Source organism: Clytia hemisphaerica, unplaced genomic scaffold, assembly GCF_902728285.1.
Source record: "Clytia hemisphaerica strain Z4C2 unplaced genomic scaffold, Clytia hemisphaerica genome assembly, whole genome shotgun sequence".
Lineage (NCBI taxonomy): Eukaryota > Metazoa > Cnidaria > Hydrozoa > Leptothecata > Clytiidae > Clytia > Clytia hemisphaerica.
Genome location: NW_027103994.1, coordinates 1,597,242 through 1,660,806, shown reverse-complemented (window position 1 = coordinate 1,660,806; position 63,565 = coordinate 1,597,242). Strand labels below are relative to the sequence as shown.

The following is a 63,565-nucleotide window of genomic DNA, read 5'->3' as shown; positions in this document are numbered from 1 at the left end:
CGTAGCTTATTTCTGCATTCTTAAGGTTCGATTTTAAAAGTTAATTTTTGGCCCAAACATTTTCAGAACGAGGACCCCCGCCGGGTAACTTTCACAGTTTTCCCATCATCTTGAAATGAACTGAGATTGAAACTCGGACAAATTTTTAGTTGAAATGTATGCGAATGCGTGTTCATCATAAAGCAAAAAGTAATGAATGGAACAATTTTAGTCGTCTAGAAACCTTTGTGCACTAACTCCAAACAAAAGAAAGGTGTCAATATTGCAATTATAATTTTTTACTGCTCAAAATAATTCTTGAGAAAAAAAATATGTGTGGATTTGTGTATTGAAAGTTTTTCATTTGAGTTGATTTCGTTTTGAGAGTTTGTAATTGCTTGATAAATTGTTTTCTCACTACGCAAGTTTCTGCGTAGCTAGCCCCTGTATCTATAAGGCTGGAACACCGGATTCTTCCAGTCGTTTATACAAACTAAATCCCGTATTATTATTAGTAGTATTGATATTATTAGTATTACACGCATTATAAACGACTCCAGTCTATATAACGGAACCAATCCCGGTAGTATGGACTTTTTGGTTTTGGTATTTTGTAGTGTGAAAAAATTGGTACCGCAGGGCTCGGTCCCTAATTTATTTCCAAACGAGAGATATAATCAGATTTATCAATTTAGCTCAAGCGTTTAGCATTCATAATAACTTTGTACCATTTAAAATAATTACATACAGTTGATGCTCTCTAATTCGATTTTCAAGGGAATAGAATTTTTGTCGCATAAGGGAGCGCTTCGAAAAGTAGAATGTCGTTTATGAGAGTTTCTTGTTGACGGTGACTTTTAATATTATCGAATAATGGAGCGTCAACTGTACTATTGTTTAGGTTTTAAAAGTATTATATTCTCGCATGACTTATTGATTGACAAAATGTAAGTACAGTAGTATCTCGCTTATTCGAAATTCTATTATTTGAATCTTCCTACGAATCAAACTTATCCACAGTCCCCCGTCAAGGAAAAACTCTCTTAAAGTTAAAATACTTTCTAAAATTTGAGGCTCTCGGTAATTCGAACGAATAAGATTGCCCGTTCCAGTTCGAATTAGAGAGAGAGTCATATCATCACGTGATAACGGTATATCATTTTTTAACACTTCAAAGGATCTCAAGGCTGTATTAAAATTGGAAATTTTGATTCAAATTCAAAAACTTTTCCTACAGATAAGAAAGTTAAATTATTAATTTAAGTTACAAAATAATATCAAAATTACAATATCATCAAATTTGTATAAATTAAGGACAGCATAAACATTAAATCAAGTACAAAAATTATTAAAAATGAAATAAGTGATAAAAACTTACAAAACATCATGAATGAATGAATAAAATGAAAAAAACGAATGAATGAAAAATAATGAATGGCTAAAATGAATACCATATATTACTTCAAATAAACACCCCTCTCCAATAAACACCCCTCCTGAACTCCAAAAAATTTAAACGACCGGGGCGTTTATTCGAAGTAATACGGTATTATAAAAAATATTTTGTAGTACTGAACAGAAGTACTGAAGATTACATTGAATTCTTGATATGCGTAAGCCATTTTTTTAGCGGAAACACCCTAAAAAAGCCGTAATTTGACCTCTCTCTGTTACTAAAAATAGAAACACAGAGGTCAAAAACCGGCTTTTTTGGGTGCTTTCGTTAAAAAATATGACGTCATCTTGACTTACGCATATCAGGAATTAAACTCGTTAAATCAAAACATCATGAAAATGATAGCACAATGATATATACTGACTTAGTAAGAGCATGCTCACAGGATAAAGTCATCAGATCACACGGGTGGGAAAACTTAAATTCCGACGGTGTAATTTTCAAAAATCAATTTTTGCGTGTGATTTTATAAACTGATAAGGTGTGATTGTTTTGGCAGTGTGATTTCCGATATCACACTGCGGAATTTTTCAAATAGTTATTTTTATTTTTTTAAATTCGGCGTGTGAAATCCAATTCAACACTTTTAAACTTCACTGAAAAGGCTTTATTGAAATGACACGTGTGATTTCTAATTTTCGCAGGCAAATAACGTTTTCAGCATGTTGTACACTTTAAATTTTCGGCGTGTGAAATCCAATTTAACACTTTAAAACTTCACTGAAAAGGCTTCATCAAAATCACACGTGTTAATTCTAATTTCCGCAGGCAAATAAAACTTTTCAGTATGTTGTACACTATAAATTTTCGGCGTGTGAAATCCAATTTAACACTTTGTCAAACACTGGCAACTATAGTCCAAGAAGTATAAAACTTACACTACAAAACTCTAAAAACGTAGAAAGACAAGATAGAAACAAGAAATCGCAGTCATTAGTTCCCCCGGGTGGGAAAGTCAAATTAACACGGTGGGAAGGTACAATTCCCACCCTTGTACTACGCATGCGTAAAGAAAACCACAAGTGAAAATTGGGCCAAAACTGTTCAGATTGCATTCAAATAATAACATTATAAGGGTGTATTCGATCAGAGTGTAACACAACGCTAAAGGCGAGGCGTCCCGCAAGGGCGGCCTCATTCGTTCGCAATGGACTTGCGTCGCAAGGGCTCAGTGGATCGGTGAGACGGGTTTGAGGTCATTAAATTGGCTCTCTAGTGCAGCTCCACTGTTGTGACAAAAGTGCCGGGATTCTCAAAGTAGCGCAAGTACATGACAGAACGAATGCGAGCTATCGAGCCAATGCTCACGAATGATCGAATACATTTAACAATTTATCAAATACAAATCAAAGCCATTTTCCAAAAACTTGGTGGGGAATCAAAATTTCTGCGTGTGGTTTTCGATAAGATAAGCGAGTGCAAAATGCTAAATCCGACGTGGGATTTTCAATTTAACACGCGAGGAGAGAGGGCCTGAAGTACGAAATTCGACGTGGGATTTTCGATTTAACACGTGGGATTTTCGATTTAACAAGTGTATTGTTCGATTCAGCACACAATGTTTAAAGCGTCTGATCTAGCCTGGGAATCCAAGCTCATAATTTTAGAAAAAACAAAAAATACCTCACCTCACAAAGTTCTAAAATTATAGAGCTTGGTGCAGGTAGATTAGTCTGACACAGAATGTTATAAACAGTCTGTGTGTGAACCCTTGTTGACAGACTTTCTGAACTTTGGAAACCCAGGCAAACACACATAATCAACTTACCATAAAAACTCTTTCACAAGCTCTAAAGACTTTCAAAACTACTAAAAACAACATCAAAACATCAGCCACATGTATTTAGACTTCCAGCCAACAGCCATTTTGTTTTGAAATGAATCTATGTTTTCATTTTCATTTGTTTTCCTTTTTTCTGCAGAGTCAGCTTTTTCCATAAATTATGCGCGCGCATCGAAATAATCAAAATGCGCGCGAAAGTACTGCTAAGTAATACGCCGAAAGCTGGCCAATCAGGCCGAACCTGCATTGCAGGGAAAAATCTCCCTGCAGGCGAGTTACCTGCGCCAAGCGTTAAACCAGCAGCAAAAATATCATAAACTAGACTGTGAAAAAAGTTTAACGCTTGGATTCTCAGGCTACGTCTGATCCTGCGTTAACCACGTCGGAAATTCAATTATACACGTGTGATTTTGAGGGGTGTGATTTTGCGTTTCCCACCGGCGTAAAAATGAACCGATTCCCACGCGTGGGATAGCAGTGTGAAATGTATACTTTCACACCGTGTGATTTTCACTTTCACACCGGTGTGATTTGATGACTTTTTCCTACCTCTCAAAAATTGTACATGTACAAAAAATGTGAACACAGAATTCTTCTTAAGAGTTTTATATATCTATATGGGTCCTAAGGGTCAAAGGCTCAAATTTGCCATGTTTATTTGTATTGGATGATGTATCTAATCTTAACTTGTTTCGCATCGTACACAATGATTTCTGGTTGATTGTAGGAATAATGATATCGATTGATTATGTCAGGGTTTTGAATATTCTCTCCTAACAATAGACTAGCTCCGTATGGCATGGTCACATGTTTGTCGGGGTTAGGAATTTCTTGTGTCTGTACCCAAGTACTTTGTGTTTTTTTCATTGGATATGATTCTCCTCTGTGATTTCTCCCCTTGTCGTACGATTTGCCGAGTGATACCTGCATAGTACAGTGAATAAGAACATTCCTTAAGAGGCCGAAGAATGATAGACCGTAATTGGCCCAGCGCGCAGCGGGATGGGCCTTTAAAACGCAACTGGTCGAAAAGATTTGACTTTGTCGGGGCCTATGCGCGCAATTATCAATTGACGAATTATCTAATTTTCTACTGTGCGCATGCTTAAGTTATATGTTCAAATCTTCCTTTCTTGATTAGTAAGAGTTATCTAAAAAAATCAATGCAACTAAATCTTTATTTCTCTCCCGACTCGAGTCTATGCATTGAAAAATTTCACTCCTGTAAATTGAGTTGTATGGCGATACTCTGCGACGAAAAATATATTGACACTGCCAACACTGCTGGGCCTTTACGCTGCTTAGGCTTTCTTGTGTCGCTTAAGATCCAAGGGAAAAGGTCGCGGAGACTCTTTTTTGGAGAAGGTATCTTGAAACCACTCTATCAAAAAGTCCGATAATCAAAAAAATAATTACAGTTGACGCTCCCTAATTCGATCTTTAAGGGGAAGCGTTATTTATGAGAGTTTCTTGTTGGCAGGGACTTTAAATTTCATTGACTTGTTCTTAATATTTTGGCCTTATACTGTTTGAAGATTCTTACCTCACATAAAAACATGTACTTGTTCTGTTTGCCTTGTGCATAATTATTCGATGTCTCAAAATCATAACTGAAATAAATTCCCTGGAAAATAGAGAGATCATATCATCAGTAGACTTGCCGTCCCACAAACCTTTGCACATTCATTACCAATCCTCTCAAACACTGACCGCATTGTAAGGGTTGTTAGGTGTATTGCATCGATGAAATAAAGGATTGGATTTCCCATGTTTCTTGCCATCCCATTTTGTATCCAAACAGCGAGAGAAGAATTTCCAGGGGTCAAAGAAATGTTTTAAAATTTTTCTAGGGGTTAAAACCAATTCAAAAATCTCCAGAGGGTAAAAGACTGGTTTTAGTTCGTCCACCGTCACCTCAAAGTATGAAGTTAATTTTTCCAAGAGTTTCTTTATAAATGTTGCCATTTTGCCACACATTTCCACGAATTATTTTTTATTTGAAAAGGTTTGTTTACCCCCCCCCTCCTTGATGTATTTTTAATGGAACAGCACATTGCTCCAATTCTTTAATAACATTTCAGGTTATTGAACCAAAGTTTAAACAAAACAGTCACTAAAAGTCCAAAACATACTACGTCCCAGCTGGCACACAACGTTGTTTCAACGTTCATCTAACGTTTAATGGTCGTTGTGAACGTTAAAGAAACGTTGAAACAACCTTGTGTGCCAGCTGGGACAATCTGTATCGTGTTTGTTACCTTTCCATAAGCGCTGCCGCTTCGGATCGATCCTTCGGGTGCAATTTGCAGACCATTCTTTAAAATACTCATGATATGCGCCATTTTAGTTCCGTGAAATAGCAAACGCTTGTTCTTGAGATCTGTTCGGTAATTTTTAGTGTCTTCTTGACATGCCACGCGGAACATTCCGGTCACTAAGAAACACGAGAGAAAGAGATGGTAAATTTTCGTGCGCGCAAGATTGAAATTATTACTTATTTTCCTTGTGAAGAGACAGCAAGTTTAAAACCATATTAATTTCAAAATTTTGTGCCTCACCTGAAAAAGATAACCAAGATCTTTTCTTGAAATTTATTAAGCGTTCTTGAGTTATGAATTAATCCAGTGTCAAGAATGGTAAAATGACAGTTTTTCTTATTTTAAGAACGTTCTTAACTTTTTGGATTTTAAGCCTAAAAATGTTTTTAACATGTTTCTTACTTTCTTCATTTTTTGGCCATTTCGACCCGTTTTCAGAATCGGGTATTTTCGAATCCGCAAAGCCTTAAAATGTTCTTAACTTGTTCTTAGCATTTTGGACATCGAAGCCTTCTGTTCTTATATATAGCTTGTTCTTATAAAAGAAAACATGTGGGGCTTTTCTCACGACTAACGTGTTATTCTATAGTTTTTCATACTCCATTGTGTATTTAATGAGACTGCTAATAAGTTAATATTACAATTTTACGACTGAAACGCTAAATTTAGTAAATTGCACCAGTGAAAACAATAACAAGGAAATGAGAATATGCCTTCGTAATTCTCCACATCTGTGGAATCATCATCTTGATTGTCAAATATATCACTCTCCTTATTTTCATTCCTATCATCTTCCTCCTCTTCAGTCTCATCTTCTCTTTCTCCAAGATGCAATTTAAAACAAACCAAAACAAAAAGCAGTTAGTACAACATTACATCAGAATCAAGATTAAGCTAAAAATCATTCTACCGCTCCATCAAGTATCAAATATCGTTTACCTAACGTCTAACATCCAGGGTCTTCCTCAAGATCACATGAGAGTTGAATGACATCGTTTGTCAGCTGAATAATACGGCTTTTCATAAATTATTGCGTAATACTTGAAAACGAGGCTAGCAATGTCCCGATTTTTAAAAATGGCGGTTTCAGTACAAAAACACAAGGACTGACTGACTCGAAGTATCTCTGAAATTCAAACTATTATCATCAAATCATTGCTCACAACTGTTATTTTTACAACAACATATACAACTGTTATTTTTATAACAACATAAACTACAACTCAACAATGGCTCATAGCACATTGGACATAGAGAACCAGTAGCCAGAGGATTATGAGCTGGAAACTGAAGATTTTGAAGAACTCAAAATCGTTGGTGGGTCAATTTAAATATAATTGAATCTAGACTAGCTGAGGCGACCATTGAGTAGAGTAATTAAATTACTGATGAATAAAATTTTGAAAAAATAATACCTTTTGCGTCACAGCTTTTTCCTTCTCTGTATATGTATTTTGAGATAAGTTTAGCTTCATCGCTTTCAGCAGACATATGTTCGATACGGCAATCCAGTGAACCCAAACAGTAATCGTAGGGGTTCACCTCTGTAAAGTTTGAAAATATAAAATATAACGTTATCAGTCAAGAATAGAGACAAAATTATTTTCCGATACTCGGAGTTTCAGTGCCGTTTCAGGCAGTCTTCAGTCAGAAATATAACGTTAAATATTTTAGAACGTATGGCAACCAGGTCATAATGTTTCCTGTATTAGTTGACCGAAATCATTTGTACATTGCTGAGATCCGTCTTAATGACGAGAAGACAAAAATCATGTATTTGGGCTCTTCCTGGCTCTTCCAAAAAATGTTTGTATATGGGGTCGGATGATAGAGTGCCCGCTGTCAGAAAAAAATCATCAAAATTAGCCTTGTCCGGGGGATAAAATTGCTCTGTTTTGGGGTAATTTTACTCTGTTCGAGGGTAACTTTGAATGTACAGGGGGTCAAGTGATGCTTGTCCCGGGGGATAGTTCTGCTGACCGGGGAGTCGAAAGTCACAATGTCTGGGGGGGGGGGTAAATTTCCAAAAATATATTTTTCTGGAAGAACCCTTTGTAACTTAACTGAATTGATTTCCGTCTATGAATGGTAAAGTTGTAACACTGTATGATATATAATATACTAGTCATAGCTTTCACTAAATGCCCCCACATAAAGATCATGTCATGCACTTATAAAGCTTTAATGCTTTAAAGATGAAACATTAAAAAATAATCAGGAATAATTGATTGATTTAATTATTGATTGATTGATTGATTGATTGATTGATTGATTGATTGATTGATTGATTGATTTATTGATTGAGGCGTTTGCTTGAAAAAAAAATTATATTCCATTATAAAAAAATACATACTTGAAGAATTCATGCAGCTTGATAACTTAATAAAATTTAAGGAAAAGCTGGAAAAGCGTCTCAAAAATATAATTAAAAAGTTATGGTATCATTATCTTACTGATTTTCACATCTCCTGTTTGTTTGTTTTTTCTCCTAGTTTCTTTCTTATAACGATATATGTCATGATTATTATTCACTAAATAGACCTTTTCTAATAATGTAGCAGACATCTTAGATTGTAGGCAAAATATATGGACATACGCAGTGAATAAATCCACAAGGTAACCAATCAGAAATAGCTTTTTTTTTTTTCATTGGCTGCTATATTTCAACATTTCTCTATTGCTACTTTGCCTAATAAACAATAGTCAAGAGGATACTGCGTATAAAATTTATCAAAAAGTTCTGCGCCATCTTAAGTTGGGTGAAATAGAAACTCACTTATCCTAGTTAAGACCCGGGCTCCACTAGCGTACGCTGTGATTGCACTTCTCAAGCTAAATCTTCTATGTTGTTGGTCAAAAGAAAAGTAAAGGAATGCCATTGTGGTTCATTCAGACGTACAGTCGAGAAAAGTTAAAATGCGCCTAAATTTCTTTTCAAGTGCATAGTCCTTTTTCATGATGCAATCTTTTCTTCAAGCTAATCGCAGCGCAGACAATGAAGAGACGTGCCTTCAGGAAGCTAGACTTTTTGAGTTCATAGCTAGCGATATACTTTCCTTTTATGGTGTTTCTGTATGACTGTCTGTTTACCTAGTCTAACCACCGTCAAATGCCTTCGGGAAGGTCTCTCCTGACTTAGAAAGCCAGAATTTGGAGCTATTTCACCAAACCACTGGAGCGTAAGTTATTTAGGCTATATCACAACTGCATGAAAAAGTTTAACATGCGCATGTAAAGTTTAACGAGTAGACAAACTTTTTTCAGGTTTTTGAAAAATATTTACCACACTGAAAAGACGTAAAAACACTCTAAGTGAGGTAAATTATTTTGAAGACCAAAAGAAAAAGTCAACTACGTTTCAACTTTACATATGCGTACATTCATCTTTTTTGTACTTTGCCGGTTGTTTTACTAAGTTAAGAAGGACTTTCTCGAGTTACGACCATATGATGGTATTTAAAGCTCAAGAAGCCCTATAAACAATAAAGGTAGTTATCAATAAAATGACAGACAAAAATAAATTAGAGTTTGAACAAAAATATCAAATGTACATTTGAAAACTTAAGCAAATTTCTTTAAAGATTCTGGAAAAAGAATTGAAATCATTGCTGAAGTGAACTTCTGACTAAATTACAGTAGTTAGTATTCAGTTTCAAAGACAAGAAACAAAATTTGAAATACAAAACACTTTTTCTAGTCAATGAATCAGCTCATCATCATCATCATAACCAGTCTGCCATTTTGTTTGTTTTGATTTGCACAAGTAATATTGTAATTCGTGTTATATCATACACTGTTTTGATTTGCATTTATAACACTCGCTTCAGCTTTTCAAAGCTAAATCAAAACTAAAATTGTAATATGTAATAATGATAATACCATATAACGTAATATGAAAATATGTATACTACCGTCCAGGAAAAGAACCGAACATTTACGGAAGAGACTAACTACGGATGTGCTTACGCGACAACAACAACAACAAAACAATTCGCAAAATTTTGAGATTCCAGTCCAATATCTATGCGTGAAACTATGAGTGCCTCCTCGTCGCTACGCTCCTGCGGGGGCAATAATATATAATTTCACTATATAATTTTTTATCTTATATTCTTCATTATATAATTAGTTTATTCTCTACGGTTGGTATTAATTAGTATTTTATTATTACTATGGCAGACCAACAATAAATAAATTGGAAAATAAAAAAAATAAGACGAATTTACACACTCCAGAAAAAATTAAACAAGTGTCTTTTTTTATTCTTAGACCATGTTCAGACGTTTTACTGTTCCATTTCGCTCCAGTATGATTTTCGTTACGGATCGAGTGTGTTTATATTGGTTTCGGAACGTTTCGGAGCAAGAAAACGGAGCAGTTCCGTTTCGATGAAAAAAGTGGAGCGAAACCGTTGCGATTTGTTTTGTTTTGTAACGTCTTCTTTTTTGACGTTCACAGCTGTTTCGGAACCGTTTCGGAACGGAGCCGTAACGTCTGACCATGGTATTAGACCATAATGTTCAGACGTTACGGAACGTCAAAATTCGAAACGTCAAAAAAGAAGACGTTGCACAGCAAAACAGATTGAAACGATTTCGCTCCACTATTTTCATCGGAACAGAACTACTCCGTTTTCTTGTTCCAAAACGTTCCGAAACTAATATTAACACTCTCGATCCGTAACGAAAATCACACCGGAGCGAAACGGAACCGTAACGTCTAAATATGGTCTTAGTATGAGAGAATCACTGAAGATGTGGGTAGCCAAGGAAATTAGTAAATACCTTGCATGCGGTGTTGAGCAGCTAAAAGTACGGAGAAAGCAAAACTGACGTCTGAAATTTGCTTAAGACGGTCCTCCCAAGAATTGAGCTCGTGTGATTTTATAATACCAGTGTCTTCGATGTCAAAATTTGTGAATGGGATGATGGAATAGAATTCGTTCGTTAAGTTGGTCAACTTTTCGTACTGAAAGGGACGAAAAGATCTTATCGGAGTTTTTGATTATTCTAAAAATGCGATGCATTGTGGGATGAGTCCGGGGGGGGGGGGCACTCGATTTCGAAACGACGATATGTGCCGCGCAAAATCTTCTTTTCAAAATCGTACCCTTACAGTGCAGTTCAATATGGCTGAAAAGGTACCCTTTTCCCTTTTTAAGTTGATTAACATTCAGTATGAAGAATTTTATTAGTGAATATTGATAATTAAAGGTTTTGTTTTTACATAAGTGTCCCCGTTTCATATCAGGCACATATTTTATATCAGGCCAGTGTCTTCCTGTGTTATATTATGCTGATATAAGCAAAAAAGTGCTTTTCCATTCCTCTTTCTTGCCAATCTTGCTCAATATCCGTGTCAATCCAATGTGAAAGAGCTTGCGAATTAAAATTGATGAATATAAGCAAACGATATCACTCTTATTTAAAACAAAAACCTATAACATTGAGTATGAAGAATTTTATTGATAATTAAGTTCTCACCTTATCTTGTTTCTTTTGATTTTCATCTTCGTCATCACGGGGAATTTGAATTTCGTTTTCTTCTCTATGATAATAATGAAGTAAGATGCAGGATGAGCTGTATTTCATTCCCTATTTTAACCAGTTTAAATTTGGAGAGATTTTTATTCAGCGAGCTAAAAAATCGCCAAATTTGGATTTACTTTCGCGAATCAACCAAAAATTACTTGATTCCTGACAACACCAAATAATTGCGTCCTATGTTTTCTTCCTTGAATGTTTTACTTTTCACAAATTGGAAAGTCTTTCGGATTTTGTAATCCTACCTATACTGCTCATGATACAATTAATACTTGGAGTTAGTACCGGGTTGTGGTTCAAAAAAAACTTCAAACGTTTGTTGGCTTCGTGAGACCGAATAAATTCTTGAACGACCAAGAAAACAATTTTATCAGATAGAGGATAGTCTAACTTAAATTTTGAGATCCTCGAAGTAATAAAAGTATTTTCAGGGTCATTTAAGAATTTATACGGTCTGAAGAAGCTAAAAAACATCCAAAGTATTTTTTTTTGAACCACCCTAGACCCTTTTGAAGTTGGTTACGATTTTACTAACTACTTCCAGTCTGTTAAAACACGCGAAAATTTTTGACATTAAAGAAGAGAAATTCCAGTATAGTATTGACAAGGATTACCATATTATTACATTGACTGTTTATCTCTCCCAGGGTCCTAAGCAAAACCTCCAAATATTTTCACATTCGATATGTTCAAGTTTTTGACTTTTAGCAAGAAAACAACCATTTTTTTTTGATATTTCAAATTTTAATATCTCAACTTTGTAAATCAATTGGCCCCAAAGAGATTTTTAGGATTTAGTTAGGACCATGAAAGGATTTTACAAGCCAAAAATCTCAAACCATCTGATAATCCTTTTTAAAATGAAGGACACATACTGTATCTTTTGGAGGATTTCTTTTCCTTTTTGGATGGATTCGGTAGAAATCAAACCAAATGGTGTTCGATCTTTATCGAAGAATGATTCAATGGCCTTTAATTCACTGTAATTTGTCTGTAGAGATAAAAAAAGAAGAAGATTGAAACGTAAACAAGCCTCATGCTGAATGGACCTATCTGATTACGAGAGTTAGATAAAAATAGAACTACAATCAGCGCCGATATATATTGGCAATTTTGGGTATTTTAACGTTTTTCAGAATTTAAAGGTCGGGCGAGAATTGCAGTTTCAGTATTTCCACTTTGCTTCATTGGATTTTTCGATTTGGGAGGGGTTAAGTGGCTTCCAGGCTATATTCTCAGCCTTATTGGAATATTTTGAGCTTTTGGATCCTGAGATCCTAAGGTCCTAAGGTTTAAGTCTAGTGTTAAAATTAAAAAGTTAAAAATCTACTTCCAAACTGTACTTCAAAGCACTTAAAAATCACTTGCAGTTTCAAAGTTTTGTGCCTCCTTTTGTGCCAATTATTTCGGTGCTGATTGTAAAAAAGAAAGATAATAATGTCCAACACAAAATCAAATAAAAAGCACGTCACGTCATCACTGAATGGTTAAATGGTGATAAAAAAAACAATACTTTTGTCCGCAAGCAAATTTCGAATTGGAAATGTGCTTTGTTTGATCTACTATCTTAGCGAGAAAAATCTACTTGCAGTAGAAGCTCGTGATTTTGGCTTGAAGCTAGCTTTAAAAAAAGTCATTTCCTTGTTTTCACACACAATAATTGGAGAACTGCAGAGAGTAGAATTGCTTATCTTCGAGTTTTGAATGTGCTTTGTTTGATCTATGGTTTAGGTCTAAACAATTCACTAGGCTGCACGCATCCCCATGAATTTTCAGTAGCTCATGATTTCAGAATATCGTAATTTTGACTTGAAGCAAGCTTGGAGAAAAGCCACGTAGGGTTTTTTACTGCGAATAAGAATTTCCGGGAAAAATCGTTTCGGCCATTACTTACAACACATTACCCTCTTTTGGCCATTACCTTATTATCGTTCGGGAAAAAAATCTGAAGAATCTAATGACCAAATCTTGCAAAAAGTCCAAAAATCCTTATTTTTGGGTGGTTTTTGGACCAAATTTGGCCAAAAAACTTGCTTCGAAAAATCGGGCTCCGTCACATTTTAGGCATTGCCATTTTGCATAAAAAATCAGAAAAAACTAATGAGCTAATCTCGAGAAAAGCTGGTAATAAACAAACGAACGAAGGAAGGTTAATCTAAAGGACCTCCGGGTAGGTCCAACATACAAGTTCATCAACTTCGTATTTGAAAATTCTTTTTTACAGACACCAGCAGATTTTTGGTTAAAAGTTTGAATATTTAGGCTGAGATGTTTTTACAATCAGCTTCTTTACTACTTATACTGCTACTACAAAGCTGACGAAGTATTTTGCCTCTCTTATTTTTCTCAAAACGTAAATAAAAGAGTTGAAAATAGCTAAGTCACTGAGGTTTTTAGCGAAAGTATTGTCGCTGTTAGTTAGTAAAGTCGTCCCCGGAGGTTCATCTTCGAAATCTATAGTTTAATTTTAAGACTTTAACGTGGCAACGACGAGACTACCATAGCTTTCTACAAAAATACAAAAAAATGGACGTCTAGTCATTTATATGTTCATGGGCCTACTTACTGTAACATTTTCGCGCTAAATTTTAAAAGCAAAAATAATAACTTTTCGCGCTAAATTTTAAAAGCAAAAATAATAACTTTTAGCTGCCACTTCTTCCAATTTCTAAACTCTATGCAACAAATCAAAACTTACAATGTCCTTCATGAAGCGATAAACATGCTCGTCCAATCGACTTTCCACAAGACCATCTTCAACATTCGGTTGTTTCAAATACGATTTGTCTAAGAAAGGTTTCAGGACTTGCTTGTGGAACCGTTTCATTCGTTCCGGATTCTTTTCTCGGGCCAGCAAGTTGTATTTCCCAGCTTTCTTCTCGAACCTGTTGATGATAAAAAAACTTTTAAGAAAATTTTTAATTCAAATCGTTTGGTTCAGACCTTTATTTCATACATCAAACTCAATGTTTATTAAGAAACTTTTTCCTTTCCTTGATGCGTATAAGAAGTGTAAAAAACAAGCAAAAAAGGGCTATGAAAATTTTTTCTCTGCGTACGTACATTTTCCTTTGACCCCTCCCCTCCCCCATGTACGCAAGCATACGCTTCTGAGAAGACCCCCCCCCCCTTAGTGCGTACGTACTATGTGGACGGCCCCTAGAAGTAGCGGGTTTCGTACCAAAGCCACTTGCGTCACTTTTTCGTTAGATTTTACTGAAGAACGCTATCAACTACTTTAGGCGTACAAACTTTCGCGAGCAGAAACTTTCGCGATTTTCGCGAATTTTGGCCCTTTTCGCAAAAGTAAATGTATTTAAAAATTCTAGGTAGGGCCATTCGCGAAAGTTTATGCTCGCGAAAAATTCTTGAAAAAATAGAAAATCTGTAAAACTTCAAACTTTGAATAAAATGTAACTTTTATGGTACTTTTTTGCCTGCTAAAAGACTATTAAGTCAAAGGACAAATGTTTCAAGCCAATTTAAGAAGTATTTGTCCCTCTAAGCCATTGTTTTATGTGAAAATTCTCAATTTTACGTCTTGATTCGCGAAAGTTTATGCTCGCGAAAATTATTTTTCCGTTAAATTCGCGAAAGTAAATGTCGTGAATTTCGCGATTTTTCGTACTCGCGAAAGTTTCTGCTCGCGAAAGTTTGTACGCCTAAAGTAATGGACAGTAGGAACGAGAGTGATTGTTGAAGCCCCGGGGTGGGGGTACTAAAGTTGAGGGATACTGGGTATGTGCGTGCTGGACCTCCAAACCTTGACCCTTACAGAGACTGATTTTTACTTATAGACTTTTTGAAAAAAATTTTCCACTTTAAAAAAAAATCCTACCCTTAGAGAGACTTTGTTACGATTTTTTTCTCTCAAGAATAAAAAAAAAATTCCTAAAAATCATGACTTTTCCGAACTTTAGAGAGACTGATTTAAAAATTTCTGCTTTTTCCGACCCTTAGAGAGACTTTGAAAGGTGAAAAACCGACCCTTATTTTTGCCTATGTACCCCCCCCCCAGGTCGAAGTATTTAGAAGAAATAAATAAAATAACAAGTGATACTTTTATGGACCTACCTGGTTATGCAATTAACCCATATATAATTGATATCTACGTGAGCATGAACGTTAAACAATCATTCAGAACACAAATAGTGACAATCTATTAAAATTAGTCGTTTGATTCTTATAAAAAAAAACGTTTAAAAACCAAAATTTCATGCTCTTGAAATATTCTTTCATATTCAAGACTTTGTGAGCAAAAAAACATCTATCTCATCAAAAAATTGAGTAATTTGGCTAAGAACATTGATGTATGCTTATCAATAGTGATTCTTATAAATAAACATACGTTTTTTGAGTCAACAAATTTTTTTTTTTTTAAATCTACTTGAGCCATCTTTTACCTATGATGGTACCCTACTTTCATGCAAAAAATCTAAAAAAGTTAATGATTCAATTTTTCACAAAGTCCAAAAAACCCGTTCTTTAGCCGTTTTTTGGCCCAAATTTGCCCAAAAAAATTGTTTTTTGAAAATCTCGAGAAAAGCTGGTAACGAACGGACGGACGAACGGACGGACGAACGGACGTTAATTTATAGGACCTCCACCCCACTGGGGTAGGTCCAAAAATAAATAAATAAATAAACTGGGCGGGGGTGGTCCTTATAAAAATGGGGGAGGAGGGCGGATCCGAAAATCTTTTAAAAATTAATAACCGGGTGGAAGGGTAATAAAAAATGGTGTGAAAGGTGTACCACCACCCTTTCAGTGGGGCGTCATAACAGTTGAGTAGAGTAGAGTAGAGCCGTTCCTATCGTTTCATCCCAAACTCGTATCCAATCCTTTAGCTCGCTTTTTGATTTGACGATTCTCACGAAAAAATGTACGTCCATTATTTAAAATTAAAAACTGATGCTCTGGATACGAGATTGGTTTCACCTATAATGGGCTATTTCAGAAAACAACCGTACCCCCTATATTGAGGAGGAGTGACGTCCAGGGGGTCTGGAAGTTTGAAATTCCAGGAGAGTACCCCTTAAATTAAAGAAAATCCGTGGGGGTCAATGAAAATGAGTGAAAAATCCAGGTGGTATTTGAATTTTCAGCAAAAATCCAAGGTGGTAGCTCAAAAATTGGCTTAAAAATCAAAGGGTGGACATGAATATTTTGGCAAAAATCCAAAGGGTCTGGCCTTCCAAAAATGACCTCCTCTACATGAGCGTAAATATTTTTCTGGAATAGCCCTATTAGTAGATTTGATTTAGACTCTACTTTTCTGAAATTGATATATCATTGTGAAAAAAGAAATTTGACTTACGTATCGGTTCTGCTCCACTCGTTAGCCGTCTTAGAGCGGAAAATCTTTTTGAATTCACTCGTGGCTGCTTCGGCAGTGTCGAAGGGAGTTTGTTGGTGTTGTCCATTAGATAAGCCCACACGCCCCCATCGGTTGAATAAGATGTACAATCCTTTCGCTTTGTGATGAATGACCTGTAAGAAAAGACCAAACGAATTTGGATGCAAGGATAGAGAGACATCTTTCTCATTTCTGAATAAACAAGAGTAGTTGACTATGTTGAGCTTCGTGAAAACATAGGCAAAAATCCACGCTAATCTAATTTGACGTTCGAACAGCGGAAGTTAATCGCCGAGATAAACTTATCGAAATATAATAGCGACTAGCGGTAACCGGGATTTAAAGTGATCTACTTTTCAACAACCAGGTCCTAGTGTCATCACTGAATAGAGAACGGGATTTTCAAGAAATCTTCCATACCTTCATGTTGAGGATATCCATTTTTCGAGTTCCATAGCCCCCCCCCTGGATGTCTGGGTTAAAAATAACCCCCTTAATATCCTGGATCTCCAAGTGGATAGAAGCATTGAGGATATTCAGACATTTTGTCCTGCACCCGCTGGATATCCAGGCATTTTGTGCTGTACAACCTGGATATTCAGGCATTTTGTCCTGTAGAACCTAAGCATTTTGTCCTGCACTTGCTGGATATCCAGGCTTTTTGTCCTGTACAACCTGGATATTCAGACATTTTGTCCTGCACCCGCTGGATATTCAGGCATTTTGTCCTGTACAACCTGGATATCCAGGCATTTTGTTCTGTACCTCCTGGATATTCAGCCATTTTGTCTTGTACAACCTGAATATTCACGCATTTTGTCCCGTAGAACCTAGAGATATTCAAGCATTTTGTCCTGCACCCGCTGGATATTCAGGCTTTTTGTCCTGTACAACCTGGATATCCAGGCATTTTGTTATGTACTTCCTGGATATTCAGCCATTTTGTCTTGTAAAATCTGGGTATTCAGGCATTTTTCCTGTAGAACCTAGAGATATTCAAGCATTTTGTCCTGCACCCGCTGGATATCCAGGCATTTTGTCCTGTGCAACCTGGATATTCAGGTATTTTGTCCTGTACCCGCTGGATATTCAGGCATTTTGTGCTGTACAACCTGGATATTCAGGCATTTTGTCCTGTAGAACCTAGAGATATTCAAGCATTTTGTCCTGCACCCGCTGGATGTTCAGGCATTTTGTCCTGTGCAACCAGGATATTCAGACATTTTGTCCTGTACCCGCTGGATATTCAGGCTTTCTGTCCTGTACAACCTGGATATCCAGGCATTTTGTTCTGTACTTCCTGGATATTCAGCCATTTTGTCCTGTAGAACCTAGAGATATTCAGGCATTTTGTCCTGCACCCGCTGAATATTCAGGCATTTTGTCCTGTACAACCTGGATATTCAGGCATTTTGTCCTGTACAACCTGAATATTCAGTCATTTTGTCCTGCACCCTCTGAAAATCCAGGCTGTTTGTCCTGTACAACCTGGATATTCAGGTATTTTGTCCTGCACCAGCTGGATATTCAGCCATTTTGTCCTGCACAACCTGAATATTCAGGCATTTTGTCCTGCACCCACTGGATATCCAGGCATTTTGTCCTGCCCCCTCTGAAAATCCAGGCTGTTTGTCCTGTACAACCTGGATATTCAGGTATTTTGTCCTGCACCAGCTGGATATTCAGCCTTTTTGTCCTGTACAACCTGAATATTCAGGCATTTTTTGTCCTGCACCCACTGGATATCCTGGCATTTTGTCCTGTACTCGCTGGATAGATAGCCAGGCATTTTGATATTCAGACATTTTATCCTGTACGACCTGGATATTCATGAGGTGCTACCTCCTTGATATCCAGATAGCATTAAACCCCCTGGATAACCGATATCCTCAACAGGGAGGGCACGCACTATGTCTGGAAAAGACCAATATTAAAAAAACAATAAACACTATCTTTAGAAAAAACTAACATTTATCTAGGATTATTTGGTCTACATTATATACTTTGATATATTTTCAGTTTGGAAGTACCTGCATTTTGTAGAATGAATTGAGTCCATATCGACCAAATTCAATATTCACTTTGATCAAAGTTGTATCGTAAGGTTTGTTGTTGACTGGGTCGATGTATACTTCACTGCATGAAAGAAAGAAAAGAAAGAAAAAAATTATTTTTATCCAAATTTAAATCTATCAGTAGGAAATGGTGGTGGCTTCTTCGTAAAGACGAAAGACAGATCTGGACTTATTTCGTACTTTACAGTCTCTTGTTCGTAGTTTTTCTGACTTTCTGGTTCTGTGTGAGTTATTTACTATGTTTTCTAACTTACTGAATGACTTACCGACAGATCGCCACTGGTGGGATTCGAACCCACTAAATGCAAAGTTCCGATGTTTTGAAACCCAATGCCTTATCCACTGCGCCACAGATTCATGCCGAAAGAGCGTTTCTGACGGCTATTTATATTGTACAAACTATAGACCAGACTGTATTAAGAGAAAATCACAAAAGAGTGCTTTTTTCGAGCTCCGACCCTAACCCTAACTGATAATAACCAAATTCCTAGCCAATCTGATACGTAACCACACCCAAACCACACCCATACCCAACCCTACCAGGTCGCCTGCAGGTCCTGACACTATTACCGCATGCCGGATCCGAAAAATAGATACATGTCTTTCGCTTTTACGAAGAAGCCTTCACCGTAGGAAATTGGGCAATAGAAGAGAAGTTGAGGAGTTTTCTGTCAAGTGTTGGAAGGTTTTTCCACAAATATTTTCATTAACGAATCTTCGACCGAGAAAGCACAGTTTTATAAAAGTTGTTAATCTCAAAATAATTGGCATGGAATAATTCACCAGTTCAAATTTAATCCACCCAAGGTGCCAAATGAAAAAAATTTGAAAGAATCCTACATATCAGTGCCTTCAATGTTGCTTTTAGCTTCATGATCCACTTCACTCCACTCTTGATAATCCTCCACGATTTTTTCAATTTTGTCTTCAATTTCTGCTTTGTGATCTGCTTTGTAATCAAAGGTCATATCCTTCAATGGATCTTCCTTGGTGAATTTGAAACCTCGATCGTAATTCTTGTCTGTTTCCATAAGGTCTTGTGTACACTATGATTCAAAAACAATTCCTTCACTTAATAAATTAATAAATGCATATACAGTTTAAAGGGACATAAAAGTACTAACGAAATGTCACATGTCAAAATGAAAACAAATATGGCTGATTTTGATTGTTTCTATTGTTTTACAAAGTTTTTTTTGGACACACGATTGTAATTGTTCTCTTTAATGACACGTGGTTCACGCAATGTTTACATTTTTACTACTTTTATGTCTCTTTAAAACCCATGTAATTCGAATTCTCAGAAGGGGCTAAGAATTTTGTACGTAGTTCGTAGTTCAAAGATTTCAAAAATATTTTTCATGTGACCAAAAACTCACACTATTCACACAATGATTTTCAAATTCAAAGTCAGAGAGAAATTTTCGTGACAATCGTGGATTGTTCTAAAATTTCACAAAATTCAAAAATTCACGCAATTTATTTCACTTAACATATTCACCGAATTTTCCTTTCCATTTTTACGCATTCATGCAACAAAAAATACCCAATCATGCACGTATTCACGTAAACCGTGCCCTCGTTAGTTGAAACCATTATTGAGAAACCGAAACGGGGATGATAAATAAAGCTTTCTGATTGGTTTTAAAAGACTTTATCAACACACGAGAAAAAAAAAACTTAGCTCCTCGCCAGAAAATAATTTAAATGTTAGTTTCCACCTCTCAATACACCTTTTCGACCATAGCCGCTAATTGCCGCGTACCGTTCTTTTTGTCCGCTTTATCCCACTAAAACCGTCCCAGTCCTTTTTTCGCACTTATAGACAATAGAAAAATGTGTCAAAAAAAGATTGGATCTAGTTTAGGGGGATAATTAAATAATTAAGTGGCATGCACATGACCGCGCGACTACGTTCGAAAAGGTGTATAATGATGTCTCTGAGTCTTGATGATGGTTTAGAAAGTAAATCGTAATATCAACTATTGGGTTCTTCTAGAAAACTTTTGTACATGGGCGGTGGGCGGTACATGGGCGGTGGGCGGTACATCGGGGGAGGGGTGGAGGATATATTGAATATTCTTCTTGATAACTTTTTGAGTTTCTCGAGAATTTGTTTCGAGTTTTAACTGTTTATTCTAGAAATTACATACCACTGCTTTATACTTTGCCAGTTTATTAGCCATGATACCTGACGGCTGTTGTTTTGCCATATCAAATGGTGTTTGACCTTCGTTGTTGGTCAAGTTCATTGGTGCACCGGCTTTGACCAGAATTTTCAACATCTCGACATCTTCATGGGAGGCGTACTATGGAGAAACAAAAATTTTTAAGGTGAACGGAAGGATAATTAGAGTGCATTTTCTTGAAAATCAGTTAATTTTTGAGTCTCGGTTGGTCGTGATTTTCAGGCTTAAAATATTCTTAAAACGTTCTTAAGATGATTCCCTTATTCACTTATTGATTATTATCTAGTCTGAGGATAGATTTGTTTTTAACCTGTTATTCGGTTTTGGCCAAAATTTAATCTCATGTTCTTAAAAAATTGTTGTGACAGAAAATCTTTGATATATAAAAAATGTTTTAGCTTCGTTTTGGGCTAAACACCCTTAAAATGAAAATTTAAAAAAAAAATGAATAAAACCTCCCCAGATATTCACCCAAGGAACGCAAGTGTGCAAAATTTTGACCATTTTTTAAATCACCAGCCTGTCCCTAAGTTTTAAGCCTCGTTTTGACACAAACACACTCTCAGATTCTAACTGAAGTTGAGAATAATGATAATTTCTTTACTGAGTCATTTTTTATTCAAATCCACTTTTTATTAAAGCCTGGGATACACGGAGACGAGGTTGACTATTTACGGCCGCTTTCGTGCTATAATTTCGAATGTATTTGTTCGAAAATCTTGTTAGATTAGACCTTTTTTTCTACTTTTTATAACTACTGCTATATTTAAGCTCCGTAAATACAGTACATAAAAAAATAAAAAGCCACAAAGAAACTCCCAAGCCATTTGGTCACTTACGTCAGAAGTTTGTACGCATGCGTGAATGTAAGAAAATCCTTTCTGATCTTGATGATCGAGGTTTGGTTCATGTTTCAATAAAACCCCCACCGTCCATTTACAATTCAGTTTGATCGCTAACATCAATGCCGTACAATCATGCTGAAAGTTAAAAGACAACACATTGGTATAAATGACACCGGGGGGGGGAGGGGTTCTTAGGCAAATGGAGGGTACGGTATGTGCCGCCCTTAAGGGTACCTTTTTGGATTTCCAAAGTCCCGCTAAGGGTCCGGAAAATCAGAAAATTAAATTTCAGTCCCACTAAGGGTTGGAGATATCGGAAAATTTCAAATTATTTTTAAATGGAAATATCGAAATTTGTTCAAAATTGGTCAAATTTGTCCCAATAAGGGTCATGAAATTCACAAAATTTTCCTTAGTTTTCTCCTTTTTAGTCCCGGTAGGGGTCCTAGGGTCGAAAATCGGGCGGCAACCCTCGGTCATCTTGCAACCCTAGTACCCCGGGAAATAACATCCAGCTTATAACGTTTAGATTGTTGTAGAGACCCATGGTACCATCTTCGCAATTATGTGGATTAAAAAACTATATTTCTTTTACTATCTTACTATCAACAGTGCTATTCGTCATGTTGTGTCATGTGGTATATTTCAAATAAAGGCCGGTCTCCACTTTCGCGCAACATGAGCGAAAACTTTTTGACGTTTTTGTAAGGTTATTGGTCGGTTGAAAAATGAAGCAATTTTATTGGTCGAAATTGACGTAACGGGTGAAAAAAGTAGAACTTCCTTCAACTTTTTTGTTTGCGCGAAACTATTTTATGACGTAATCTTTTCTTCAGGCAAAAAAGGTTAACAAAAAAACTGTCGCCCATTTCGCGCGAAAGTGGAGACCGGCCTTAAGAAAGTCCCTCATTTCAACCCTTAAAATATCAAATGTAAAGGAAGTAAAATATTTTGAAAATTTATTTTTTCGATTCGAAATAAGTCTTCTATCATCGGTACGCAATCCATCAGTGACTCGTTATAAGAGGTTTTTAGCTGTTTTTAGACCATACTTTAAAAAATTTGGACAAAATTCATAGACAAAAGGTAACAATGCTTTAGCGTTCATTGATAATAAAAGTGAAATTTAAAATATTTTCGAAATCGACATAATATTTCCATAATATATGCGATACTTTTGTATTCAAAAGCAAAAAATTATTGAATTCGAAAAATTTTCTTATAGAAACAACAAAAAACGAGGAGTGCACACTAAGAATCCCTTACATATATTTTATGTGACAATAGGCAGGAAGACAATGAATTTTTTTTGGGAGCAACAGGAGACATTAACCACCTATTATAATCCATAGACCCAATTGACTTTTCCAGAAAGAAATTATTATTCAAAGAAAATTTGAATATGAGGGGTGGAGGATATAACATTTTTTGGAAAATTACCCTCGAGCATTGTGACTTTTGACCCCCGGACAACAGGTCTAACCCCCGGAGAAGCATTATTAGTTGACCCCCTGGACACACAAAATTACCCTTAAACAGAGCATTACCCTCAAACAGAGCAAGTTTATCCCACGGACAAGGCAAATTTCGAAGATTTTTTACTACCCCCGGACACTATATCCTCCACCCCATGTACGAACATTTTCTGGAAGAGCCCAATTAATCAAACTTACATCGGCGTCACCGGCAACAAAATCAACGTCAGCACCATGTTCTAAAATATATTCCAAACAACCGATTTCCTTATCATGATTTCCCACGTATAATACTGTGTCTTGTTTTAAGACACATTCATTGATCAACGTTGTCGCCTCACCCTTTTCATTTCTGAAAGCCACGTTCAAAATAGCTTTCTGATCTTCAATCAGGAACCTAAAGTATAAGGAACATAGATATCTTATATAAAGCACTAGATAGAGTTACTCCGTATTTCCCAAGCAACGGTACGTAAAGCAAAATAATGTGCCATCTTTGCTGAAAGTAATGTCACCCTAGGTCACAGTTCGGTACCGGCAATTTCTTCAACCAAGCAAAAAAACCTGAATGGCGCGAAGCGACGAGGCGAAAGATAAGCTTGATGGATCAAATTGCCGGCACCGAACTATGGTCTACTTATCAAAGATGGCGAATTATTTTGATTCAAATAGGGGCGGAGTAGCTCTATCTAGTGTTTTATATAAGATATCTGTGATAAGGAATTATCTGACGTTTAATATATCTGGTTGTCGGAGTTGAGATATTCAAGTAACGTACTTAAAGAACCGTGCACACATTGTATTTTAGAAGAACAAACTTTAATAAGAACATAAGGCTTCGATGGCCAAAATGTCAAGAACATGTTAAGAACATTTCAAGGCTTCGGGGAATCCAAAACACCCGATTTCTTAGGTAAACAGACAAAATACCCACAAAATGGTGAAAATAGGAACATGTTAAGAACATTTTTAAGGCTTATATCTCAAAAGTACCGAAGAACTCCGAAGGCTTCAAAAAATTTGGATGTTTAAAAAAAAAATCGTGTGGGGAGTTTATCGTTCTTCATCTGCAATTTGAGCTTTACTAAGCTCACTTGCGTCAACCCATACTTCGATTATCAGCCTGCCTGGAAGTGCTTGGGATTCGAACACAGTCCATTGCGGTGCAATGTTTCTGTGATCGAAACCTTCACACTAGCAATTGGAACAGTGTTTAGAAATTGGTCATATCTCGAATTTGGAAATAAGTTATAATTTAATAACATTTGTTTTCGTTTAGCCATGGATGTTTCAAAACCATAAGAGGTCTCAAAACTTCTAAATGCATAGCCAAGAGATATCAATTTTTTTCTGTGATGGAACGTTAACGACAGCAGATTAAAAATGCCTTGAAAAGTTCAAAGTTAGCAATTTGCAAGAATAGGAGATACAGCAAAGTAATCAAGGAAGTTTTCCTCGTCTAGAGTAAAAAAGAGCATACCGAGAGATAGGATAAGAACTTTTTACATTTCCATTTAATAACGCCCGAACGATGGGCGTTCGTCCACGTCCATCTTGAACATTGAGCAGACTGGGTGCTAGTTTAACCAGGAGAGCAGCTGACGGGAAATTGTTTTCAACAGCGTAATGAATGGGTAAGGATGACGTTGAGTCAGCAGATTTGATATTGATACCACAATTGATTAAGTATTTGGCAACCTGTTTGGAAAATTTAATTCTCGATAAGTGTTAGACTTTATCTGTCTCAGTAGACATACAACCCCCAAAACACGCCTGTGTCACAGACCTGCTGAGACTCAAGCCCCCACTGGAATATTTGGCAAAGATTTCGTCCCCGGTGAGAAAATACCCTGGAAATTCAGCCCCACTGGGAAATTGACTTTGATTTCATCCCCACTCGGCATTCAATGTTTAAAAATTGCACTCCAAAACCATCCCCATTGGATTTTTCAACCTTGGAACAAAAGAATCTCGATCCAAATTGGGATTTCAATAGGAACTTTTATGGAATTCCACCGGGACTGTGAGACAGGGATGTCCCAAAGCCTTATTTCCGAAAAAAAATTATGACAACATTTTTAACCTTTGACTAGATGACTAAGTCAAAATAATGGTGACAATGAAGTAGAGAGCAATAGAGAAATGAAGGACAAAATATACGGTTTTTTTGCTTTGGCGACTAAAATAAAGACTTAATGACGATTTTTTGATAATATACATACATCAAGCCATGTTTTCTTTCTATTAGGTATCTCCTTCTCCAATAAACCTGTTTCTTCGTTGAAAGAGAAGCCGCTAAAGTCCTGAAAGAAAATACATTTCAAAAATTTGAATTAGTCCACTCTCTAATTCTCTTCTTTCAATTTATCTATATAACTCCTGATTGAAATTTTGGTCATCTCAACTGGACCGGGGCCAAGAAGGGTAAATTACGAGAAAAAGAAATAATATTTTGTACAACGTTGCTATAGTTGTTGCGGCGCACCAAGTAGACACCCACCCCTATTAAAATTTCAACGTACAATATGGAAATATTTCATTCGTTCCGTTCTCTGATAAAGTTTTCCGGACGGTAACATTTTCTGATCATGCGTAAAAGATTTTTACAAAAAATGACAAACATTTCCCTGACGAAAGCTTTCCCCGTAGAAGTTTCCTCCCTCCCTTTAAGCCTTTAAAGGTATCGTCAATATAGATATAGGTATTCACCTCGTCATCCAAAGCTAGACTTTTATCTGAGACGTGTATACACAACAGATGTAAAAGGTTTCTTCGTTCCTCGTCTACACCCGTAGCCTTGTATTCTCGATGCTTTGCAAGGAGCGTCCAAATCAAGTGTAATTTCTCTTCCGAAATACCAGCCTATTAAAAACAGTCAAAGCAAAGTTTTCATTTTAAACGGGGAATCAACTATCACAGCAAAGGAGCCAACGTAGCCCCCAATATATCACAATGGGCTTTTCCAGAAAAAACTTTTCCCCCACTGTTGATGATATTGATTTTTCGAAGTATACTTTATTAGTAAATACCCCCCTGGATATCTATTCTTATAAAGATGCTTACCCCTGGATATCGTATTTTTTACTTATAAAGACACTTTACCCCCTGGATATCTACTCCCTTGTAGATATTTAACCCCCTGGATATCTACTTTTGAACAAAAATCGTTAACCCCCTGGATATCCGATATCCTCAACAGGGGGGGGGCACGGACTATTTCTAGAAAAGCCCATTTCGAGTATTGAGAATTACAATTAGCGTTTAATATGGCCTTCTTTCCTTGCTTGCTCAGTTCGAACAAAATAGAATTCAACACAAGATAGCGGACTATCCAGTTCTAAAACTTGACATGCTTCTTTTAAAAATGGGAAGCCCGATCCAGTCAAATAGTTAGAGATCAGTGAATAGAACAGCGCCCGCTAAAATGTGTACACAATGGTTTACCTGAATAGCATCGAACATTGGCAATTTTGACACTTCCAACATGATGTAAGCCAAATCTTTCCAGTCTTGAATCAAAACGAAAACAAAAGCAGAAACTAAAAAGTCTTCAGGTTTTTCAGCCGAATAATCCCATTTATATTTGTTGGATGATATGCCTTCTTCGTATTGTTTTATCTGTTCCTTGGTTACGCGTTTGTATATATTGCATTGTGGGTCAGCACCCTCTTGAAGCATCATCATAGCAGTGCTAAGAAAATAATAGTCAAGCCACTCTTGTTAGCGAAGTTAAGTATCGGAATATATTTCTCGATGAAGAACGGGCTTTCTGAAGCCGTCGTGTTGCATCACAATATTGTCTACAGGCTAACTGGGAAGCTAGGCATGACATACCCGGCACTGGAAATATCAGCTTTGCTTATAAAACGAACCCCCGCTTTATCTTTCGTTCTAGAAGCAAGGGTGACTTTTTCTCAAAAATGGTATCAAACTGACTTTTGAATCGGGCGATACTAAACTAATAATAGAAAACAATTTTAGAAAATTGATCTCCGACTGATTCTTACCCATGATGCTTGTTTTTCAATGCAATAGCCAAAGGCGTGTTTCCATTCTTATCTGTCAGCTTGTCGTCTGCACCAAGCTAAGAAAAAGCAAACAAAATTTCCCATGTGCTGTCCAGGTGGCAGATATTAGCGAGTTTAAGTATTTGCACTTTTCGAGGACAGCAGATTGACTGAAGCGATTTGGAATGAAACTCAGTTTTGACTAGCCTAGTGTCCACTTAAAGCTTTTGACCCGCAAAATCGAGGACGGTAAAAATGCTGATTAAGCGTCGTCCTCAGTTGTCATGATCTAGCCAAGTCGAACCCTAACCGTCTCAGTCGCTGGAAAACACACATACATAAACTAGCTAAAACAAGGGGACGGGGGTTGTCTTCCATTTGTAAGGGACACGAAGATAAAAGTCAAGACCAACGTGCGAAAAGGTTCTGATCCACTGATAGAGCAATGACAGAAGGCATCATCACCAGTAGTCAAAACAACATTTTTCGTCTGAGACGGAATTTTACGCAAAAAATTGACGAACACATTCTTAAAATTTTGTTGAATAACCCCGTCCGCCAACCGGCCTACCTACTCCACAATTTCTCAAAAATACCTTTTTCAACTGCATGCATGAGATAGTCGCACCACGTTGGCACCCATAATGCAGCGGCGTATTCCCCTCATTGTCTTGATGACTGACGTAATCTTTCATGTTGAATTTAGATTGGTTGTATTCAGTACACAAAAGATGAATGAGAGACATGGGATCGCAAATGTTTGTCGAGTCCAATTTCTTGCTGAAATAAAATCAAGAATCAACCAAGTAGAATACTTCTTTGAAAAATATCCAAAGCTTCGCATCGCTTTGATTATATAGTGGTAAAAGCACATTTTTTTGACCCAGGCTGGAAATCGGACTTTAAACAACAATTTTTAAAACTTTGCATAATTTTGTGGAGCTTGAAGAAAGAGAAGCCTTATTTGTATCTTCCTGGAAACGGAAATCCGTCTGACTGAGACGGAAGAACTTTATATATTAATTATTTGACCAAGCAGACAAATGTCAAAAACGTCGGGCACTATTCGAAACGAAATTTCCTCTACCCGCTTTTTTCCATTATATCGATTCTTAGCGTTTAAATGTATATAAGGGATCATACAGGACCATCAAATGACACCAGCCTTATAAAAAGTTTACTTTTACGAAAAATCGGCTTTGTGAAACACGTACGTAAACACGAAAGTATGTTTATAATAAAAAGCAATTACCCCCTTACCTGTTTGATTTGTCAAAGAATGCGTAATGAATCGGGAAGCGGCCGCGCGAACACTCAACATCTAATAGTGCACCATGAGATATCAGCAATATTTCAAGTTCATTGGTTGTTTCATAATCACCTGATGCCAGCATTACTAGATTGTGTAACACTGTGCGACCATTTTTGTCATCTTGCGCGTTCACATCGAGACCAGCTTTCAAGAGACGTTTGAAAATAGCAATTTTCTTGCTGACAGCTATAAGAAAATATGAAGATTCATTTATAGATTGACTTTCTTTCAATTTGCAAACTTTTCGGTATCTCGAAAAATGTTCAAGATCCAATTGATAAAAGATTCTGGAGTCTTTAAAGGGATAATCAGATGGTTTGAGATATTTAGATTACAGAAATCTTCTGTGGTCCTTAGTAAAACTTCAAAGTATTTAATTGTGTAACAATTTTCCAAATTTGATATTTTTGCAAATGGGTTCTTGTTCTTACACGTTTCTTACGTTCAAATTCTATTGTTTTCATCCTAAAAGCCAAACACTTGTAACTTAAATATCTAACCTTTGGAAAATAGTTAGGTAAAAATATTTTAAGAATTTTGCTCAGGACAATAGAAGGATCCCACATGCAAAATTGTACAAACCATCTGATTATTCCTTAACCCTATTTTTATCAGGGGGGGGGTTCCACCAGGCTGGCACTCTTTTGCTAATAAGCTCATTGAAAATGTTTTGTAACACTCTGAAAGTTTCTGACTTTTAATATAACCCTAATTTTATTAGTATGTTAAAAACCGGCAAATTATGTTAAAGGTATTCTTTTTTGCTTTTAGAAATTCAAAACAGGCTTGCAAAATCTCCATTCGTTCAACTTTAATTGCTAATTTATTGAATAGTACTTTTTCATTGGTCAGCGATAATTGTGAAACTTTGTGATGACGTCATCAGCTTCATGATGGCGTCATCAACCCAAATTTTTTTCTATTAACTCCTTTTATGGTAGAAAACATTTCTGCCAAGTTTCAAGTCCAAATCTTTTCTAGATCAAAAGTTATGCAAGGCTGGTGGAAAACACCGGGGGGTGACCCTTGAGAATACAAAACCCGAAAAAGCCTGATAATAATAGGGTTAAAGTAATGATGGAAACTGAATATCTAAGCATATCTGGAACTTTGTCCTTATGATATCAATGCTGCTGAAGGGGATATCATATACGGTAGATCTATGATCAGATGCGTGACGTATCTTTTAAAATTGCTTACTTTTTGGTGTTTTGAAAATGTCTAGAGTTCAATTGATAAATCTGGAAGCTTTTAACGATGTATAGGAAAACTTACAAGGCTTTTTCTTAAGCGATGCGTGATGTGCAGCAGACATTCCATTCTGGTCAACCAGGTTGACATTTTTGCATTCTTTCAATACTGCTAATAAGCCGTCATCTGTTTCTTCTGTAGAGGAACCACCAAATCTGATGAAAAAAAAAGCAAAAACATTATTTTTGTTATGAAAGATCTTCTCAACAAAATTTTACCAAAACTAACAGGTGAAAAAAGGAAATTATTTATGATTTCTTCTTGAAAATAGTCACGGAATTTAGAGTTTCACTAACTCAAGCGTTTCAGTTGATCTACCACTGTAAGATAGTCAATAGTGAAAATATTGGGGAAACTCTCCTAGACTAAATCTTTCTTTACAGTAATAAAGACACTAACCTTTCTTCCTCATCAATTTCATCTGCTTTCGTGATTTTAATCCAAGATTTCATCGCAATCACTAGAGTAGGTGCCAGTTCATCTTTCTCCTTATTACTTGACCCTATTTCAACGTTCGCTCCATGATCCAAAAAGTCTTGCGTGTAATTGGTAGTATTCATCAGCTTGTAATGTAAAGGGGTGCGACCATGAAGATCTTTGGCATTCAGGAGTTCACCAATTTTGGGCACATGTTTGTAAAACACCTCCATAACTTCTCGGCTGATATTCTTCATAGCAAGTAAATGGAAAATGTTCATTTGTCCAAAACTGTTGTAACCTTTGAACTTTTCTTGATTTTCGTCTAATTTTTCGTAATCCAGGGAGGGTTTAGGCCACAAAGTGTATTGTAGAGCAGGCTAGTAGAAGATATAAAATTAAGAAGATTTTGATTTTGATATCACCAGCTATACTTTTATGGACCTACCTGATAATAAAATTAAACATTTTTGAGAAAATAATTTGGAAAGAGAAACTATCAACAAAAGACTTTTGAAAAAGAAATATTTTTAATAATAATCAACTATCAGAAAAATGCGCAGCTTAATAATAAGTCTCTAGAAAACTCAAACCAACACACTCCACCGTGACATTTTTTATTTATTTTTAATAATTAGAAAAGTAATAATTTGGCTAAGAACATTGACCGGTAGATTACAGGACACCTTGAGGAATGTCCGTGTAGCATCTAACCAGCATCTAATGAGAAAACTAACCTTGTCGTCAGGTCCCATTGCCGTCTTTTGAACCAGAATATCGGTATCAACGAAACATTCTGTCAACAAAGTTTTAACAAGTTTGGTGTACTGCGGTAGAGTTCTCTTCATCTGGTTTTTACTTGCAATGTTGTAGACGAATGATAGCAAAGGTGTGAAACCATTATTGTCCACCTTGTTGCTGAACTCCTTGGTCAAATTACACTGATGAAAAAGAAAATAATATAAATTGATATAATTTACAGTCTCCACAGCTCGAACACGCACGGGGAACACAAATTTGTTTGAGTTATAGGAATTTCGCGGTATGGAGCATAATGTTTATATGGCATGCGATGATTCTCAAACTATCGCTGTTCAAGATTGCGACAATTTGAAAAAGATCGCGACAGGTTTTTGAAATTTCTGAAATAAAAGATAATTTGTGAAAGAAAGACTACGTGAGATACCTTTTTCAGAATATTATGAAACAATTGAAAAGTTTTCTTGTCCTCTGGCTCCAGCTTTTCCAACATCATGTGTAAAACATTTTGACCGTGTTTATTCTCGTACACCATCAAGTCTATGTTCGGGTCGTCCAACAAAATTTCACAGATTTTTAAGTAGGATTGGGATAAAGCGAACGTGAATAACGAATGCTTGTCTTTGCGTATACTGTTTACATCTGCCCCATGCTTGAGAAGGTTTTTCAAAAGCTCAAGTTGAGCATGGTTGTACATCTTTCCACGTTTTTCGGATTCCTCGTTTGACTTTGATGTGAAAGATTTATCCTACAGAAAAGTAATACAGTATTATAACATTACATTGATTTTCTGGTAAAGATGACTCGTGAGTAGCAGATAGTGCTTACCACGGACCTTTATTGATCGAAGTTTTCATTGAATTGGTACCCGCAAAGAAGACTGTGTTAAAAATTTACGTCTAAAGGCCGGTCTCCACTTGCGCGCGCTGCGATTGCACTTTTCGAACAGAGCTTACCCACTATTGGTCAAAAGAAAAATGAAGCAACTCCATTGGTGCGATCTGACGTAACGTAACGGATGGATAAAGTTGAAATGTGTTCAACTTTTTTTTCTAGCGCGCGCTACATTTTTATTACGTAATCTTTTTTCCAAGCAAAAAGGATTGAAGCCAAAAGATGCGATCGCAGCGCAGGCAAGTGGAAACCGGCCTTAACGGCGCTACATCTATAAGTATTCAAAGGAACGTAGATCTAGCGCTCTCGATACATTTGCACCGCTATTGAGTATTGCCGCCATTTAGGGTATCAATTTTCAAAAAACTCTGATCAAAAATTTTGCTGGGCCAGGGTTGAGAAACTTGGTCCATGGTATATAAAGATCAGTGGTGCATACACAAGGCCGCGTCTGACTTTAGGATCTGTCTTCATCTTGCCGTGTCCCTTATTCATATTTGTGCCTTTGTTGAATGTTGCATTTCTATTTGTGTATGTACATGTTTTTTTTTTACAAGAACATAAGGCTTTGATGGCCAGAATGTTAAGAACATGTTAAGAACATTTCAAGGCTTTGTGGAATCTTAAAACACCGAATTTCTTAAGAAAATTGACAAAAATAATAAAAACTGGCGAAAATAAGAACATGTTAGGAACAATTTTAGGCTTAAAACTCAAACAGTTAAGAAAGTCCTAAGGCTTTGGATGTTCTTATAAAAAAGCGTGTAGTGTATGGTTAAGAGAGATGAGTGAACTAAAGAAAGTGATTACTTGTGTTTTGATCCTTATATATAAGATTTTTCTAACTTTCATTAGAGCACGGAACTCAGAGTGATGCACTTTTTAAGTTTTAATGGAAGATAACTTTTAAAATATTGATATATGGCTCTGGTTCCTAACTAATCGAGCACTCTTATGGCATTGATTTACTACACTTGTTTTAATTTTCTTTAGATGTAAAATCAATCAAATAAATTTACTTTCAAAAAACATGTCTCTCCAACCAAGTTATTTTGGCTTTTAAAGTGAATCTTTGAGTAACATAGAAGGCAAGCAATTGTTCATCTATTTGAACTGAGAACAGTAAACCAGACATACAATATTATAAAGAACCACCAGGAAAAATTTTGCTCATAACAAGAGCAAATTAAATAAAACTTCAACCTTAGTGTTCTCGGGCGTATCCAAGTACAGTTAACGCTCTCTAATTCGATCTTCAAGGGGAATTGGATTTTCATCGAATAAGGGAGCATCGTTTATGAGAGTTTCTTGTTGACAGGGACTTTAAATTTCATCGAATAAGGGAGTCTATCAAATAGCAGAGCGTCAAATTAGAGAGCTTCAACTGTATAAACGTTATTTTCGATATTAAACCGGTGTACACAGGCGACGGAGACGAGGTTGAGAAAACTTACCACCACATAAGCAGACAGGTCTTTGTCATAGTTTTGGTCGATGAAATGTAATACAGTTTTATTATCATCTTCCGTTTTCCCAACAGTGGCAGATGCGCCGTTCTCAAGAAGAAAATCAGCCAGTGGAAAGTTCTCCTAAAATAACAAGAAATACTAATTGAATTAGGTGTCAATACTCGAATATATTTGGACCATATTCAAACGTTACGGCTCCACATCGTTCCAAATTAAAACGTTCCATAACACTGTGTTAACGTCAAAATTCGAAACGCCAAAAGAAAACACGTTACAAAGCAAAACAGATCGAAAAGGCTCCATTCCACTATTTTTAGCGGAGCCGAATTGCTTCGTTTTCTTGCTCTGAAACGTTCCAAAACCAATATAAACACTCTCGATCCGTAACGAAAACCATACGGGAGCGATACGAGATCGTCTGATCATGGTCTTTATCACTAATACCTTGCAAAAATTGAACGGAGAAAACCGTCACTTTTCTTCGCCCACTTCTCCGGTTTTCCCCGATAGTATATACATATACTATGTATATACTATATTATATAGGTTTCATTAACAAAACGAAATTCCGAATCAAGTGGAAATAAATCTCAAAAATACTACTTACATTAGCAACTGCAGCAATTAAGGGCGTAACGCCCTCATCACTCACTCCGTTGATATCAACGCCCGCCTTTAACAAAAGTTCAGCGATTTTTATTGAGATGCTCATCATTTCTTTGTCAATGGTTTGATATCGCTCATACAAAACATTGGTGTAGATCGATGATCGCGCTAGGTAATGGAACTGAAATACATAAGAGAAAACACAATAAAATGATGATCGATTTGAGTTTGATGTAATATGAAGAGAATCGTAGCATGGTCATTGATTTCAGCGCCCCGCAGGAGTTATATACGATACTCCTGGATGGGAAATTGAAAATTTTTGCCGCACGAAAACAAAGAAAAGAATAGGTTAAAAACGTCATTCTAAATGAGACACAAATCTTCAGGTTTCATTTTTCTTTGCTTGAGAAAGTTGAAGATTCATCTCTAGCCCGTTAAAGGCTTTAAACTCAATCATGGAGCATCTAGCTACGATGTGCAAGGTTGTGAGTTAAGGCCGAGAAATATCAAAGAATAAAAAAAAGTACTAGAGGCCTAAGCTTTATTCTAAACAAAACAGAGGAAGTTTAAGTAGAACAATTTGAGGCAAGAGTTTCTACCCTTCCTTCGCGTCAACTTTTTCGAGGTTTTGCAGCTAGCAAACATTGAATGATGTTTCAACATTCAGCTTGTACGTTATAGAAACGTAATGTACGTTAGATGAACATTGAAACAGCATTAAGTAAGTCTGCGATCGCAGTCGGAGGCGACCCGGAGGCGACCCGAAGGCTCATCTTTCGATAGCTATCCACCCGAAGGTAGGGGTAGGCGCCACTCTTTCTCCCTGGATTACTCCACTTACCCTTGATCATTTTCTTAATTGCTGAGCATCAAGCAGAGAGACATCAAGTACCATTTTGGAAATCTTTGGTATTACCCGGCTGGGGGTTGAACCCACAACCTTGCACACCGTAGCAGGATGCTTTACCACTGCACTACGGTCCGTCACTCACCAGATTAGAACTTGAGCCATCTGTCAACTGAGGATTGGCATGATATTTCTCTAGCAGATGTTTGACAAGTGTGTATTGTTCTTCACACAGCGTTCCAGTTAAATGTTTCATCAGGATCGTCAAGCCGTTCTCGTCAACAAAATTTACATCAACACCAGCGTCTAACAATAAATCACCGATTTCAATGTAATGTTTCATTAACGCAACTGCTAAAGGTGTTGTCTAGAATGAAAAAGTAAAAGGAGTAAAAAATAATATATTGTTGCTTTTGAGATACAGTTGCCCCTCTCTAATTCGATTTTCGAGGGAAATTTGGTTTCGATCGAATAAGGGAGTTTAACGAATAAGGGAGCGTCGTTTATGAGAGTTTCTTGCTGACGGGGACTTTAAATTTCATCGAATAAAGGAGCCTATCGAATAGTAGACGTCGAATTAGAGAGCGTCAGCTGTATTAAAAAGCATGGCAGGTTTCGTTTTTGGAAAGAATAATAGAGACATTTTCATAAAATTCATCATGTATCTTGATGAATATTACATCAAATAGTCGGGTTAATAAATCTCAATAACCAACTTTTACCTATTCAATATCTGCTTACTATACTATAAACAACTCAAGACTAGATTTTGAGAGGAGTCTATTATTCAATTCCTATTAAAAGTAAAAGTTATGCATTACCTTCCAATTATTTGGTATGTTTGCATCGGCACCACCCTCTAACAATAACTTGACACAATGATACCATCCGTAAGCGGCCGCATAATGTATCGGCGTGTTGTCAGAGCTATCTCGCGCATCCGGGTTAACGCCGATACGTAAGAGGTAAGCCACGATTTGACTGTGTCCGTTCATACATGCATACATAAGGGCTGTCTTATTTCGGCACACTTTAGAGATAAGGAAATTAATTAAAGTTCGCTAAATGTTTTTCAGTAGAGAATAGGACATTCATGATATTCATGACGTGATGTTTTCTACGGAAAAACCCCAGTTTTTGCCAATAGTGGCAAATTTTATACAACGTTTGTCTAGTTTTTAAATTTGTCACTACTGGCTAAAACCGGGGTATTTCCGTAAAAAACATTACGTCATGAATATAATGAATATATTATTATATTATTTAGTAAGTTAATAATATTTTATAAGTTTTGAAAAATCAAAGTTAACAAGAATATTGGGCTCTTCCGGAAAATGTCCGTACATGGGGCTGGAGGATATAGTGTCAAGGAGGGGGGTTAGTGGAAAATCTACAAAATTTGCCCTGTCCGGGGGTAAACTTGTCTGTTTGAGGGTAATTGTTGACCATGGGTTAACAAATGCAAGTCCAGGGGGTTAGACCTGCTGTCTGGGGGGGGGGAATTTTCAAAAAATGTTATCCAACACCCCCCCCACCATATTCAAATCTTTTCTGGAAAAGCCCATTTATAGGTTTTGGGAAATCAAAATTCCTTTAAATTCGGTAAACCAATATATTGTAAAAAGGTTTCCCACACAACATTCTTGCATTTCAAATTAAAAAGAACATATAGGATCAAAGGATTTAGACAAATTCTATTTTCAGGAAGAAAATTTTTTTATACTTTTCAGGTCAGGTTTAGCACCATTTTCATGGAGGAATTTGACTGTTTCGTAATGTCCTTTGGCTGCAGCCAAACCAAGTGGTGTCATATTCTCTTGAACAGCACTTGATTTGATATTGACATTAGCATTGTGTTCCAGCAATACCTTAATGCAGTCCTAAGAGAAGATAAAAAGTAAAAAAGATAGGAAATTTATGATCTTGGCAATAATATTGTTGCATTGGACTGAATGTTCCGTACAGTTCAAAGATACTTTAACGGGATAAAATTTCGCAGGGACTTAATTTCGCGGCTGGCACTATTGGGTGGCAATATTTTCACGATTTTGTGACTTTTACTGTCAAATAATGCATGTTGGTTGTTGAAATACGCATTATTTGCGCTTCTTTGATGCAAGTAGACATTGAAATAGTATTTATTTGACATATTTTGAGTTTTGTTTAGAAATATTTCGCGGATGAGACCCTTCCAAATTTCCGTTGGGACTTAATTTTACGGATGACACCCAAATCCGCGAAATCCGCGAAATTTAATCCCCGCGAAAGTTTATCCCATTAAAGTAGCTGAGCGAGCTGGCCGTGGAACCCGTGAAAGCAATTGAAATTTGTATATCCAAGTAAAAAAATCGACTCTATCGACTCTTTCCAACTCTAGAATTGTCTAATTCGAAGTCAACCCGAGATTTCTGTAAAGCCCGAAGGGCTAGAAGGAGTGCTTCAAGCTTTGCCAAGCAAAAATAAGTGAATATCGCAAATAAAATGTTTTTTGATAAGCCGCGAAGCTTCTGATTGGAAATTCTATTGTAATATCGCGTAACCTCGGTAGTAACTTCCTACCGAACCAATGCAGAATTTTCAGTAAAAGCACGCCATCTAGCCGTTCGAGTTTTACAGGTCTGTGTGTCAACAAGCAAAGTAAATAAAACATCGGACGAGGTTGTTAATAACTTGCTACATACGTTAAATCCACGTTTAGCTGCATGATGAAGAGCAGTGAATGTTTTCTTGTCTTTAGCGTTGATGTTGATCTTAGGTTTCATTGGTGTGTTTGCTTCGTCAGTTTTATCTACAACAAACAAAGGTAACTTTTTTCTTTTAAAAGAACAAACACTGTGCGAATGTGAAAATTTGAATCGTCAAAAAATGAAGACGTTACAAAAGCAAAACAGATCCAATCAGTTTCATTCCACTATCTTCATCTGAACAGAACTGCTCCGAAACGTTCCAAAATCAGTATGAACACTCTCGATCCGTAACGAAAATCATACCGGAGCTATACGAAACCGTAACGTCTGAACATGGTCTGTATGTACCTTTTTCACTAGTAGTTTCATCTTCTTCATCCTCACCATCATCACTATCTTCATTCTGAGCCACTTTGCAACTCATCAGAACTGCAATGTTTTCCACACGGTTGCATTTGACAGCAATGATGAGTGGTGTCAATTTTTGCCCGTTCGGGATGGTCACGTCAGCTCCCCTGAAGGACGTAAAGGGAAGAACAGAAGATTTTAAGAGATAACATTTTAGTCATTTTCAGGCACTTTTAAAAGCAAGACAATCGCACGTTTAGATTCTTATGGGGAATACATGGAATGACCCCTACAACCAAAATCTTCCTGAAAAAGGCTGGGGGCTGGATTTTTTTTAATTTCCAGGGGTACCTATGATCTCTGGGGGTACCTATCTTTTATACAGTAAGGTCTGGGGGCTGGGAAACTATATTTTATATCTTGCTTTTATCTATCTATCATTATTCTTTTTAATTATAAAAATATACAATTTTTTCATTTCTTGACATATACAGAAAAACAAGTCAAGTCACAGGGGGGTACCAATCACAGGGGGTACCTACTAACATCTGTTGTTTGGGGGTACCTAAAATTCAGGGGGTACCTATTTCCTTAGGGGGTACCTATTTTCTTAGGGGGTACCTAAACCCCTGGTCCATGCCATGTTATCAAAGCCACTAAAGAAATATGGATTACATGTCATACGACCTGCTACCGTTAAAAAAAGCTATCAAACCTAGACTTCCTTAAAGGAATTGATTTTTTGATGAGAACTACTAATGATGTTAATAAGACTTAAAAACGTCGAGTTTCATTTTAAAACATTTGAAACTTGAAAACTTTCTGATTTTTATTAACACGGCGAAAAAAATAATCCATAGCAAACCTTGAAATGAGGAGTTTCAATGGTCCAGGGCCTGAACAAGCAGCAGCATAATGAATAGGTCTGTTCGCCGCGTTGTCTGACATATTGATGTCATCATGGACATTCAACACTTCTTGAAGGTATTTGGCGTTAGGATTGATACAAGCGCAAAACATCGGTGCAATCTGCTCGTAATTAAATACGAAAATATGAATAATTTTAAATTTTTTGTTTTAAATCTTTAATGTAATATTTACTTTAAAAGAAGCGCTAAAAGCGAAAGTCATGAACCAAGTGAACAATTCAATAAAAAAAGCCTGGATATAACCAAAAAGTCATCATATACGCTTGTATTCTGAACGACACACCGTGATGATCAAACAAAGTTAATTTTTTGTAGAAAACATCCCCAACAACTGCTTATTTTTTTCCTGAAATAACCACCGACGTTAATATACCCTGCACCAAGTTATTCAATCTCAGCCAAGCAAAATCTTTGATCGGAGTTAAATTGGTACCCTAATGGCAGCACTAATCAATAGCGGTGTAAACGCATCGAGAGCGCTAGATTTACTTTTCCTCGAATACTTATGACGATGTAGCCCGTTAGATGTTAATTTCAACACTGCACAATGGCTTCTTCGCGGGAAACACTTTTAAAAAATCCGATCAAAGATGGCAGATATAGCTTGGTCTATAAAGGGTATATAAAGGTCAGTGGGAAAAACCCGACAAAATATCAAATGGTTGATAAATCATAGAAAAAGTACTTACAGAAAAAGAGACATGGGTTTTCTTGGTAACCGACGCAGCCTTGAAAGATGGCAGTTTCTCTTTTGTGAAATTCAACAAATTATCATGAAGGAAATTGAAACCGTATCCATCCTTCTTGATTGCAATTTTGACAATTTCACCAGCCATCTCTCGATTACCAGTTTGAACAGCTTCATAAAAATGGTCAATCAATGAGCTAGGTTCCTGGAAAAGAAACTGATATAATCAATTACAGGGTCTTTTCAGAAAAAACCGCAACCCTAGAATTTTTGAAGTTTCTTTTTTTCTGTTTACTTTTTTTCAAACTTCTGATTCTTGATAAATGTTTACGGTATAACTTACAAATTTCACACATAGGCTTTAAATTTACTAAGAAAAAATGTTCACAGTGATACGATGAATAGAAAAAAAGTTACGCTAAAAAATATAAGGGTGTGGTTTCTTTTTAATCACCCTTAGCGAGGCAATTTAAAAGAGGCATGAAATTCTATGAAAAACACATGTCTAAACGTAGGCTGCTGACATTCAGCAACGATTTTCTACTTTTCCGTAGAGGTCTGCGTCTGCGACTCAAATACTCCATAAGGGATTAATTGTAATAAGTCATACCCTGTCAAAAGCCTTCAAATGTTTCTTCACGAAATCAATAGAGATATTCTTCTTGATACAAAAGGAAACAGCGTAAAGATGATCGGTATTTCTTTGAACTTCATCCGCCAGAAAAGCGTTGTTTCCTTCTCGGTTGCCACGACTGACAGTAACTTCACGCACTGCATGTCCAAACATTTTATAATCACCCCTGAAAACAAAGTTTGCTTTATCATAAAGAAAATATTAAACTAAGTGGAAACCATTGCAATGGTAACAAGTCTTGTTCTTATTAATTCATATGCACTATTGCAATGTCTTCGACGGACCCAACAGCTAATTGGTTGAAAGTGAAATATTGATAGATTTTACGTCACTTACAACCAATCAGCTGTTGGGTCCGTGGAAGACATTACAATGGTGCATATCATGGATACGTCACTTTTAACAAATTAGCTGTTGGGTCCGTGGAAGACATTGCAATAGTGCATATCATAAATTTCAAATTTTTAAAAGCATGATTTTGGAGCAATCGTTTTGCTTGACCCAATCACCACGCTCAAAATCTTATTTAATTTTCATCTTAAATCTGGATGAAACACTAAAACTTGGGCAGACTCTCTTACGAAGCCATGGGCTTTAGCTTAAGATTGCATATCAGAATTTTTTCAGAATTGACACCCAACGTTGTTTCATGGACGTTATGAACCCCATGGACGTTAGATATTGCTCAAAAGCTTTTGTGAGCAGATTGAAACGCCTTTTAGTAGCTTATGAGGAAAAGTAACTTTCAATTCAATAAGGCATTTTCAATCAAAAGGTCGGCTCTCAGAGCCAGGCTAATGATAAATCAGGATCCTAATCGCTACATCAAACGTAAGTTAGAGCTTTGAAGAAAAGTGAACTTAGAATAAATAAACCCTCATGGTGAAGTGTTATTTCTGAATGTCGAAAAATATGCATTATACCCAATATATTTTTAAAATCCTTACTTTCCGGTATCTTTTCTGCTCAAATCGACAGTTTTTGGTTTGGCAGTAACTTCATCTCTATCTTTTAACATCAGTTTGCAATAGTCCAAGTTCTCTTGAAGTAAGGCATACTTGTAAGCTGAACGTGATATTTGAGGGCTACGTTGCTGGAATAAAGTATAACAATTCTTTCCATCCTTGTGCAAAGCTTCCAATAAAGCATCATCGTTGGTAATAACAGCTTTAATAGCCTGTCGCTCGATGGACAGAGGAACCGTGCTGTCCTTGGAGTATGTTGGGTCTTCCTCCAATAAATTGATGTCAGGATTTGGAATAAGCTTGTTACCCCGCTTTGCAGACTTTTTCTTTGGAGAGGCTGACTTTGTAGAGCCCTTTGGTGCTTTTGGTGTTTTCTTTGAAGTTGATTTCTTTCTTGATTTCTTTTTGGTTGGAGCTTCTGAAAATTTAAAGTAAATATTATTCAAATGACAATATTATATTAAGCACGAAAACTCATTTTGCAAATTAGAAGTGATTACTATATGTCATGACCAGAAAAGGGGTTCCTTTTTTATACCGGGCAATACAATACTCTAAAAGTAAAATGGCTTAAAAAACTGAGAGAGCCTTTTAATCATTACTCCCTCTATTCATGATATGCACCATCGCCATTACATCACGGACCCAATGGCTGATTTGTTGTACAAATGACGTAAAATCAGTCAATACGTCACTTTCAACCAATCAGCTGTTGGGTCACGTAGAAGACATTGCAATGGTGCATATCATGAATTCTGCATTCTTAAAATAGCTTAACAATTATTGCGTTCCACTTAAAACTAAACCTAACCTAACAAAATGGAGACCTCTTCAGACAGTTTTATGAAGAAAAAGCCAAGTAAAAATTATAATTACTTCAAGAGTGCTTATTGATTCATGATTCATACAGATAGTCTTATGCCTGCCCAATAGAACAAGATGCAGATCTCATACAGGCTGCTTTTTAAGAAAAGATCAGTTCAAATTCTTAGAAAAAATACCTTCATTTTCCCCAGCACTTTCATCATCTCCAGCAGCACCATCGACATCGTCATCATCATCACCAGAAAAATGTTCTCCTTCGTTTGTCAACGTTTCTTTCAACAAACTTTTGGTGTTTTTCAACGTTTTGGGTGTGATGTAATACAGCCCTGGTTCGTCTGTCACTTCTTTGACACCAACATGAGAAATGATCGACGCTTTGTAAATAGTGTCATCGTATGAAACCTAACATAAAATTTTGACAACAACTTTAGATTTAGAAACAGCAGAAGTACTGATGATGACTGGCTTCTCCTCTGCCACAGGTTCTGCATTGAGCCGTCTAGGAGCCGTCAACCTACGGGGTTTGATTTCCAGGAGAAGTTTTAATAGATATTTACTGAACAAAGGTTATTAAATGTTTATATACAAAATAAGCTCTATAACTTCAAAACTAAAATGGCCCACGAAAGTACAATAAATCAACCTTGCTTTTTAAAGTACGACTCATTTAATTGAAAACATTCTGGAAATGTAAGGACCTCTCTTTCTTCCAATGCAACTCTTCCAAATAACACATAAACTATCATACAACATTATATAGACATTTCGATTTTGTATTGAAATATAACTACAGTACGTCAGCAAAGACTTACCTTGTATCTATTTGTACCAACTTGATCAAACCATGCTATGTTGATTTCTTCATTAGTAGATTCAGGTACATCATCCAGAATGCGACATAAATAAAAATCTTTCCCTGGTGCACGAACCGTCACGCAATCTTCTGCAAAATATTCAAACTCTTCGTACTCTTCTTTGACCTCAACTTCTTTTCCTGAAAATTTGAAATTCAATGAAAACTTTTTAAAAGCATCACAATGATTTTACTTTTGTTTTAAAGATTCACCCCAGACTTGAAATAAAACATTCCATATATAAGAGCCCTAAAAAGTTATGAGAAATATTCAAACCTAGAACAAAAAATATCAACCATAAAAAAATCAGTTCCCTTATTAACTATCAAACTTCCTTATTATCTTATATATACCTCTTCTCTTCATAGATGCCAGTCGACTAGACAAACGAAAGAGAGTTGATTGCGGTTGTTTTTCACCCTCTGCATCTTCCATTTCAGTGTCTGTGTCAGCATATGCATCGTCATCATCGACAGGCTTCTTAGTTTGTTCAATTTGAAATGCAACTTTTGAGTTGGATGAACCTTCCTCACTTTTTGACAATTTTCTTTTAGGCATGGTGATAAATGATGCACATGGATCTCAAACCTGAAAAAAATACATACATCCATGAATCAAACTATCGAATGGGTAGGGGTGTCTAAGGACATAAAATGTCATAGATACAAAAAACTAATGTTTCCCAAGCTCCTTTTTTATGAAAGAGAAATTATAAGGCCTGCAGATTTGTGGTATTTTCCTTGATTCCAAAATTGAGGTGGATAAAACATCAAAGGATGAAAAGATTGATCGTAGTGAATAGTGCTAACATTGTTCTTAGAATTTTTTCTGGAGATCTTGCTTGATTTATATCTTTAAATAGGTGACTTAAGGCTGAAGAGGTGTCATTATTTAAGAACTTATGGATAAGTTTAGTACATAATTCTAGTTTAAAGAGTTTATCGGTGTTAAAAGGGTTAAATTTACTGCCCTCAGAGGGACATACATGATCTATATTTAGCACATTTTAAGATTGATTCATTTATCACATTTAAGCTATTAGTATTTGTAACCCCCAAGCAATTTGGAGTACATTAAAAATGAGACCGGTCTTGGTGATGTCGTGCTCCTGCCGCTTTCGGACTGGTTAATTGTGCACCTAAAAGCTGAAAATGGCTGAGAAGACCGCACGATACAGTATGGTCCGTGCGGACAAAATGCGAAATAAAGCAGACGAAGGTGCGGTCCCACCCTTTGTTTATATTTCTTTCGGTTGCCGTAAGAATTTCAGTCTCTAGTTCAAACAAGCAAAACAACAACAAAAAAATGTCTGCACCATGACCACACTGGATACCACACTTATTCTAATGGTACTCTTTAGTGACCAATCAAGTGTGTTTGAAAGGAAAGATTTTTGGATAATTTCTGGTCAATAAAAAGGTATCATTTTACCGCATGGTAATCATTTCGCCACTTTTTTGCTGTACATTTTATCGACCTGTCCACACCAAGACCGGTCTCATTTTTTATGTACTCCAAATCGTTTGGGGGGTCACATTTAGGAGAACCCCATAAAGGTAATGCAATAAGTTAGATGGGAATTAACTAGGCTAAAGTATAATGATATAATATTCTTTCTTGGAAGAAACCATACGGTATTATACAGTCATAGACAGTCAAGAGAATCCCTCAATTGCAGTATAATTCAATTGCAATTGCGCTATAAGCATCGCTTTTACATTTTTTATATACCGCAATTGTAGTATATAAAAGAAACAGAATTCAAGATTCAAGGAAAAAACAGGCAATTTTTGTACATAATTGATCATATCTTTTTAACGCATAGACAAAATATTTTTTCCGTAGTTCAGATTCTTTTAACAAAAACAAGCTTCTTCTCATATGATTTTTTACAGTCGATGTTTGTTTATCTTTGTTGACTAGCGGTATAATATCTACCCCTTTTAAGCCTTTGTAGGCTACAGTAACCACAAATGAAAACTACTGCAATTGCAGTATACCACAAGTGAAGGATTTCACTGACTGATACACCTAATTCTTCATGCAAAAATTACAAGTTTGCAAAAAATGCCACATAGAAGATCTTTCAAATTCAGTATGTGAATAGAGCAGTAAGAAATACAACCTTAGTATTTTCCTTTATTTTGCAAAAGTTCTAGGAATGAAAATAAAGGGATATAATGATAATTGAATATCCACTGATGATCTGCGGCAAATATCGTAAAGCTAAAATTGCTTCGCCTACTCCTCGCTTGTCTGTACACAAACCCAATATCTACGGCTAATTTCAAAATTCATTGCCGTAGAGATGATTGACAGATTAATGTTTTTCACCCACGCGGGGGCTACTGGGCATTCTACAAGCGTTCTTGTCTCAATCCTCGGACCACACTAAAATGGCAGACTTAGCTGTGACAGATTTTTTTGATGGAAATTGTTGGAATGTTTACAAGGCTCTTGACAGAAAATCCTTTGTTTTATTAGCCTCCGTCTCAGAACGCGGTCAGAAAATTTTGCGGATAATGTCACAGCGAAAATGCATCCAGTGAAATGTGAGTAATGTATCATGATTCAAGTCGACTGACAAAATAATACACATACATGTTACAAGTTCTGCCTACGGATTCTCAATCTCAGCTATAATAAAACTATTACATGTTAGTAGCAGACCCGACTGACCAATGTTATGTAGCAGGTTGGAACACGAGTTTCTGCTGGAAAGATGCAGTTTGTTTTCAAGTTAAATCTTCAAAATAAAACAAACTGTGTGTGTTTCTTTACTTCCAAACAACCTACCAATAGTTTTGGAACACTCCATAATAAAGGAAGATGGCTCTTCTTGTGGATTGACTTTCTGATACCCCATATAAACACGATGTGACATGAAAGTGAAGAGACATGATTTGTTGGTTTTTGTTTGATTTGTTGACTCATATATCTCATGGCAAATGGGATAGGAAATGACTTTTCATGTATTTCTTGGCTCTACATATGATACCTCTAACTTTGAACACCTCCAGAATGTTGAAAAAAGCATTTTACGAGATAAGTTTCAATTATAATTTTCATGGAAATTTTTAATCGACAGATTTGGCTTGGCGTCAGTTTTGTTTGGTATGGCAATGAAATGCCACACAGTCACTCTACAAATGATGCCTCCAGCCATGATTGGTATCAGAATGTTGGAAAAAAAACATTTTACGAGAAATTGTTGATAGAAATTACATTGTTGACTTATTTTTACAATTTTGGCGGTGTGGGTTTAGTTGGTTGATAATGTTTACACTGTGGGATGGTTTTCAAAAAACTGTTATATTGATTGTTGTTTGTTGGAATTGATTACCAAAAAAAAGAGAAACTTTTTTTGATAAATACTTTATTTTTTTCATGAATCGAAAAAACTGTGTGGATAGTATGTCTTGTAGTAACCAATGCAGTGTCTGTTTTCAAATTTTGAAAGTTCTATACCTACTGAATTGAAGCTCTGACTAGCTCTGTTTTTAAAACTTTGAGCCATGTTTTTTTCTTTGTTGCTATTAAAGATAGATTTTTAAATTGTCGTAATGTAAATTTATGGTAAAGTTTTAGTTTTTGAGTTTAGTTCATCAGTAGTACATACAGTAGTATTTTTTCAGTGATCCTTTCTTGTAAATATAGTAACATTTAACCAGACTCATTGCCCTCATTATATTCGAATTTATATCTTTTTAGGACTAATTTACATATTTTTAAACACCAAAACAAAGCAAACAACATGCCAGTTCTTTCTGGACAAATATACATGTATACTTTATTGTGTGCTTGGAGTTTTTTTTTAATCAACCCTCTCAACTGCTGATCTTTCAACTATTATTTAGGAGTATAGAATGGGCTTCCATAGTACCATTTTCTCTAAGTATTTTGTGCAAATTTTCAACAAAGTAGACTTCTTGACTGTCCTTGTCCCTTATGTTAAAGTTGTTCTGATGAAGGACATTGCTATTTTTGGTAGCCTTCACATATCAATAAGGAGCTTTGGTGTAAATGTTCCCTGCAATAATTTCACAGATTTCCTCTGCTTTCTGCTTGAAAACGCTGTCGTATAGCCGAAAACGAAAGTGAAACTGTGAAAACGTCCGCAAATTCGGGCCCAGTCCTTTTCCGAGACGGAGGAATTGTCCTTGGTTGCTGCACAGACGACTACAGGCGACTGAGGTTCAATTCGCACTCGCAGTGGATCACTTGGCAAGTGAATATGAACCTTCACACACCAGGTCAAACCATGCCATGCGAAGAGAATTGGGTACTAGTCAGTTCAAGGTGCTGACGGGGCGCTATCGTCAACTGCTCTAACATGGGACAGCCATTCGGCCACCATTTCACGAAACCTCCGAAGTCATTAATTAACATAACCACAAATCATAGATAGCAAACAATGTAAATACGCTACCCTCACCAGGTCAAAAGGAACAAATCTTTGCAACAGGAAACGCATAAATGCGATTGCGCGCATTCGCACAAGCGTCCAAACACAGATATAAAAAAGTCTGTTCTTCCGTGACAAATTGTGAGGTCTGTTATCGACACTCTGTAACTTAAACATGTCAATCAATCGTGCACAATGGAAAAAAAGTACCTACTGTAGAGAAAAACCACACAAAAAATGGCGTCAAAATGCAAGCAGTGTGAGTGTGATTAAATTGTTAATTACTTCTTTGAATTGTACTTTTAAAATGCTTTAAAAATACATTTGGTTGTGATTATGGGATGGTGAAAGTTTGATTGATAAACTTGGTTGAAGTATCAAAACAAACTTGTCAAAGAGATTTAAACAGTAAGTGAAAATACAGTCCAAAAATCAACCATCCCAAGATTTGACCAATCGTCCCAAGTTAGAGCAGTTGACGACAATTGAAAGCGTCTATAGTTGCGAAAATGGGCCCCAAAGCCTCCTGCGATAAACCAAATAAAAATAGAAATTGCCGTTATTAATTTTGTTAGATCAAACATATCGATGTTTGTAATAGCCTGGGTATCCAGACTCAAAAATTCAGAAAAAAATCTCTTACCTCAACATACAAAGTTTCTAACATTATAGAGTCTGGTGCAACTAAAAAAGTCTGGTACAGTTTGTTTGATACCGTCCACTGCTCTAACTTGGGACTGTCTGACAAAACATGGGACGGCAATTCGGCCACCATTTCACCGAACCTCCAAAGTAATTTGATTTGAGTTAATGCAACGGCGTATTAAAAAATACATGATTTCTCTTTCGCACCGAGTAAGCTTTTAAATCAAAATATGAAAAAAATCTGTAGTGCAACACATGCCAATGTCTGGAACGAAAAAGACCAAACTAGTGACAAAACGATATAGCGTTTGACGTCACTCGCGCAGCAAGTTACACATTCGTTAATTGAGTGATAGGTGGTTAGGCGGCGACCGTTCTCTAATTCTCCAATCAGCGTCTGGTCATTTTGAATGAAAACAAAAAAGTTAAAAAGGGCGCGCTATCAGTTAGTCACACTAGGAAATCAAGCTTTCAGAAAAAACAACATCAGTCATCTACAGGATGTATTTGCAACAACAAGGATAAGAGTTACCTGGATCAAGTTTGCAAGACAATTAATTAAAATTTGAAAATTTGAAACAAAATATAACGTGCAGCAGCCAAAATCAATCAACCAACCAAAATTTGTCAATTCCAGAGACAGCGCTTCGATTTTTAAGGCCTTGTTTATACGCTAAAGTAAAAACAATTCTGCACATGTAAATGGGTTAGTGTTTGAGGTCCGGCAAAATTTCCGGGAAATAGCCTATCCGGCAGTGCGCGGATCTAGGCGGGTTCGGTCTCCCCCGTAGATCTTTTTCTTGGGAAGTTGATCTTCTTATTTTAGTTCTCAAGGTTGGCTTGACTGAAATTTTTTCATCTATGGCTCAAAGTTTAGGCAATTTCTCATAGTTTTTGAGAATGTTAATTTCATTAAAAAGCCCCGGGTTATTTTTTCATGAATCCCTTTAGCAGTCAGGAACAATCGCCTTATTTAGGAGAAATAAGACTTTGATCTCAATTTTAAGGGCTTTAGGCTTTTCCGCGCATTTTGAAACTAGTTTTAATGGAAAGAGCAGCCTCGAATTGGTAAAGTTTTAAAAAAATTATCAAGATTTCTCGGTGCAATCGATCACAATCCTAATATAAAGCACTACAAGGAAGCCCCTCTTGATTTTTTTCATGTCCGCCATTTTTCTTTTTGAGACGCTTTTGTTCAGAAGACAGATTCTTACTTCTGATTGGTTCTTATGGATTATTAGAATTGTGATTGATTCCACCGGTGGATTTTTCTGAAAATCACCATATGGAATCAATTTTTTGTGCTCTTTCCAAGGGGAGCAACCAAATTATGCGCAGTTTCTTCATTCACAAGATAATTACACCCGTCTCCTAATTAGGAGACGTGAACCTCCTGATTAGGAGTTTGCAGCATTAATCTTTTATACGCATTTCGGCAGGACACTATAGTGTGACTAACTGGCTATCAGTGAAAGGTTATCGTAACATGTTATGACAGAAAGTATGATTGATAAACTTGGTGGAGTTATCAAAACAAATTTGTTGTCAAAGAGATTGAACAGTAAGTGAAAATACAGATCAACAGTCCCATCATGTTTCAACCAATACTGCCTGTGAGTGAACCCTTGTTGACAGACCTCACACACTGACCCATTTAAATAAGGTCTGGGATATCCTAACCTGATAACAGATGTTCATAATTTTCTTACCCGCACGGTAAACCTATAAAGGCGCTTGAAAATTATAATGTTTGTTTTCACACATCCCTTTAGAGCTTCACCGTGGTGTGCAGAAAACATTCACAATCTGATCTCAGGTTAGGATATCCAGGCTATGTTTGTAATGTAAGTGCACTTTATAGTTTTGATTCGACCATTGAAGAATCATATTCTGGTTTTCATGTTATTAGATACTGTTTTAGAGCTTTAGCCCTGGCCTAATATGCCTGTGTTTTGCTTTATTCTAGTGTGAAGTCTTTTCAGGTGTTCTTTATTCCTACTTTTAACTTGTTTGTTTATCAATGATGACAGTATAGATAGATTGTCACCTTCGCTTAAAGCCAGACGGTGTCAATCGAACAACTTTGAACAAAAATCGCAATCGAACCAATCGAATGTAATCGAACGCAATCGAATAATTGCGATTCGATTGTCGAACGTAATCGAATCTAAATCGAACGGCCGATTCCTGGGTAATATTCGATTGTGTTCGATTGCGTTCGAGTACGACCCTCGACATGGCCCGAGAATTCTCGGGCCAAAACTTTTATTGGAATGCGCATAAAGCCCGAGGATGGCCCAAGCATGGCCCGAGCAAACCCGCTTGTAATTTCAAGACTGCATTTTTTCAATATTTTCTCTAGAAAAACTTGATTTCACTTAAATATTTGCTATATTAAACTGGTCCTGGTTTTAAACTTTGAAGCCTGGTCTATTTAGCAAGATGAACTGGATGAAACGCGATGAAATAAATCAAAATTAACATTTTCACACATTTTCAACGTCATTTTCACGTTTTAATTTTATTATGACTGGACAAGCTGGATTAATCAATGGAATCTTCTGACACAGGCACAAAGGTATAGGTTGAACAGTTTACGTCTTAAGTCGTAGCCCGAAACGTGGCCCGAATGATTCGGGTCAAGTTTGGGCCAAAAGAATTGATAGGGTCTCTCGGCCCGAACATGGCCCGAAGAGGCCAGAGAATTCTCGGGCCATGTCGAGGGTCGTGTTCGAGTAACGTTAGATTGGTTTGATTGGTTGACTATGTTCCATTGGTTCGATTACAATTATGTTTGATGAGTTTGATTGCGATTAAATTAAATTGGATCACTCTGTTAGAGCTTTTCAGCACGGGCGGCCGAGCGCTTATTAAGTATCGTACGAAAGCGAATAAAATCAGGACCCTGCCGCCGCACCGGACTGTCTGGTGTATTTGTCCAGTTGGCAAAAAGTATCCTTTCGCTACACCGGCGGACGCAATAAGTCGTTCGATCGATTGACACCGTCTGATTAAAGGTCTATTCAATCGATTTGAAATTACACAACCAAGGTTGTTTAAAAAAAGGGTTGCAACTAGCAGACTGACAGTGTACAAGAGAAGAGCAAAAACAAAATAGGATGAATAGCTAACCTTGTGTTTGTGTTGCTCTTGTTGTAGTTCGCTTCCTTCCTTCTATATATTGTATTTTGTCATCTGTACCTAATTCTTTCAACGCTAAACTAGAATGTTTGTATTCGATATGAGGGATTGCTTTTATAGAAACCTGAAACTTTGCAGCAACCACCCACAATCTTTCCTTTTTTTCATTCATTGGCTGGACACTGGCTCAACAATAATTTGAAAAAAATCTGACTGTCTGAATCGGAAAAGGATAATTACAAGGTCTCAAAAGAAGGTTGTCTATTGCTCATTCCGACATTTTAAATTTTCCGGGGGTTTTGTTGTTTGGAATTGATTAACTAACAGTTAGGTAGGGTCAGGGTTGCTAGTAACGGCTTGTCACTGTGCCGGGTGCATACTCGGCGCCTTGGGCCCCGCAGGGTTGCTAGTAACGGCTCGAATTTCAGTCAGGTTATAAGTCGATGTCGGAATGAGCAGTAGACAACCTTCTTTTGAGACCTTGTAATTATCCTCTCCCGTCTGAATCGTGTGATTGTTTTGCAGTCAGGAACTATTGCAAATTAGGATATGATGGCCAAACTAGGATGTTAGCCTAATTAGGCTAGGATTTATATCCTAGTTAGGATATTAATGGCTTAATTTGGATATATGAAATATTCAAACCTAAATATCTTGAGAACAAGTAAAATCCGCGTCAATCTTACTACATGGACTTGTTACTTGTACTAAGAAGAGTATTTAAAGCGAAAAACTTTTCTCTTTTTAGAGCGGAGTGAAAAGATGTGATTATCTTATTAAAATTTAGCTTAATTTGGCCATGATAGCCAAATTAAGCCGATTTAAGTTCTACATACAGCGCGCCATTTTTTGTCTGAAAAATGAAAAAAACTTAGTATCATAATATATTGTTGTTATCGTGGGCTTTAAAAGTATAGTTTTTTGGTTTTGCTGGTCTTAAAGATATGTTATTAAGATATTAAAGTTACACTTGATAGATTGATTAAATATTTAAATTGAGGAAGGTCTTTTTTACGTTTTTTTATGTATTATAGCTGACAAGCTTGTTCATAAAATCTAAAAGTGTACAAAACAAGTTTATTATGAAGATAAAAAATAGATAGATAAAACATGTTTCTAAAGCAAAGTTCGGATTACGTTTGTTTACATTAATCTTGAAATAATTTCGACTGTACTGCTGTATATATGTAAACATAATTTTGCTGAAACAGCATAATATTTAAAAACTGAATATTTTCTCAGTCCGCTCAAATTTTACCCAAAAAACATACGGAACTCATTCAAATAAATAAGAATTTGACATTTTAAGCTAAATATTGACGCGGATTTTGAAATCCAAGTCAAAAATTGGAATTTTGTTCCTTCCAGCCTAATTAGGCTACAATTTCTGGCTTAATTAAGCCATCGTATCCAAGTTAGGCCAGAATCGGCGAACATAGCCTAATTTGCAATAGTTCCTGACTGTTTTGATTTTGCAAAAGAATGCCCCATTATGAAAAGCTGACGTCGACAAAATCGCAAAAATCTTGCCCGGGATTGCGCCACAACGCTTCGTATTTTGCTTTTCTCAGCAAAAAAAAATTCTTGATTTTCTCACCAGAAACGGCTGCATAATACGAGGAATGTGAGCAGCAGGGGTAGCCACCAACGGAATTATCTGCTGTTCTTTTTTCCCAGGAGAGATGAGAGAGCTTTAGAGGGTTAAATCCAGGAGGGGGCTTTCTAAACACCTTGAAAAAATCTAGGATAGGACGGAGGATAGATATGTGTAAAGGTTAGCAACTTAGTTTTGTGAATACGGAGCGAAGGGCAAGCTCGCAATGTATGGGCAAGCGAAATCGTAATGTTATGTAATGGGCTATTTTTGGGCTATAACTTCTTATAGCCACAACCTAAAATTTTTATACACATATCACGTTGATCTACATCACAAGGCGCTTCTTTCCAGCTATGTTTGACATTTTGAAAGTGAGTGGAACTGTTTCACTTTTTCTTTGGACATGCCGTAACTCACTTGAGTAGGGATTCAGTGGTAGATTCTCGCGACATTTTATTTAGCGAAAACATTTAGTAGGTTGGGAACTTTTTGTCGAAGGGGGAGAGAAAGCACAGTTACAAATTTATTTTTCTCATACTTACTTCACTTTATCTTGTTGCGCCCTTTCTTATTTTCATCACTTTGAAAAAATAATTTCTACTTACTATGTACAATTTATAATTTTTTTACAAAATAGAAAATTTGAAAAATCGTTTCATTAGAAAAAAGCAAGAACTAAACCTTATTTCGTGTATCTTGCTCACTTTGAACGGGCAGTGGGAGTGAGAGCAATTGGCAGCGAATGAATTTCTTCATCTTTCTTATTTTATTGGTTAACACTACAAACCTGTCAGTTCATGTGGATAAATTGAGACAGTGATGGTGGTGGCTCGCATTGATATTTATTAAGAATTTAAAACTATCGTAAACAGTTTGTTACTTAAGTTGAGAAAATACTCCTAAAAGTTTAAATTGTTCATGGCATGATATACTCAGAAGTAAAAATTATTATCTCCACCACATCTCCAAGTGAATACGAAATCGAATTCATACATATTTTCTAATTCTCATTGATCACCCAAAAGCTCCATAAAACGGTAACAATAAATGTTCAAATAACATTCATCTTAATGTCCATATAGCAAACGCATGTTTGTATCAAAAGGTCTATGATTAAAGTATCACTTCATCACACAGATTCCAAAGTTATTCGTGATACTTGCTAAAGTCTTGGTCAGATATCATTTTTGAATATCCAGTACGATAAAAAACTTCTTGGTGTGAGCCTCAGTAAGTTGGCAAGTATACTAAAATGACATCAAACCAGTATACTAAAATGACGGTTAATCATTTCTCCACTGTCTACCTGTTCTTATAGACGTAAAGCCATCTCAACCACCGTCTCCGTGTTTCCAACGTAACGTAGTCTTCATCATCGTGGAATCAATAACTCACACAAGGAAGGATTGTAGGAATTCTTCACCCGTCACAATGGCCGTCGTTAGAATAATGAAACGATATCCTGTGAAGAATAATGGTTGTTGTGTTTAAAAATATATGATAAAAGATACTATGTATTATCTGAATCGAGGGGTAAATCACTCGAAAAAGTAGAAAAATGGTGTACAAGATTTGTGATTTATACGATGGCTCTGAGGGAGAATTTCCTCTCCATTTCAAATTCTCTTTTCCTTTTAAAACAAACAATAGGTTCTATTGTTTAACAAAAGGAGAAGTGAATTTCAAAAGGAGAATTATTTTCACCTTTTGTCAAAAGGACAATTATTTTCACCTTTTGTCAAAAGGAGAATTTTTTTCACCTTTTGTCAAAAGGAGAATTTTTTTATCTGGATTTGGATTTTTAGACTTAGTCGTCATGCATTTTAACCTTGAATTTTAACCTTAACCTTAATCGTGAGTTGATGAGTAAAAGCTTAGTATTTCCCGTTGTCTTCGGACCATCTTTAATCTGGCGTTTGTACAAAAAACATGCGGGCCGCACAACTTATGTACAAAACAATTTGCTTCAAAATTCTACATAGGAGATTCACTTCTATCATTCGGCTTTACTTCATTTTCCCCTTCTCACTCTAAATGCGGTCCGTTTTGTTTCTGGGAAATCTAATAAAGGTTATCATGTCATGGCCTGGCTATTGGGCAAAGACTCTCACAATGAGAGTGACGCCCCCCAAATAACTTAAACAACATGGCCTGGCTATTAGCTAGTACTGTTCATATTCAACACGAATGATTGTCCACACACGTGTGCATTCCTTTAGAATTCCCATTTCCATTTTGTCAAAAGGTGAAGTGAAAAAAATGCACCTTTTGTGTTAAATTTAAAAAGGAGAAAAAAATTCACCTTTTGTGTTAAAAGGAGAAAAAAGTTCACCTTTTATATTTCACTTCTCCTTTTCATTAAAAGGAAAGGAGAAATTTTGAAAAAGTAGAAAAATGGTGTACAAGATTTGTGATTTATTTTTGATTTATTTCTTATTTATAAAATTGTGTACGAGATTTGCCTTGCCCCTCGATCTAAATCCTCACCGAAAACGTTCATAAATGCTGCATGTTTTTTTTTATAAGCAAGTGTCTGCTCCTATATCAGACTTGCATTATGCTTAGTATTCTATTGTTCTCCAACAATAGAGCCATTATTTAGGTACCCAAAACTGAGCCTGCATATGCTTATAAACGCTATGCTTATAAAAGAAAAAAAACATGTATTCAATATCCCTATTATGCATGTTTTTTCGTGCATTTTCAATATCAAAAAGCTTATAACTCAATCACTATAAGTATAAGACCCGATTTAAAAATCTTTGTCTCGAATTTTAACTTAACTACTTTGTCTCATTAGTAACCTTACTTGCTTACTTGCAAAGACTTTGTTCAGTCTAAGCTGACCGCAAAACGTGAAATGTCTTTGAAAGTCACCCAATGAAAAGAAAATTAAAGATTCCTGTGATTAGGAAACTAACCTTTTGGATACTACCCAATGAAGTATAAGCCCGAAGGGCTAGAATCGAATGTCCTTGGTAGGATTTGAAGCCACTAAATCCTACCAAAGTTGCGCGGCCTTGAGCGACCCGTGTGGTTTTTATACAAATTCCGGATTGAAAGTAAAAGTTTCCGCTAGATTAAAAAAAAAATACCACTCGAAAACAAAGAAATCGTTAAGTTCAATCGCCATCAAAGATACGGCGCATATTTTAAGGCTTCACTTTTTCTTCCCTCAGAAAGGTTAAAGATTCGCCTCTAGCCTTTCGTGCTTAAAACTCAATGATACTACCCACCTTGATATCATTAATTTGTTCGATACACCTTGTAACGCAAAAATATTTTCAAAATGTTTTTTCTTCGCCGAAAATAAGGTCTTCAAAGTTGAAATACTGTTCTTCTTAAAAGTCTTCATTTTCTTCTTCATCAAATTTTTTCATTATGATTTTTAAATTTTCAGATTCAGGAATAGTTGGCCTAACAGAAAATGTATAACATGCCATAGTCTTATTGGCTAAATCAGGCAGAAATCTATATTTTGTAAATGGCAAATATGAAAAATTCACTATGGTCAGAGCCCTTTAGGCTTAAAACTCAAAAAGTTAAGAACATCTTAAAAAATTTATATGTTCTTATAAAAAAAGGTGTACACGAATGGAAAAAGATTATCTCAGTTACTATATCATTGAGAAACTATCTCAGGGATCAATCGAAAACTCCCAATCAAAATAAACCATCGAAACCGCTAACCAAATCTAAATATTATCTTAACCATTTAGGGTTTTGGAAAAAACGGATTTTTTAAAAAATGTTGAAGATTTTTACAAACCCCATCTTTTCCAGTAACATCAGTTTTACTAGGCACCTATAGTGAAAGTCTGAATCCCAGATCTCTATAGATATATACTTTCTATAAGAAACTCTTTTCGTTAGAGGACGAACAGTATCCTACTAAAGTGATAAGAAAGGTATTACTTTATTGGAACTAATTTTAGCGTTTTTCCAATTTTTTAGCAAAACCGCGAAAATTTGAACCCACGAAAGACAATTTTTTCCAATTTTATCAAAAAATTTGAAAAATCCCTAGGAAAATGAAAGAAATTTGTCCAAAAAAGGGCTAAACCGTGAAAATTAAAACCCGCGAAATGCAATTTTCCCGATTTTTTTTTCGACTGTGAATATTAGTTCCCGGGAAAATTAGTTACATTAAGGTTTTTTATTTCACGTCAACTAGATAGCATTTCGTATCTCTAAGTACTTAGAGATAGCACTTCGTATCTCTAAGTACTTACAGATAGCACCTTCGTATCTCTAAGTACTTAGAGATACGAAGGTGCTATCCGTATGTACTTAAAGATACAAAGTTGCTATCTCTAAGTAATGCAAGTTAGTCAAGTGTTATCTCTAAATATTTCATTATAAATTTGTGTGTGTGTTTTTTTGTAAATCACCATTTTTTTTAATATTCAGAAAAATACAAAAATTTTCTAGAAAAAACGTTTGCAAAAAGGAAAATTTCAATGCCGACGACAACTTGCAAAAAGTAAATGCGTTGTCAAAGTGGCAGTAAGGAGCCACCGTACTTAAGACTTTTAAACCTGCTAAAAAGCTGGCCAATCAGGCCAAACCTGCATTGCAGGGAAAAACCTCCCTGCAGGCGAGTTACCCGCGCCAAGCGTTAAACAAGCATAAAAAATATCATAAACTAGACTGTGAACAAAGTTTAATGCTTGGATTCCCAGGCTAGATTTCCTAGTGTGACTAACTGAAGAAGGGCCAGGGCAAACCAGTCCAACATTTCATACAAAGTTTCATAACTTGTCACGATAACTTTCACTGATAGTGCGCCCTTTTTAACTTTTTTGTTTTCAATCAAAATGACACCAGCAGTGAGCAATAAGCAAAAAGCTCGTCCCAGCTGTTGAAAAAACTACTGAAAGCACTATAGCTCTCACCCAACAAAATTGTGGATTTTATTAAAAATTAGGTATTCCAGAATCTATTAAAAATTTTGCTTTCAATGATATATAACATCATGGGGTTTTGTGAATGTGCTGGAAAGATATTGGTTCTTGGAGCCTGAACCTTTCATGTCTTTAAAAACACAATGCTTTATTTACCTGGTTTGCAGAAAACACTTTTGGTCACGAATGACGAATGGTTCAGCTTTCAAAGTTTGGCGACAATCTAAAATACTAGCCGTCCCAGCGTCGTCCGAGACGACTTCTTACTCCTTTTAATACGCTCGCTTCGCTCGCTTTTCTATTTTTCAGAAACTTTTTTCAATACCTCTTAACAGAGTCAACAATTATTTAACAATTAAACTCAATGCGTAAGTAAAAGCGTTTTCATTTTGCTATCTCAATAGAACAAAAAATAGCAAACATTGATTAAAAAATTTCATAATTGAATTGGGAATAAGTCATCAACTTTTCTCATATTGTCAAGTCCATTAAATTGAAATGTTTTTATCAGAGTATCAAATAGAAGGGAAATGTCATCGGAGCTTTATTAATCTCAAGGGTAATCATAAATATGATGTCTTTTTGAAAACTCAAATTTTATCTTCGACGTATTCCCATGTGAATCAAAATTATTACATAACCGACATAAACTTTTTTTTAAAAAACTATAAATTATGCTGATAGTGCTATTGCACAGTCAGTTGTGTTTCTCCATCAAGGAGAAATGTGCTCTCTTGAATGGAAGTGCACTTGGCGAATAGAATTGAATACTAGCCGTCCCGGCGTCGTCCGAGACGACTTCTTACTCCTTTTAATACGCTCGCTTCGCTCGCTTTTCTATTTTTCAGAAACTTGTAGGGATTTGTATACAAATGTACTTATTTTGCGAGAAGAAATGTTCTTAAATTTAGGCCTTTTTCGTAAAAATTGATGTTTAAAATTTTTAAGGGGACACTAAAATTAATGCACATTAAAAAATATGGTGAAAGTATTTTTAGTTGAATTTTGATTTTTCTTCTCCTTATTAAATTGTATAAATTTGTCATAATTTCTTTTGTTGAAAACCTTCAAACAATAATGTTCTTGACTCGCTAAAAATAATGCTCATGCAAATATTGGTGAAAATTGAGTTAAAAATTTCTCGCGAGAAATCGGTCATACTTTAAACGTGCTTTTTTTTGGGTTTTTGGGAGAGGAAAGACTATTATTTTCCTCACGCAAGGATGAAGGTAAAAAACAAATAGAAATTCAAATTCAGTATTAGAGGTACTTGGCAACACCGATCACTCCAAAGACCACAGTGCTTTACGGTGGAATATAAAGAGTGCCTTTTTTCAATACCTCTTAACAGAGTCAACAATTATTTAACAATTAAACTCAATGCGTAAGTAAAAGCGTTTTCTTTTTGCTATCTCAATAGAACAAAAAATAGCAAACATTGGTTAAAAAATTTCATAATTGAATTGGGAATAAGTCATCAACTTTTCTCATATTGTCAAGTCCATTAAATTGAAATGTTTTTATCAGAGTATCAAATAGAAGGGAAATGTCATCGGAGCTTTATTAATCTCAAGGGTAATCATAAATATGATGTCTTTTTGAAAACTCAAATTTTATCTTCGACGTATTCCCATGTGAATCAAAATTATTTCATAACCGACATAAACTTTTTTTTTTTAAAACTATAAATTATGCTGATAGTGCTATTGCACAGTCAGTTGTGTTTCTCCATCAAGGAGAAATGTGCTCTCTTGAATGGAAGTGCACTTGGCGAATAGAATTGAATATACAATCAAAAAGGCGCGAAAAAAAATTGCCGTGTATTTAAAAATCGCTAGCGAAAAAGCCTCATGCGAGAATGGGAGAGTTCCGATTTAAGCGTATTATAATATAGATGTTCTGTTCGCGTCATAAAACATCTTCAAATCCAGTCGGTCGGTCGGTCGGTCGGTCGGTAGTAAATTTTGTTGGGTTTTTTAAATCTAGGAAATCCCGAAGAATCAAGTCGGCAATCAACGAAATCTCTTGCTGCCATCTTTGATTTACCAAATTAAATGTGCGCGCGCATGTGTGAACCTTAAAAGCGGACCTTATTTTGGCTCTCGGGGGTATTGACCCTACCGCGTCGCCGAATTTCGACTTGAACTAACTAACTTCAAAATTATCAATATTTAAAAACATTTGGTATAAGGCTACTTTGTATGTAGCCTTTATATGTCCATTTTGTAAAAATCTTAATTTTTGTGGGGTTGGTGTAATTTAAGATGCACGATCTAACGATTTACGATGCACGATTCGCGATCCGTGCATAAAATATGTTAATTCATGCGTAATTATACTAATCATGATAAAATATTTAGGCAATTTACAAACTTTCATTCGCTGAAACCCAATTATTTTTAAAAACATAATTTATGTAAGATTATACAAATTATATTTAAAAAAGCTTTCAGTGCGTTTTTATAGATTTAAAAAAGAAAGTGAAAGCCACGTGCATTCAACTTCTGTACTCTCTCTCTTTTTCATAACTTGAATCAATATAGGGAAAATTGTTTACCGAAAGAAAATTCTTTCTCATAATAGAGCATCCGTTTTTTGCTTCGTACATTACGGTCCGCAAAACATATTGTTCTCCAATATATTCTTTTATTTGCTTTAAGAAGGAAATTCCTATATTCGATTATTGATTGTTAAATAAAGCTGAGAGCAAAAATGTTTCTTGTGCATTGTTTATTACTTTCACTTTCTTTCTAGTGTAAGATTATGCAAGTTATTTTTTTCATAATTTTACGGTCGTAATTATTCGTAGTTCCATTGCTTATTTATTTCTTTTTTTTGGATAAATTACTGTGGTGAACAAAAGCGAGAAAAGATTATGCCATTGTTTTAAAATTATGTTATATAATTTATGTTTTATGATAATTATTAGGAATAATTAGCATACTTTATGCATGGATCGCGCATCGTGAATCGTAAATCGTTAGATCGTGCATCTTAAATTACACCAACCCGTTTTTGTGAGTTTCCCAGGGATTTTAGCCTGGAAATCGGAAATCTGGTCATAACTTTTCAATGGAGTATGTTCCTGCTCTGATTTTTTCACATATTGTTCATGAAATGATATTCTTTATGTTATGTCTATATAAAAATTTTTGACATTCTGAAAACTTCATTTTTTGCCATTTTTCAGATTTTTTGGGACAAGCTTTTTGCTTATTGCTAGTGCTGCAAATAAGGAAATTTCAGTTGGCCGGTATTTTTTTGAGCGCAACGAAGATAAATGGGCCATTCCAGTTTTTATTCGTTACCCCCCAGCAATGGACGACATGGAATTTCCGTAGCAAATTGCTTTCAAGAAAGTCTGGAATTTCCGTAACAAATTTACAAAATACCTATCAAAACAGTGGAATTCCGTTACTGTAACCTAAAAAAATCATGGAATTCCAATACTTTAATGCAAAATTAAGTAAAATTCATGGAATTCTGATACTTTCTCTTTAAAGATTGCCTGGAATTCCGTGCCAAAATTTATTTCAAAAATTGATGTCATCCATTAGGGGGTAATTTTTTTTTCTGGAATGGCCCAATTGAGCAGGAGCACCCGAAATGAAAGATTGAGCTTCAGAATGCCCGGTAGAAACTATGAAGAGTTAGGTCTATACTGATTGAAGAATTAGAATGCCCACCACCCAATCGCCTATTGCCGATGGGGATTAACAAATAACAAGTTTGTAACTTGCTGCGCGAGTGACGTCAAACGCTCCATCGTTTTGCTACTAATTTGTTCTTCTTTGTTCCAGACACTCGCGTATGTTCCACTACGGATTTTTTTCATATTTCGATATTTCGACGGTTTGTATTGTAATTTTGATAACGTCACAATTGCCTTTTTTTCAGAATCAATTTTTTTGAGTTATACAATGATACCATATTAGAATTTGTATGATAAATTTTCACAGGTTCTAATACACGGGTTTCATGTCTCAGCTGAGCATGCGCATTACGGTCTTCGCGCCGATTCCTATTTTGATGGTAGGAAAAGATAGGAAACTTGGCACGGACCTCAGTCGCAGGAAGCAGTTTATGTTTTCAGTCGACTTTCTTTCCTACAACTTTTTGATTTTTGAATCTTTTGCAATCTTTGCACATCTGTATTTGTTGGGTAATGGCTTCGAATAACAACAGTCGTCCATCTTCCAAACGTTCGAGATCGAGAACTTGTGCTGTTGTTGGTTGCAAGAGCAGTGATTATAGATTTTCAAAATGGGAAGATGAGTGGTGTGACCCCAAAAATCAAAATTTTCAAAAAATGAAAACTTAGATCTGCAAATATTCACCCAAGGGCCAAGTGTGCAAAATTTCAGCCAAATCAGACAACTTTTGAAGTCTACAGACTCATTCGGAGTTTTTCAGTTGACATTCGATGTTTTATCGATGATTTTATCGATTTTAGCCGTTTTTCCTACATTTTCATCGCTTGAATTAATTATTAGTGTAATATTTTGATGGCTTTTAGTATTTACAAGCAAAATGCATCATAAAAGTGAAAACCGTGAGAGGTCCTAAAGCCGACAGCCCAGCTTAATTCCGACACCCCAAATAACTGTTATGAAAAAAAATTCTATGTTTACAAACATTCCCTCTCCAAGTTGAACGATAAACTATTGCTAGAACTCTCGAAACAAAACATCTAACAAGATAGCTGCAATGTCAAGATGTCAATTTAATGTAATTAAAAAGTGCGAGTTGTAAAAATAATTACCTTTTTATTCTGGATCAGTTGCTCATGTTTAAAATGATAACAGTTTTGTAATAAAAGTGACTTGTGCGGGAAAAATACGAAACAACTTGGACTGGTTTCCATCAAGAAACAAACAGACTAAAATTGTAAAAATGGCGCGAAGTTGAAAAAAAGGGCGGATGCGGTAGCACTAATTTGAATAACAAACATTGAATCAATGAGGCGGCAACTATCAACGCCCTCTTTACCACCGATAAGTCCGGATGTTTATTTACGGAAGGCCCGCAATCGGACAGCTCTTCATTTAAGTGTTACTCTTTGACGACATATATTATCTTTACTAGAATAGGAGCAAGGTGTCATGAATACATAATAATTGTAATATACGTCGTCTATTTGTATTCTTATCATGAATATATAATATAATGTAATATACGTTGTCTATATGTATCCTTACACAAAGTCCTATCCCCGCAATCAAGCCAAATGCCAGTGTAAAGTAATAGAAACCAGGCTTGATTACGTAACGTTTCAAAATGAGCACGCTCGTACACAGACCTCTTTTATATTTTCGTGTGCTTTGGAAAATCAAAACATCTCGTTACTTTTTATGATGCTGTTACTACTGTTGTCATTTATGACGTTGTGCATATTGCAATAAAAAAATATGTTTTGTTATAAGAAGCAATTATTGTTATTTGGTTCAATTGGTTCAATGTATCAAATCTCTCAGTTTAGTTGACACTTTGGTATCTTCGTTGCGTCACAGCGAAAGGTTTGTTTTTATTTTAGTTTGTATCTTTGAAAGACCCCATCGGCTTTAAGCTGGGCTGTCGGCTTTAGGACCTCTCACGGAACTCATGACCTAGAAACTGTTTAAGTTCATGAAAATCGATTAAAATCGATAAACTCGATAAAAGTCAACTTTTAAGTCGATTTTCTCGACACTTGCACTAGAAAATCGCGGAAACTTTTCGATTTTGTAATCTACACATACTAATTCGCGAGTTTCCACCAAAAAAAGTTAGATCTAAGAGATGTATCACGAAACGAAACAATTTTCGACCTCAGCAGCGGGACTAGATTGTTTTCAGCCATTTTGTTGTTGAAAAATTTTCGCGAGCTTTCTTCAAAAAATAAACAGTCGAAAGTGGTTCAGGAGTGTTGCCTTTATCTCAAATAGCAACAACAAAGACCAAGAAAGACACCACCATGACTTTTTTCTGAATAAAAGATGTATATTTCTTGAAAATAATGCTAGAAATAGTGAAAAACTAGAAATATATGTAGAGATATAGCTTCAACTGGACAAATACTGCCTTTATACTGAAATATTAAGAGGTGCAAGCATTTGGGTCTTTTTTCGAAAAAGATGTTCTAAATTGCACAATTTTTTTGGATTTTTTGTTCAAACATTTGGAGGAAGACTTGTTTTATATCAAAATAAATGATTTCAGTGCAAATCCTTGATTTTAAGGAAAAAGGGGAAGGAGAACAACAAAAATGTGGTTTGTTTACTTTACTGAACGCCACACCCACCGCCTATTTTTCCTACCAAGTTCGAAAATCCGAGACCTTCCGCAAGACGGGCCACCCGGGTTTCCCGAGACATGAAAAC

At 36.0% G+C, this 63,565-nt stretch overlaps 2 protein-coding genes across 3 annotated transcripts in view; one reads left to right on the top strand and one right to left on the bottom strand.

Annotated features, from left to right (window-relative positions):
- Nucleotides 1-3,795: 3,795 nt before the first annotated feature.
- LOC136811276 (poly [ADP-ribose] polymerase tankyrase-like) lies at nt 3,796-50,782 on the bottom strand. 2 transcript variants are annotated; one of them, XM_067067889.1, is made up of 40 exons: nt 50,697-50,782; nt 42,868-43,102; nt 42,473-42,654; nt 41,837-42,062; nt 40,818-41,253; nt 39,847-40,036; nt 39,238-39,441; nt 38,485-38,648; nt 37,620-37,786; nt 37,266-37,372; nt 36,308-36,464; nt 35,406-35,614; nt 34,730-34,951; nt 33,736-33,915; nt 33,114-33,248; nt 31,193-31,513; nt 30,744-30,947; nt 29,989-30,386; nt 29,614-29,744; nt 28,287-28,524; nt 27,623-27,806; nt 27,027-27,103; nt 26,464-26,710; nt 25,729-25,881; nt 25,242-25,322; nt 24,500-24,717; nt 23,218-23,416; nt 21,539-21,679; nt 20,664-20,819; nt 19,351-19,556; nt 18,466-18,571; nt 16,397-16,569; nt 13,778-13,964; nt 11,955-12,070; nt 11,020-11,083; nt 10,321-10,504; nt 6,952-7,080; nt 5,477-5,652; nt 4,762-4,842; nt 3,796-4,142 (listed from the first exon to the last, which is right to left on the bottom strand). In XM_067067889.1, exons 2-40 carry the CDS (start codon nt 43,070-43,072, stop codon nt 3,873-3,875), a joined length of 7,224 nt encoding a protein of 2,407 aa, XP_066923990.1. In that variant the 5' UTR covers nt 43,073-43,102; nt 50,697-50,782; the 3' UTR covers nt 3,796-3,872. The 2 variants fall into 2 exon arrangements, with proteins under 2 accessions (XP_066923990.1, XP_066923991.1); XM_067067890.1 differs by lacking the exon at nt 50,697-50,782 and adding an exon at nt 47,563-47,651.
- A 10,228-nt stretch (nt 50,783-61,010) lies between these two features.
- LOC136811275 (uncharacterized) overlaps nt 61,011-63,565 on the top strand; it is a 9,374-nt gene continuing 6,819 nt past the window's right edge. Inside the window, exon 1 of the mRNA XM_067067888.1 lies at nt 61,011-61,058. The gene's annotated coding sequence lies outside the window, so the exon portion shown is untranslated. The remainder of the gene's footprint in view (nt 61,059-63,565) is intronic.

Coding starts and splice junctions, on each gene's coding strand:
- LOC136811276 (XM_067067889.1), bottom strand. CDS start 43,072: ATGCCTAAAAGAAAATTGTCAAAAAGTGAGGAAGGTTCATCCAACTCA. Junction 27,807..28,286: donor TTCTTTGACAAATCAAACAG/GTAAGGGGGTAA, acceptor ATTTTATTTCAG/CAAGAAATTGGACTCGACAA. Junction 25,882..26,463: donor CAATGTTCGATGCTATTCAG/GTAAACCATTGT, acceptor TGTTTTTAATAG/GCTGGTATTTCGGAAGAGAA.